This window comes from Euleptes europaea, chromosome 9, assembly GCF_029931775.1.
Source record: "Euleptes europaea isolate rEulEur1 chromosome 9, rEulEur1.hap1, whole genome shotgun sequence".
NCBI lineage: Eukaryota > Metazoa > Chordata > Lepidosauria > Squamata > Sphaerodactylidae > Euleptes > Euleptes europaea.
Genome location: NC_079320.1, coordinates 15,962,702 through 16,033,649, shown reverse-complemented (window position 1 = coordinate 16,033,649; position 70,948 = coordinate 15,962,702). Strand labels below are relative to the sequence as shown.

Below are 70,948 nucleotides of genomic sequence, written 5' to 3'. Positions count from 1 at the left end.
CCAGAAACAGAATCTGAATTCCTAGTGCTCATAAATGGAATGAGAGAGCCACGTTCACCAGAACTCGCATTCTGTTTTAAAATGGGCTTTCCTCCACTTTTTATATATTCTATAATAACATTCTGAACATCAAGACGACAAAACGACTACAGGAGAATTACACACCTTTAAGGTTGAAAATGAGGAAATTGAAATTGTTGAAGACTTTCTATTCCTTGGCTCCATTATCAACCAAAAGGCAGACAGCAGCCAAGAAATCAGAAGGAGATTGAGACTAGGTAAGGCAGCCATGAAGGATCTAGAAAAGATTCTGAAGTATAAGGATGTGTCACTGGCCACCAAGATTAAGTTAATTCATGCCCTTGTATTCCCTATTACTATGTATGGGTGTGAAAGCTGGAAATTGAAGAAAGCTGATCAGAAGAAAGTGGATTCCTTTGAAATGTGTTGGAAGAGAGCGTTACGGATACCGTGGACTGCCAAAAAAACAAAGCAGTGGGTTATAGATCAAATCAAGCCTGAAATGACCCTAGAAGCTGAAATGGCTAAACTGAGGCTATCGTATTTTGGTCATGTTATGAGAAGACAAGACACGTTATGAGAAGACGTTATGTCACTGGAAAAGACAGTCGTGCTAGGAAAAGTTTAGGGTTGCAGGAAAAGAGGAAGACCCAACAAGAGCTGGATTGACTCAATAAAGGAAGCCACAGCCCTCAACTTGCAAGATCTGAGCAAGGCTGTCAAAGATAGGACATTTTGGAGGACTTTCATTCATAGGGTCGCCATGAGTCAGAAGTGACTTGATGGCACTTAACACACACACACATAACATTCAGAAGTGATGTACTGGTCACTAACTGGAATTCTTCTGGATATCTTTTGGGTACTTTCAGAGGGTAGCTGTTATTGTTATCATGGCTTATACATGTGGATCCATGTTATTATATATGAACCACTTTTTTAATGGTAGATTTTTCAGTACAAGCATTATATTTGTTATTCACTGAGTAAAGACTCCATTAGTGTTGGGAATAGGGTTGCCAGGTCCCTCCTTGCCACCGGCGGGAGGTTTTTGGGGCAGAGCCTGAGGAGGGCAGGGCTTGGGGAGGGGAGGAACTTCCATGCCATAGAGTCCCATGGCCAAAGCGGCCATTTTCTCCAGGGGAACTGATCTCTATCGGCTGGAGATCAGTTGTAATAGCAGGAGATCTCCAGCTAGTACCTGGAGGGTGGCAATTCTAGTTGGGAAAGCTCACGACTTTCCCAAAGCCATTTAAGAAGAAAATAGGTACAGCCTTTTCAATTTCTTGCAAAGAGGCAGTTCATACATGGGAAGAAGGTGAGTTTTCATGGCCTAAAAACTTTCCTCAAGCTTTATCTCCCTTCTGCCACTACATCGCATCAGACTAGAAGGAAATAATCTTAACCTGTAAATAGACCTGTAATCATTTAATCTCTCATAGGTTACTAGCGAAATCCCAGAAACAAAACGTCTTATGGAGACCCATAGCGCATGCAGAAACTCAGCTGTTTAGTAGCTCAGGTAAATGTCTCTGCAATAGTATTTGAGGAATTGGAGAGAACAAAGGCCAAGATGGTGCAACCTATGGCTCTAAAGCAAAACATGGCAGAGTTTGGAACTAAATATGGCTCTTTTAAGGTATATAGGAGGGGTGGTGGGATGCTAGAATAACCAGGATGTGAAGGGAATGACAGGACATTATTTTGATGGAATTCAAGGACTTCTTGGAGGCGTTGTATAGAAAGGGATACCATAGAATAGAGGCAGGATGCTGCCCTGAGCTGGATATCCCAGGTTAGCCAGATCTTGATATATCTCGGAAGCTAAGCCCTAGTTAGTAGTACGATGGAAGACCACCAAGGAAGTCCAGGGGTTGCTATGCAGAGGCAGGCAATGGCAAACCACCTCTGAATGTCCCTAATCAGGTGAACTGGGTTGGTTTCCCCACTCCTCCACGTGAAGCCAGTTGGGTGACCTTGGGCTAGTCACAGCTCTCTTAGAGCTCCCTCAACCTCACCTACCTCACAAGGTGCCTGTTGTCAGGAGGGGAAGGGAAGGTGATTATAAGCCGCTTTGAGACTCCTTTAAAAAAAAGGTAGAGAAAGTTGGCATATAAAAACCAATTCTTCTTCTACACTGTAGTTCCTCTCTAACTGCATACAAAGCATCTTGGGGTGCAGGATCTCTCACTCTAGGGATCTGATGTAGAATAGCAGATCTGCTATGTAAGATTGCCTCTTTGCTTCCTCCTATGCTCTCCTTGTATATTTGTAAATAAAGGAAATATTACAAAGGCTTCTGCCCTTCCCTGGGGAACTGGCCGACTAAGGTAGAGTCTACCTAAACAGCCCAAACATGATGTGCAGGATACTCCCCCCCCCCCGGTCTCACCCCAAATCAGAGCAAGCTTCTGTACTTTCTACAAACTGGGAGAAGGCTCTTGGGGTGCACAGGGTTTTTAACCCCTTTGTAACTAGGGTTGCCAACCTCCAGGTGGTGGCTGGAGATCTCCTGCTATTACAACTGATCTCCAGCCGATAGAGGTCGGTTCACCTGGAGAAAAGGGCCGCTTTGGCAATTGGATTCTACGGCATTTTAGTCCCTCCCCTCCCAAACCCCGCCCTCCTCAGGGTCCTCCCCAAAAATCTCCTGCCGATAGCGAAGAGGGACCTGGCAACCCTACTTTGTAACTAAGCTTTTGATGAGATGCGTGTGTAAAGCGCTGTCAAGTCGCAGCCGAATTACAGCAACCCCACAGGGTGTTCAAGGTGAAAGATGAACAGAGGGGGTTTACCATTGCCAGAGGGACCTGGCAACTCTACATTCAGATCAGGGCCTACAACTTACCCCTTATTACAGAAGGCATCTTAAAAACATGGCCACAGTCTTGACCCATTCTTGCTACAGAAATATTTCCTACCTGCAGACTCCAGGAGGCAATTCAGTATTCAGACTGCTAAACAATAATTTTTCCTGCATATTATTGCCTAAGCATAGTGCCTAAATTGCACCAAAATTAAAACATAATTACAGCCCTTGGGTGACTTGAGGAGTGATTACTGTGGTTGCTTACATTGGAAAACAAGTATGTTTTCCTGCCTTGGTATGAATTATACTAGTTTGACCCTACAAAAAGTTTCAAACATCTGTAACTGACTCCAAGGGACAGACAAATTTGACCACTTCCAATCTTCAAAATGCTCTGTTGTACAAAGTAATTTTTTTCTACTGCTGTCTGTAGGGTTGCCAGGTCCCTCTTTGCCACCAGCGGGAGGTTTTTAGGGCAGAGCCAGAGGAGGGCAGGGTTTGGGGAGGGGCTTCAATGTCATAGAGTCCAATTGCCAACGCGGCCATTTTCTCCAGGGGTACTGATCTTTTATCAACTAGAGATCAGTTGTAGTAGCAGGAGATCTCCAGCTAGTACCTGGAGGATGGCAACCCTAGCTGACTGCTATGTTTCTCACATAGCTGTATTTTTACTTTTGCCCAGCCTGTGAGGCTCATGGCCTTTAGTGCCGGTTTTGTCAATCTGTCTTGCGACATTTTTATCGAAAAGAGTGGTACAAATGTATGAATCTGCCATTCATTTTCCTTGAATTTTAATATATAGCTATCAGGTAGAAACAGAGGTTAGCTGACCAACAGTATCATCATTTGGGTAGGTTTTGAGCGTGGTTAGGAATCACAGGTGAATGGAGGATATAAAAACGGGAGATTTCTGTGTGAAGACTATTTTCTATCAGGAAGAGGTTGCAGCCCTAGCTTCTGGTAGGGTTGCCAGGTCCCTCTTCGCCACCGGTGGGAGCTTTTTGGGGCGGAGCCTGAGGAGGGCGGGGCTTGGGGAGGGGAGGGACTTCAATGCCATAGAGTCCAATTGCCAAAGTGGCCATTTTCTCCAGGTGAACTGATCTCTATTGGCTGGAGATCAGTTGTAATAGCAGGAGATCTCTAGCTAGTACCTGGAGGTTGGCAATGCTATCTGGGCTGCTGAGCAAGGCCAGCCCTGGATAGTACTTGGATGGAAGACCACCAAATTTAGGGTTGCTCTATAGAAACAGGCAATGGCAACCCCAGAGACTGATGGGCCCCTTTTACTGCTGATGCTAACAGTAAAACACTGAGTTGCACAGAGTTCATTAATGATACATTAAAGGTAAAGGTCCCCTGTGCAAGCACCTGGTCATTCCTGACCCATGGGGTGATGTCACATCCCGACGTTTAAAAGGCAGACGTTGTTTACGGGGTGGTTTGCCAGTGCCTTCCCCAGACATCTTCCCTTTACCCCCAGCAAGCTGGGTACTCATTTTACCGACCTCGGAAGGATGGAAGGCTGAGTCAACCTTGAGCCGGCTACCTGAAACCGACTTCCGTCGGGATCGAACTCAGGTCGTGAGCAGAGCTTTTGACTGCAATACTGCAGCTTAACACGCTGCACCAGGGGGCTCTTAATGATACATTACTCTAATAATAATGTCGAGTATTTTGTTAGGGAAAAGCTAGAGGTGGCCCAGAAGCAAACAAAAAACAAAACAGACTGTGGCAGCTAAAAGCAAGGCTCCAGGGAGTATCGCATTATTTGTAAGGATTAAAAAAAAAAATCTTTATGACTCAGCCTAAATTGCAAGCATGTATATACTGCAAGTTCTTACTAGCATGGACCAAAGTAAAAGCTTGATTCCTTTTCCTAAGGATTTTGGTTGGAGAACAGAGGCAATGCTTGCATTGCCATGCCAATAACTCTTTTATTGACTTGATTATCTTGCTAGTGTAGATTAATGGGAACCCTCCCAAAATAATAAAGGAGGGATGTCCTTCCATCATCCTCATCTGTCTAATCAAACTTTTTCAGTTCAGTATACCTTTATTGGCATATCCAACATTCATCCAAGTACAGTAAGGACATAACATAACTTATTAAAAGGAAGAGCGAATTGCCATCACGCCAACAAAAAAATTAGCCTAATCAAACTTGCTGAAGAGAAGTCTATCATATTCAATGAACTGCCACATACTCTCGTCCGAGATGTCAAACGGCTTACGCCATCATTCTCCGTCCATTTTACCTTCATATAAACAACAACCCTGTGAGTTAGGTTAGGCTGAGAGAGAGAGCAACAGGCCCATGTTCACCTGGTGGCAGAGTGAGGATTCAAACACAAGTTTCCCAGATCCTAGTCTGATCCTGGTTTCCCTATGCCATGCTGGATCTCTGAGGAGGGGACAGAATTTTAACAGGACAACAGAACCATAAAGCAGGGGTGGGGAACCTTTTTTTCCACCAAGGGCCATTTGGATATTTATAACATCATTTGCAGGCCATACAAAATTATCAACCTAAAAATTAGCAGACCAGTACATTTCTCCATGGCTCAGGTGGGAAAGGGTTAACACAGTTTCTTGGGTGGCCCTAGCATCTCCATAGCTCATGACTCTTCTGCAAGGGGGGAAAAAGGTTCCTTTTCTCGGCAAAACAAACACACATCTGCCTTGAGTAGAGGCTATTCCTGTCCGTGGGAGGGGGCGGATCACCAGTCTTAGATCCTTCTGAGCTAGAGATCTGCCAGGACCCATGAAGGGCCAGACCAAATGATTTCGCGGGCCTTAATCGGCCCCCGGGCCTGACGTTCCCCACCCCTGCCATAAAGGATGAGAAAAATACAGGGTTCAAATTCCCATAATGCAGTTTGGTAACTCAGTTACCATTCTGAGACCTGTTACAAACTAGACTAAAAAAAGGGCACTTTCACACAGCCCAAATAATGCACTTTCACTCCACTTTGAAGGTGGATTTTACTGTGCGAACTGGCAAAATCCACTTGCAAACGATTGTTAAGGTGCACTGAAAGTGGATTGAAAGTGCATTATTTGGGCTGTGTGAAAGTGCCCTAAGCCTTCATAGATGAAGCTCTGCTCCTGAGGGGACTCATGGTTTCCTGAGACTGGTGTATAGGGTTGCCATGTCCCTCTTTGCCATCAGCGGGAGGTTTTTGGGGCAGAGCCTGAGGAGGGCAGGGTTTGGGGAGGGGAGGGATTTCTGTACCAAAGAGTCCAATTGCCAAAGTGGCCATTTTCTCCAGGTGAACTGATCTCTATCGGCTGGAGATCAGTTGTAATAGCGGGAGATCTCCAGCTAGTACTTGGGAGGTTGGCAACCCTACTGGTGTACAATAAAATGTCTTGGGAGTGCAGAATTGCATGGGTGCCGAAAGGAAGATGCAGGTTAAGGATATAGGGTTGCCAGCCTCAAGGTGGCACCTGGAGATCTCCTGGTATTACAACTCATCTCCAGACAACAGCAATCAGTTTCCCCGGAGAAATGGCAGCTTTTATACTCTGCCGACGTCCTTCTCCTCCCCAAACCCTAATCTCCCTAGACTCCACTCCCAAATCTCCAGGAATTTCCTGAGCTGGAGTTGGCAATCCTACTAAGAAAAGGCAAACTTGTCTTAACCCACGGAGGTAATGTTGATATGCTGACATAGAGGATGAAAACATTGAGATAAAGTCAGAATTCCCTCTATCAATATACAAAAACAATACACACAAAGCAAGTGTGTTGGGGGGGGGGGGGGAGAGAGACCACCAAAGAAGCACATTGTTGAAAATGTGAAGGCAAACAATGAAAAAATACATCATAAATAGAAAACCAGCTAATTAGGAGGCTGAATGTTTAAACCGTGCAAAATTGCTAAAAGATAAGTTGAATTAATTATTTGTCTCAGTATTAACTATGGAAGATATTAAACTACTCATTTCTGAAAAACCTTTGGAGGGAAACAGAGCATATGTTAAGCTTTTTCATGAGAACAATCCTGAGCAGGCTTACTCAGAAACCTACTGGTCTACTCAGTGGGGCTTACTCTCAGGAAAGTGTCCTTAGGATTGCTCTGTAAATATAATAATTTTTAATTATGTACAGGACCGTCTTTCTCACACACACCCTTTTGAGGCCAGTGCATAGTAACCATACCTGCTTCATTTTTTAACACAGCCACTGACTCCCTATGTAGGGACAGCGAATTTGCCAGAAGAAAGGTACTCCTGGGGTACGCAATTTCCAACACAGATGGAGGGGTACCATCCCTTCCTACATCAAGTGGTGCTTCTGTGGATAGACACATATGAAGTCATTTGTACATTATGCTGTACACCCTTTTTCTGATAAATATGAATACTTTTTGTTTTAAACTATTGTCGAAGGCTTTCACGGTCAGAGTTCATCGGTTTTTGTAGGTTATCCGGGCTGTGTGACCGTGGTCTTGGTATTTTCTTTCCTGACATTTCGCCAGCAGCTGTGGCAGGCATCTTCAGAGGAGGAACACTGAAGGACAGTGTCTTTCAGTGTCAAGTGTGTATGTAGGAAGAGTAATATATAGTCAGAAAGGGGTTGGGTTGAGTTGAATCATTGTCCTGCAAAAAGTATCATAGGTAATGTGCTAAACTGATACTTACAGGACAATGATTAGCACATTACCTTTGATACTTTTTGCAGGACAATGATTCAGCTCAAACCCAACCCCTTTCTGACTATATATTACTCTTCCTACACACTTGACACTGAGCGACACTGTCCTTCCGTGTTACTCCTCTGAAGATGCTGGCCACAGCTGCTGGCGAAACGTCAGGAAAGAAAATACCAAGACCACGGTCACACAGCCCGGATAACCTACTTTTTGTTTTGTTTGGGCAGGGGAGCCAGTGACGATGAACTCACCCACAATTAGGGTTGCCAGGTCCCTCTTCGCCACCAGTGGGAGGTTTTTGGGGCAGAGCCAGAGGAAGACGGGGTTTGGGGAGGGACCTGATGCCATAGAGTCCCATTCCCAAAGCAGCCATTTTCTCCAGGGGAACTGATCTCTATTGGGGGGAAATCAGTTGTAATAGCAGATCTCCAACTAGTACCCGGAGGTTGGCAATCCTACCCATAATGTAAACTTAGCCCCTTCTCTTTTGGTTCAAACCTGTTCTGTCCCATACCTGAGCACAAGAGGATTCATTATTCCATCACCACATCCTGGTAATCGTCAAGATGACGTGGAGCTTTCACAACGGGATGGTCTTCCATGTTGGGGTTGTTGAGCAGCACCCTTGCCCCGGCCAGTGCTTCACTGCTGTCCCAGCAAGTGATCTCACAAGAGCTTACCTTTAGTAGTTACTTCATGACCTCACAGACAGATCTTTATTTTTGACCCAGTGAACTAGGACACTCTGTCCATCTACATACCCGCAACTCAGAAGGAGCAGACCTGAAGCCACCATCATCACCCAAAAGTTAGTTTTTGCCTTCCTGGTCTAAATAAGATATGTTCTAGATTTTCAGTCAGAGTCTTTGGTCTAAATCTTGCTAGAGGAGCAGAAATGTGAGAACCAGCATGGGGGGCAGAGAAACTAGGACCCAAGCATGGTGGAGAAAACTGGTATACCTTGTCGGGCAACCAAACCACAAAAAAGGGGGAAATACCCAACCAAAAAAGATAGGGTAAACCCAAAAAGGTTGAGAGCACAAAGCAACAGAAAAAAGTAGTATAATGCCAATGTATAAATGAACTATTTGATATTAGCCATTTGATATTAGCATGTATATTAATGTTGTTATTCAGACCAGAGATACCCAGATATAGAAATATTTGAAGACAGATTTTATATGAGGATTTAATTCAATCCAAGAAACTCATTGCTGGTTCTTGTGATTTGTTATGTCTTTTACAATATGAGTTAGACTGTGCTAATTATGGTCATAAGTCACCGATGACGGCTTGGTGCTGAAACACATTTGGCATTATGTTCTATTGTAATTGGCAGTGAGTGTTATTTTATGGTATGAGTACAATTGTTTCCTGTTTTGGATTTTTTAAATATATTAAATTACTAGTGTTATGTTTTGTGAACATATATATTAAATTACTAGTGTTATGTTTTGTGACATTTCCCTTACAGACAGTAGAAGAGTTGGTTTTTATACGCTGACTTTCTCTCTTAAGGGAGACTCAAACTGGCTTACAATCACCTTCCCTTCCCCACAACAGACACCCTGTGAGGTAAGTGGGGCTGATGGAGTGTGAGTAGCGCGAGGTCACCCAGCTGGCTTCATGTGTAGGAGTGGGTGAACAAATCTGGTTCACCAGATTAGCCTCCGCTGCTCATGTGGAGAAGTGGGGAGTCAAATCCGATTCTCCAGATCAGAGTCCACCACTCCAAACCACCGCTCTTAACCACTACACCATGCTAGAGGAAAGAGCTGCACTCCTTCCAAAAAGCAGGTAGGCTTGGACTCTGATGGACACCTCAGCATTACACATATTAATTATATTTACAGAGTGCCTTATGCAGAAACGGGATTTCACATATGTTGAAATTTCCAAGAAACTGCAACCAAACCATCTTGTAGCACTTATTCTGCTTTGTATTAGTTTACTGCCTCGTTAAAAATAAAGACACGCCTAAGGTAGGTTATGCTTGGGTGAAGGTATATTTACTTATTTGGGTGAAGGTATATTTACTTATTTTTATTCATTTACACATTGCCTTGAAAGCTCAGTTTTGGATGTACAGTTTTCAAGGTAAAAAAAACCAGAGGTCATTTCACCACACTATAACAAAACGGAAAATAAACAAAAGGCTTTTCAAAAGAAACAGAATACTGAATACCGTAGCAGCAGTAATGAAAAGCAACTCTTCTCGCATAAGAAAAGTATATCACAGGAGGGAAAGAGAAAGATTATCCAAAAGCCTATGTGGTGGTGGAAAATGCTGCAAAGTTGCAGCCAACTTATGGCATCCTCACATGGGTTACAAGGCAACAGGCAAATAGAGGTGGTTTGCTTTTGCCTGCCTCTGCATAGCAACTCTGGACTTCTCTGGTGGTGTCCCATCCGAATACTAACCAGGGCTATCCCTGCTTAGCTTTTGAGATCAGGTTAGGCTGGGTCATCCAGGCCGGGGGAAAAGCCTGCAGGACTAGCTACTTGAGACAAGCTACTCCATAAGGGTATTCCATGCTGAAAGCCGGCTTGGTGTAGTGGTTACAGCATCTGACTAAGTTTGAATCCCCATTCTGCCATGGAAGTTCACTGTCTCTCACCATCACAAACCTTGCTGGGTTGTGATTGCGAGGATAAAACAAGGAGGGAAGAATGATGTCGGAAGTTGTTTTGGATCCCCATTGAGGGGAAAAGTGGGGTGCAGATATCCAATTAAATGAGGCTGGAATGAATAATTTGGAAGGCAGATGTTAATTTTAAGGTGGCGTGTTGTATTCATTAGTTTCATATATATCCCATCTTTTGTCCACTGTTGAACTCAATATGGTGTATGTAAAATCCCTAGGTAGTCTCTCTTACAGGCCCTGACAGAAAGGATGCTGGTTCATGTACCTTCAAGCCCATAACCCGGTACCAAAAAGGAGAATTAGAAGTCTCCTTCTTTTGGCAAAGACAAAAATCCTCGAGTTGATTTGTTTTCTTCACTGAACAAAGAACAAAAGAGTTAGATGGAAGAGGGCACCAACTTGGCCCAGATCAATCAATTCCAAACAGAGTTCCTCGCATCCAGGTTTTAAGACAGACCAAACTTTTCATAGTGCTCTAGTGCAAACAGGAACATTTTCCGGAGAACATCTTGGTTACTGTATCTTGGAAGGGTCAAGGTTTGAAAACAGGTCCTGGCTACAGGATACCACTGGTCTGGATCTTCTTTTCTGGCATCCTCAATAGTGAACACGAACCTTTCCATCCCTTGACTTGGAATGCGGTCCGTTCCTGTAAGAAAAGCTGAGGAGACAATACAAATTGAATAAAGGACAGCCGGCAAATATCTTTAAAATGGAGTAACAAAGATGTACGTGGAAGAAGAAATGCGGACCTGCTTCAAGTGTAGGGATGTGAGTATAGAGCAGAGAAGCACAGATGCAAACAGATAACAGATATGCACCCAGAAGCTCAAGTCAATCACAGTTATGCGTGTTTGCCATGTGCAATCTCCCTTAAATTAGTTAATTATTTCATAGTTTTATCCCACTTTTCTTCCAAGGACTCAAGGAGGGGAGGGGAATCATAGAGTTGGAAGGGACCACCAGGGTCATCTAGTCCAACCCCCTGCACAATGCATGAAACTCACAACTACCTCCCCCCACCCCCGCATATCCCCACTGACCCCTACTTTATTCCCAGAAGATGGCCAAGGTGCCCTCCTTCTCATGGTCTGCCTAAGGTCATAGAATCAGCGTTGCTGACAGATGGCCATCTAGCCTCTGCTTGAAAACCTCCAGGGAAGGAGAGCTCACCACCTCCCGAGGAAGCCTGTTCCACTGAGGAACCGCTCTAACTGTTAGAAAATTCTTCCTAATGTCTAGACCGAAGGATGATGCATTTACTTATATCCTCCTTTTCTCCCTCACTGGGGTTCAGCGCAGCTTAGTACATAATTCTCCCGTCCTCCATTTTCTCACAACAACCTGACTAGCGATTTAAATCCAATCCACCCTGGTTTGGAATCAACATAGCTTAAAGACCTATTCCAATATGAAAATCTTCTGAGGCTCTGCTTTGGGGAGCCCCTCCCTTCTGATGAGTGGCAACCTGGGAGAAGGACTTCTCAGTTGGAGCACCAAACCTGTGGCATTCCCTTCCTAGGGGCACTTGTTTGTACTCTACTTTCACTGACTTTTGCCAGTGGGTGAAGACTTTTTGTTTTAGCTAACATTCCCTCAAAGACCTCTTCTTCCTGCCCTATGTTTTAATTGTTGCATTTGTTTACTTTTATGGTGTGTTCTAATGCTGTGTTTTTAACTGATAGTTGCCTTGGGGGCCTTGATGGGAGAAAGAGTATAAATGTTATAAATAAACAGCAGTAATCATTGTTGGTTTTCCGAGCCATCAAATGTTAATTTCTTGCATATGTGGTGGCATTGTAATAGGGCAGAGTTCTTTCAGGACTTGATAATCGGAATAATGTCTATGGCTTTTGGAATGAATTTGTAGAAAACTATTGAACTTGTTCTGCTTAATGATGTAGTGTTTATTCCAAAACAATATCAGACTATTGCATTATAGCTATTAACAGCAGCAAGGTTGGTTTTTTGCCTAAGTTTGGAAATCAAAACTTACACCCTCAAAGAATGACTGGTTGAATAAAGTAAAAAAGATATACATATATTATTTAAGTTAACATTACTCCAAAGACCGCAAGGCATTGAATGAGTCACAAGGACTTGGGATTTTGTGATTCTGAAAATTGGTTATCACATACAAAGCCCTTCATGGCCTTGGCCCCTCTTATTTGCGGGATTGGCTCTCCCCCTATCCTCTGCCACAACATAAGAAAGGCCATGCTGGATCAGACCAAGGTCCCTCAAGTCCAGCAGTCCATTCACACAGTGGCCAACCAGGTGCCTTTAGGAAGCCCACAAACAAGACGACTGCAGCAGCACCGTCCTGCCTGTGTTCCACAGCACCCAATATATTCAGCATGATACTAGAGAGAATAGGTATGCATCATGACTAGTATCCATTTTTCTCATGTCAGCAGGGGCTTCTGAAAGTACCACCCAGTAAATGGGTAAAATCAACAACTGCTCATACATGTGCTTTCTCCATTGTGGCTCATGCCTTGTGGAATGGCCTGCCCAAAGAAGTCAGGAAAACTTCCACTCTCAGGGCTTTCCACAAACTATATAAAACTGAATTATCCAAGAAGGCTTTTCTGCATACGGTAACACGGTTGCACTGTATAAAATGGTGCACAAACTTATTTGGATGAATGATTAGGGACTGGGTCTATACTGCTGTGTATAGCTTATTGTAAACAGGATTCTATTATGTAACTTTTGTACCGCTTAATGTGTCATGTTAATACTTATACTATGGTTCAGTTCTTTCGGGTGGGTTCCAAATCTGAATAAAATCTGATTGCATTGGTTACTGAATGTCCCATTTTGTTGATTGTACCGACTCACTATGTGTAATCTGCCTTGAGTCACTGTGAAAAAGGCGGACTATAAAGAATGAAAATAAATAATTAAATTGATGGTAACTCTTTTTGGGCTATAATATGAGATTTGATTTTTCTCTTTATTGTTATAGTTTTAGTGATGTACCATTGTAATTTAAATTAAAATCAAAAATGTAAATAAACAATAAAACAAATAATTAATTACCGAGAAAATCCTTCTTCTTTTCTTCTGGAAGGTCATGAAACACGGCCCAAAAATTCTTGATTGTTTCATCTGACTCTTCATAACCATTATACTTTGCATTCTGTCACAGAGAATAAAAGTCAGTCCTGCTCTATTAATCCTTTAGTATCTTTTTATATAAACAGATATTCATTGCCCAACACATATTCAACACAGATAGTTAGGTCATTGGTATGTCTTTTTAAAAGGAGCCACTCCACACATTACAAACTGGCAAATCCAGATTTGGTGAACAAGCGTATGCTTGTCAGAAAGCTGAGGACAACCCCAGCTGCCTATTGATCTGTCAGGTCTCAAGGCCCCAGGGGATTCTGAACTTGAGATGCCAGCACCCATTTCTAGCCAAAGGAAGGAAGATCAGCTTGATCAGCACAGTAAGCCTCTTAACACCAATAGGCCAGAAGAGGCCAGATAATACTCCCTGATCCCTGTATGAGATTCCAGGTCAGGCTTGTTCACTTGTATGAGGGGACTGTGTGCTGTGTAAAGATCTGCTGAGGGCTAGCCCAAGACATCCACCAACGAGCTACTCTATGCAGTCCAAAAGGCACATCCCAGAATCCTTTGTAATGTTGCAGAGCATGCTGGGACATGAACCATGGCTCAAGTAGTGCTTCACCCATGCCTGTGAAAATACTGCCATCCCAAGAGACACTTGGATTGCTTCCACAAATGAAGCCATCCTTTAGGCCTGCCCCTTTCAGAGTATCAATGCAACTCATACACCTGTCTGTTCATATTTCCTTGAAGACTTGAAACAACTACTTCTGAGGGTTAAAGTAGAAAGTGCTAAAGCAGGACTACAGCTGAACATCAAGAAGACAAAAGCAATGACTACTAGGGAATTACTCAACATTAAGGCTGACAATAAAGAAATTTAAACTTTCTATTCCTTGGCTCCATCATCAACTATAAGGGAGATTGCGACCAAGAAATCAAAAGGGGATTGAGACTGGAAAGGGCAGCCATGAAGGAGCTAAAAAAGATTCTGAAGTGTCAGGATGTATCACTGGAGACCAAGTTCAACTTAATTCATTCCATAGTATTCCCTATTCCTATGTATGGTTGTGAACGTTGGGCAAGGAAGAATGCTGACAGGAAGAAAGTAGATTCCTTTGAAATGTGGTATTGGAGGAGAGTGCTACTTATACCGTGGACTGCCAAAAAGACAAATCAGTGGGTTCTAGATCAAATCAAGCCTGAACTCCTCCTAGAAACTAAAATGACTAAACTGAGGTTTTCATACTTTGGTCACATTATGAGATGACAAGTCACTGGAAAAGACAATGCTAGGACAAGTTGAAGGCAGCAGGCAAACAGGAAGACCCAACATGAGATGGATTGACTCAATCAAGGAAGCCACGGCCCTCAATTTGCAAGACTTGAGCAAGGCTGTTAATGACAGGACTTTGGGAGGTCATGAATTCATAGGGTTGCCATGAGCCGGAAGCGACTCGACAGCACTTAACACACACACACACACAACCTCTTTAACAGATCCATAGCCCAATACATGATTGAGCATAAATGTGATGACAGTACACACTAAGCCCTACTCATAATACAAGGAGCTAGTTGTTATTGGTGGAGATTATGTAATACATCAGGTACACCAAGCATGCCTGAAGGTAGCAATAAGGACCTGTGCAGAAAGAGTCAAAACAGTAAGGACTGCAATACAGATGCTTCACTGCCCGATTCTATAGAGTAAATTTCACTGACTGGCTAATTCAGCCACGGATAAATGCACACTCTAATGCACACTCTGTTTATGTCCATCATTACCTTTTCTAGTTGTTCCCAATTGTATTTTGTATGGCCAAGTAGAACAATCCGGAGCTCAACAGGAAGGAAGACTTTCCAATTTTTAGCTGGGCAGCCTCTTAAAAACCCACACATGAAATCCTTAAACTGCTCCTCGACGGAATCGTTGAATATGTAATTCACGTATGCATCAATGTATTCTTTTCTGTAAATATAATGATTTACTAGGTTTATGGATTTTTTTTCCCTGGCAAAATATCTTCTTTCCCCCCCTGGCAAAATAACTTCAAAACAATGGCCTGAATCCCACAGATCTGAGCCACCAATGGTGGCAACCTTCGTCTTGTAAAAGCCACTTTCCTCTGATGCAAGAAGCTTTTCTGCTAGTGGAAAAGCCTCTTGCACTTGAGAAAGGCACCTAGCACCGAAGCGAGGGGTCACTGTTAGCAGAACAGATCTGCAGGATCTGACACAATAAACCGCCCTAATCATACATCAACTCATGAAACAGCAGTTCATATTTCACAATTCTTGCTTTTTAAGCAACTACTGTCAGGAAAAAAATTGTTTAAAAGGAACAGGCAATTCTGCTCAGCTTCTTGGCCACCCATCTGCTCTAGCATAGCCGCTTAACATACTAAGCAATGAACCAGGAAGTCCCTGGTTTGAATACAATTTCTACCACTAGGTAGCTCTAGGCCTCTGAGCTTCAGCCCTCTATCCCCAACATGGGGTTAATAATAGTGATCTTCAGTCAGCAGTAGACTGGGAAGTGAAAAGGGCATTGGAGGAAGACAAGCTGAGAGGCCCATGTGGTGCTACAAGCCAGCGTTGCAGGGTTCACTCGGTTCAGCGGTGCAAACAGTGAGCAGTAGCTCACACATTTCTCCCTCCTGAAACCTGGCAGCAATGTGAGAAAAGACAAATGGTGAACTGATACCAGTCACCATTGCCGATGAAAGGTCTGAGCCAAGTGGCTATGAAGCTCCCTGGGTGACTCTGGGCCAGTTACTTTCTCTCTGCCTAACCACCTCACAGGGTTGTTGTGAAGACAAAAGGGAGGTGGGGAGAAAGATGTTATGCTGCCCCAAGTTCCTTGGAGGAGGAGGAAGAAGAAGAGTTGATTTTTATATGCCGACTTTCTCTACCACTTAAGGGAGAATCAAACCAGCTTACAATCACCTTCCCTTCCCCTCCCCACAACAGACACCCTGTGAGGTAGGTGGGGCTGAGAGAGCTCTTAAAGAGCTGTGACTAGCCCAAGGTCACCCAGCTGGCTTCATGTGTAGGAGTGGGGAAACAAATCCAGTTCATCAGATTAGCCTCCGTCACTAATGTGGAGGAGTGGGGAATCAAACCTGGTTCTCCAGATCAGAGTCCACCGCTCCAAACCACTGCTCTTAACCACTACACCACGATGGCTCTTCCAACTTCCTCTCTGCACTGTGAATTATGTGCATAAAGACTGAAAGCTTTGAAAGTCTCCATCTAGTGTCAGGTAAAGGCCTTCCTTCAGTCTCCACCATGCCTCCAACAACAAGTCTTGGGCCCGTGAATCTACTGACAATTTTGGTGTGTTGCAGGAGGTTCCAGATGTCGCTCAAACAGAGATAAACTATTTGCACCTTACAATAGTTTCCATGCTCCATATCCTAGGACTATATTCATTGTCCATATATGTAGATTTATATTAGCTCTGGGATCTCAATCTTTGCTCTGCCCCTGTGACAACAAAGGTAGGTGCAGAACTGGTATGGAAAGGACAAAACATCCTGAGATCCTTTCCAGATTATCGAAGCTATAGGTGCTGACAGAATACTGGGCCAGCACTTAGTAGCTTTAGCTCAAAGGCAATTTAAGCCTCCCATTAGAAAATATCCCCCATCTTTCACCAAAAGTCTCCAATTGCCATTGAGTTTGAAAATATCAAGGTTTGGCCTGGAAGTTGTCAATGAGGGTGTTAATGTTTGGGCTTGATTTGATGTTACCTTAGCAAAAACATACCCAGAAACTTGAATTGGCTGGGATAAGAACATAAGTACATAAGAAAAGCCATGCTGGATCAGACCAAGGCCCATCAAGGATAATGCATATGCTGGGGTAAAACAGCATTTACTGGACAGAATTGTCAGGAAAAAGGAGTGCTATCTCTTCTTGCATTCACTGTTTGCACATTCCCCTAACGCTTTTTTCGTAAGTCCCTTCCTGCTTCAGAGCCTGATCGGAGGAGGTGGGATGGATGACCAGCAGGAGAGACCTTTGAAAGGAGAAGGATTAAGCACATCCCTCCCCTGCCAATTTCCCCCTCCCAAGGTCCTGCATCAGCATTATGAAGGACCACATGGATAAGAACATCACGTTCCACCCAGACGTAACAGTAATCTTAAAATAAACTGAAAACATGGAACCTTGCCTGTTGTACTTAGTGACAGGAATGTTGGCACCGTTGTCTTTCAATTCGACGGAAACTTTAGATCCTCCTTCTTCTTTCATTACCTCAATAAGGAGAGAGGTAAAAACAAAGCTAGTGTGGATCATGAAGGCATTATTATTATAATTTATTTCATTTATACTCTGCCTTTATCCCCAACTGGGACCCAAAGCAGCGTGCATCTTTCTCCACTCTTCCATTTGCATCCAATTTTTATACATTCTGAATGCCGTGTGCAGGCACATCATCAATCTGATCAGCATCACAAATAAAAGTGGCTTGCCCACTTGTGTAAGCAGCAAATCAGGCCTATGAAAAGGGCCTTAGTATGTCCTTACTGTGAAATCCAGCATCATGATTTCCAAGATGTCATCGTATTGCTCATCCAAGACTGCTTGAAGACACCTAAAGGGCAAAACAGCAAAGTGAAATACACTGAACACATTTGCTTAGGAATACTTTAAATCAGAGATCCCCAACCTTCTTGCAATTCTGAGAAAGAGTGGTGAGCGCCACTCCAAAATAGCTGCTGTAGGAGCTGAAGCCGAACCCAAAATGGTTGTCTCAGGAGGTGGAGCTGCATGGGACCCTTCCCTCCTCAAACCTCCTGGGAAGAAGGAAAGCCTGAAGGGGAAATGGAACCACACACTGACTGAGGAAAGTCCCGGTGCTTAACAATCCTCCTGATCTTCCAGCACAAAACCCGTTCATTTGAATGAGGGCAGCCAATAACAAGCCTTGCCTTACAATGACCCCACCACCCATTTCCTGAAATGTTTGGCAGGTGCCAAGGGAAGTACTGGTGGGAGCCAAGCTACCAACGGGCACCATGTTGGGGAACCAGCTTCTGACTAGCCGTATAATCCTATGCAGTTACTCCAGACTTTTTTTTTTGTCATCAAGTCACAGCTGACTCATGGCAAACCCATGGGTTTAGCCTAATTCTGCACAGGACTGCACTGTAAGCATGCTTAATATTGCAGCTTAACTATGCAGTTACGTTACAGCTCTAATACCCTGTTCCTACAGAGAAAGTTTTGCCAAAGTGAAGGACCATGTAAAGTCCACATGACTCTGAACATAAAAACACAGAAAGGACACTTCACCCAATATTCATTTTACAACGTGAGGATCTATGGAATATTACTCCACAGACAGATGACACGGTGTAGTGGTTAGAGTGTCAGACTAGGATCTGGGAAATCCCAGTTTGAATCCCCACCTTTTGCCAGTCACCCACTCTCTCAGCCTAACCTACCTCACAAGGTTGTTGTGAGAGTAAAATGGAGGAGATGAGAATGATGTAAGCCACTTTGGGTCTCCAATGGGGTTAAAGGTGAGATATAAATAAAGTAAAATAAACTAAACAAACAAATAAAAATACTCCTCACCTTCCTTCTACAGGGGAGAGCTCTTTCAAATCTTCCAGAGTCACTGGAACATTTGTCATCTTCTTGAACAGAGCGAGAGGGAAAGGGAAGGCAGCAATCTTCTTATTATAGAGCGCCATTCCAAATAGATTCCCAATCAGAAAATATATGTCTTCCTCTGCTGGTGCCTAGTTTGAAAATTCGGCATAAGTGCAAAGCAGGGAATTAGATGCTTGAATGGGCAAAGAGGATGTCAAGTTATAAACAGCTAGGTTGAGTCCAGAAGCACCTTACAGACCAGCAAGACTTTTGGGGGCATAGGCTTTCAAGAGTCAATGTTCCCTTCGTCAGATAGGGCTTGAATCTAGCTGTTCTACTGCAGACCAGCAAGGCTACCCTCTGAAACTAGTAATTGCAAGTTTTTTAAAGCCCTCCAGTGGTGAAGCAGGGAATGATGACTGCAGGGGCTGAGGCAAGAAAAATACAGGAAAAACTGTTGTGTGAATGCTTTGCTGCTGCTGTGGAGGCTTCATCACCATGTGGAGAATCATCACCATGTGGAAGCAGCCAAAGAGACGATCTTGCATATATTTAGCGGATCATTGGTCCATCTAGCTCAGGACTGTCCATTTTGACTAGGAGCAGCAGAGGGTCTCCCTATGGGAACTAAAAATTCTTTGGAATTTTATTTATATATTTATTAGGTTACACAATACAATGGATAAAAAATACTGAGTCTGGACTGCAGGATACATATAAAATCACAAGTATAAACCATTACAAAAATAATCAATACTGATATGTAAAATATAAATGGCCAATAGACCATACACGTTTCAGCCTGTTGGGCCTTCCTCAGTGGTCAAATTATATAACACATGATTTTTCAAAAACACATCCAGAAATGCACTTTACAAGGTATTTTATCTGAAATTGGTAAACCTGATATCCTGTGTGGCTAGATGTGATTTAATAACACCAGTAAGAGGTCTTCCAACATTTCTACAGATTTTGTCACTTGATGTTACAACACATCTGGGGACATAATTTTTTCCCATCAGATACTTGTGTGAGCAAATTACCAAGTTGAAAGATATTTTATTGTGTACACCTAATAAATATATAGGAGCCCTGTAGCGCAGAGTGGTAAGCTGCAGTCCAAGCTCTGCTCACGACCTGAGTTCGATCCCGATGGAAGTTGGTTTTAGGTAGCCAGCTTAAGGTTGACTCAGCCTTCCATCCTTCCGAGGTCGGTAAAACGAGTACCCAGCTTGCTGGGGGTAAAGGGAAGATGACTGGGGAAGGCACTGGCAAACCACCCCGCAAACAGAGTCTGCCTAGTAAACGTTGGAATGTGACGTCACCCCATGGGTCAGGAATGACCCGGTGCTTGCAGAGGGGACCTTTACTTTTTAAACAAATATATACAAATATTTTAAAATAATTTTTAGTTCTCTGTCAACAATTAGGTTCCCTGTACTTTTTTTGATTTGGGTTCGTGTCCCCGTTCCCCCCCCTTTGGTTGATTCCCTATAGGAAACCTGAGATTGTTTATCTGGAGATTACAGGGATTGACCTTGGGACCATCTGCGTGCAAAGCACACACTCTACCACTGAACTGACCACTCCCCGACAGGAAAACAATCCCCTTTTGGTCTTAATGGGAAGACAAGGGCACCACTGAAAGTCACAACTCACGACCTCTGGCATACAAGGCCAACTCACTGACATCTGATAGGCTGCTACTGACATGCTGGAGATCCAACCACAGATCCCCCAGCATCGCATCTGGTTTCACCCAATGTAATCCTCAATGTAATACATTGCAATTTGCAAGACCTGAGCAAGGCTGTCAAAGATAGGACATTTTGGAGGACTTTCATTCATAGGGTCGCCATGAGTCGGAAGCGACTTGATGGCACGGAACACATACACAATCCTGGATGCTAGATCAGAAAGACTGGCCTCGGATTCTGCAAGACATGTTCTTCTAGTTTAAGTAACTGCAGCATGAAAGCAGAACCATCTTACCTGGCTGGAAAACCAAATCAGATGGGACTCTTCAAACTGCTGAAAAATCTGTGTTTCTGGAGCACACAGTTCCCTTACGAGGATTGTAAAGAACTCTTGGGACGGCCCTCCATCATCAATTCCAGGTTCTCCAATGAAATCCACCTGAGGAACCCAAGAATAGTCAGATTATTTATACTAACTTAAGCATATTTAACAACTGAAAAAAGAAATATGTATCTTACTTTTTTGACTTTACTTAGGTCCACAAAAGCGCTGTCCAGTTGCAGCCGACTTATGACAACCCAGTAGGATTTTCAAGGCAAGAGACTAACAGAGGTGGTTTGCAACTGCCTTCCTCTGCATAACAATACTATTATTCCTTGGTAGGTCTCCCATCCCATTACTAGTCAGGGCTGACGCCACTTAACTTCTGAGATCTGATGAGGCCAGGGAGCCAGCATGGTGTAGTGGTGAAGAGAAGTGGACTTCAATCTGGATAACCGGGTTCGATTCCCCACTCCTCCACATAAAGCCTGCTGGATGACCTTGGGCCAGTCACAGTTCGCTCAGAACTCTCTCAGCCCACGGGGAGGCAGGCAATGGCAAACCACCTCTGAACATCTCTTGTCTTGAAAACCCTACAGGGTCCCCATAAAACAGCTGTGACTTGATGGCACACATGTGCGCTTACACAGAGGTCCACAAGGTGGCAAACATCAATTAAAATCACAATAAAACAGAAAAATAAAAATAAAAAAGAAAGAAGAGTTGTTTTTTTATATACCCACTTTCTCTACCCCTTAAGGAAGAATCAAACCACTCCTCCACTTAAGGAAGAATACAATCCCCACTCCTCCACATGAGCGGCGGAGGCTAATCTGGTGAACTGGATTTGTTTCCCCACTCCTACACATGAAGCCAGTTGGGTGACCTTGGGCTAGTCACACTCTCTCAGCCCCACCCACCTCACAGGGTGTCTGTTGTGGGGAGGGGAAGGTGATTGTAAGCAGTTTTGATTCTTAAGTGGTTGAGAAAGTTGGCATATAAAAACCAACTCCTCTTCTTCAAGAGTAAATCTCACTCATTTAAATGGTACTGACTCCTAAGTAGCACTTTAAAGGATTACAGCCTTGTACTGCAATCTCAAGCATGCTTACTCATGAATAAAACCTGCTACGTTCACCCTGGACTTTTCCTAAAGTAAGGCTGCAAACCTTAATATAGAAAAAAAATGCAAAAACAAAAGCCATGTCTGTGTTTAGCTAAATAAAGAACTGTTGCTCTTTTTAACCTCCTCCTAGTTGTCTACATTGGACTCTGTGGCCATTTATTCATGGAAGGTTTTGCATTGGATTTGCCACTCTTTAGATGCACTTTTCCCCCAATCCATATTCTCCAAACTCAACAATAAGCCGCCATGCAAAGTTTTGAGAATTCAGATGGGGAAAATGTGCATCGATGGAGTGACAAATCCAATGCAAAACCTTCCATGAATAGGCAACCAGGGCACTTCAGTTTTTCCTCGGATTTTGCCGCACTCTAGATGCACATTCCCCCCCCCCACCCAAATTCTCAGGACTCAAAAATAAGCCCCCCGTACAAACAAGTAAGCCTTCAATTATAGACTGGAGAGAGAAATTGTGGTTATATATGAGGATGGCCAGATTAACGGAATTTCTGCACGGAAATGATTTTGGAAGAGTTGAAGCAAACATGGTCTAAGGCCACCTCATATTGGGACAAGATGGCAAAAATGGATTTTACCTTGTTATTTAGTGAGATATAGAAAATTATGTTTTAAGTAAAATTAAATTTTAGATAACTAATAAATAAAACTACCGGACACTTCTTTGGAAGTCTTGGTGATGGGTCACTTGTTTATTTTGGTGGGTGGGGGGAAAAGGTACTTTTTGATGAATGTATTAAAAACTGAAATGTATCGAATGTGTTATGTGAATACCCTTTTATATATTTTTTCTTCTTTTTTTTCTTTTCAATACGATTGTTTTCTTTTTCTTTTTGGATTGTAAAATTCAATAAAAAAATTATTAAAAAAAAATAAAATAAGCCCCCGTGCAGGGTTTTGCGAATTCGGGTAGGGGGGAAACGTGCATCTAGGCAAACCCAAGGCAAAACCTCCCGTGCATCAATGTGCAAGCTCTTCGGCGCCGGCTAGGAACCCGACTCGCAGCCCCGGCAGCAACCGCAGCTCAGGGACTGTTTTGCAGGGCCGGGCAGGAAGCAGCTCCTCCTGCACAACCGGTTCCTTCCCTCCGCCTCCCTGCCCTTGCAGTGCAGCGGCTGCCTGCAGCGGACCATGCTGGCGCCGCCCGGGCTCCGGCTCCTGGCTCGCGCTTGGCGGCGGGGGAAGCTGCAGGCGGCGGCCGGCCGGGCTTTGTGCGCCGCGGCTGCAGAGGACGGGCCGGACGGGCCAGGGCAGCAGCAGCAGCAGCAGCGACCGCCCTTGGAGCCCGGCCTGCTGGACATCCTCGTGTGCCCTCTGTCCAAGAAGCCGCTCAGGTCAGCCTCGCCTTCCCCTCCGCTGGGGCCGGCCAGCCAGCCCCCTCTCTCCCTCTCTCTGCTCCTGGCTTGGTAGGGTTTCCCCCCTTGCGCTTTGCTTCCCACCCCATAGATTTCCGTTGGCATGCAAATCGCGCCTTGCTTTTCTCAGGCCGTGCTAGTCTGTCTGCAGTAGTAGAAAAGGGCAAGAGTCCAGGAGCACCTTAAAGACTCGCAAGAATATTTTCTGGCTGCAGTAGTAGAAAAGGGCAAGAGTCCAGGAGCACCTTAAAGACTCGCAAGAATATTTTCTGGCTGCAGTAGTAGAAAAGGGCAAGAGTCCAGGAGCACCTTAAAGACTTGCAAGAATATTTTCTGGCTGCAGTAGTAGAAAAGGGCAAGAGTCCTGTAGCACCTTAAAGACTCGCAAGAATATTTTCTGGCTGCAATAGTAGAAAAGGGCAAGAGTCCAGTAGCACCTTAAAGACGAGCAAGAATATTTTCTGGCTGCAGTAGTAGAAAAGGGCAAGAGTCCAGTAGCACCTTAAAGACGAGCAAGAATATTTTCTGGCTGCAGTAGTAGAAAAGGGCAAGAGTCCAGGAGCACCTTAAAGACTCGCAAGAATATTTTCTGGCTGCAGTAGTAGAAAAGGCCAAGAGTCCAGGAGCACCTTAAAGACTCGCAAGAATATTTTCTGGCTGCAGTAGTAGAAAAGGGCAAGAGTCCAGGAGCACCTTAAAGACTTGCAAGAATATTTTCTGGCTGCAGTAGTAGAAAAGGGCAAGAGTCCTGTAGCACCTTAAAGACTCGCAAGAATATTTTCTGGCTGCAATAGTAGAAAAGGGCAAGAGTCCAGTAGCACCTTAAAGACGAGCAAGAATATTTTCTGGCTGCAGTAGTAGAAAAGGGCAAGAGTCCAGTAGCACCTTAAAGACGAGCAAGAATATTTTCTGGCTGCAGTAGTAGAAAAGGGCAAGAGTCCAGGAGCACCTTAAAGACTTGCAAGAATATTTTCTGGCTGCAGTAGTAGAAAAGGGCAAGAGTCCAGGAGCACCTTAAAGACTAGCAAGAATATTTTCTGGCTGCAGTAGTAGAAAAGGGCAAGAGTCCAGTAGCACCTTAAAGACTAGCAAGAATATTTTCTGGCTGCAGTAGTAGAAAAGGGCAAGAGTCCAGTAGCACCTTAAAGACTAGCAGGAATATTTTCTGTCTGCAGTAGTAGAAAAGGGCAAGAGTCCAGTAGCACCTTAAAGACTAGCAGGAATATTTTCTGGCTGCAGTAGTAGAAAAGGGCAAGAGTCCAGGAGCACCTTAAAGACTTGCAAGAATATTTTCTGGCTGCAGTAGTAGAAAAGGGCAAGAGTCCAGGAGCACCTTAAAGACTTGCAAGAATATTTTCTGGCTGCAGTAGTAGAAAAGGGCAAGAGTCCAGGAGCACCTTAAAGACTTGCAAGAATATTTTCTGGCTGCAGTAGTAGAAAAGGGCAAGAGTCCAGGAGCACCTTAAAGACTCGCAAGAATATTTTCTGGCTGCAGTAGTAGAAAAGGGCAAGAGTCCAGGAGCACCTTAAAGACTCGCAAGAATATTTTCTGGCTGCAGTAGTAGAAAAGGGCAAGAGTCCAGGAGCACCTTAAAGACTCGCAAGAATATTTTCTGGCTGCAGTAGTAGAAAAGGGCAAGAGTCCAGGAGCACCTTAAAGACTAGCAAGAATATTTTCTGGCTGCAGTAGTAGAAAAGGGCAAGAGTCCAGTAGCACCTTAAAGACTAGCAAGAATATTTTCTGGCTGCAGTAGTAGAAAAGGGCAAGAGTCCAGGAGCACCTTAAAGACTTGCAAGAATATTTTCTGGCTGCAGTAGTAGAAAAGGGCAAGAGTCCAGGAGCACCTTAAAGACTTGCAAGAATATTTTCTGGCTGCAGTAGTAGAAAAGGGCAAGAGTCCAGGAGCACCTTAAAGACTAGCAAGAATATTTTCTGGCTGCAGTAGTAGAAAAGGGCAACAGTCCAGGAGCACCTTAAAGACTAGCAAGAATATTTTCTGGCTGCAGTAGTAGAAAAGGGCAAGAGTCCAGGAGCACCTTAAAGACTAGCAGGAATATTTTCTGTCTGCAGTAGTAGAAAAGGGCAAGAGTCCAGTAGCACCTTAAAGACTAGCAGGAATATTTTCTGGCTGCAGTAGTAGAAAAGGGCAAGAGTCCAGGAGCACCTTAAAGACTTGCAAGAATATTTTCTGGCTGCAGTAGTAGAAAAGGGCAAGAGTCCAGGAGCACCTTAAAGACTTGCAAGAATATTTTCTGGCTGCAGTAGTAGAAAAGGGCAAGAGTCCAGGAGCACCTTAAAGACTAGCAAGAATATTTTCTGGCTGCAGTAGTAGAAAAGGGCAAGAGTCCAGTAGCACCTTAAAGACTAGCAAGAATATTTTCTGGCTGCAGTAGTAGAAAAGGGCAAGAGTCCAGGAGCACCTTAAAGACTTGCAAGAATATTTTCTGGCTGCAGTAGTAGAAAAGGGCAAGAGTCCAGGAGCACCTTAAAGACTTGCAAGAATATTTTCTGGCTGCAGTAGTAGAAAAGGGCAAGAGTCCTGTAGCACCTTAAAGACTAGCAAGAATATTTTCTGGCTGCAGTAGTAGAAAAGGGCAAGAGTCCAGGAGCACCTTAAAGACTTGCAAGAATATTTTCTGGCTGCAGTAGTAGAAAAGGGCAAGAGTCCAGGAGCACCTTAAAGACTTGCAAGAATATTTTCTGGCTGCAGTAGTAGAAAAGGGCAAGAGTCCTGTAGCACCTTAAAGACTCGCAAGAATATTTTCTGGCTGCAATAGTAGAAAAGGGCAAGAGTCCAGTAGCACCTTAAAGACTAGCAAGAATATTTTCTGGCTGCAGTAGTAGAAAAGGGCAAGAGTCCAGGAGCACCTTAAAGACTTGCAAGAATATTTTCTGGCTGCAGTAGTAGAAAAGGGCAAGAGTCCAGGAGCACCTTAAAGACTCGCAAGAATATTTTCTGGCTGCAGTAGTAGAAAAGGGCAAGAGTCCAGTAGCACCTTAAAGACTAGCAAGAATATTTTCTGGCTGCAGTAGTAGAAAAGGGCAAGAGTCCAGTAGCACCTTAAAGACGAGCAAGAATATTTTCTGGCTGCAGTAGTAGAAAAGGGCAAGAGTCCAGGAGCACCTTAAAGACTTGCAAGAATATTTTCTGGCTGCAGTAGTAGAAAAGGGCAAGAGTCCAGGAGCACCTTAAAGACTAGCAAGAATATTTTCTGGCTGCAGTAGTAGAAAAGGGCAAGAGTCCAGTAGCACCTTAAAGACTAGCAGGAATATTTTCTGTCTGCAGTAGTAGAAAAGGGCAAGAGTCCAGTAGCACCTTAAAGACTAGCAGGAATATTTTCTGGCTGCAGTAGTAGAAAAGGGCAAGAGTCCAGGAGCACCTTAAAGACTTGCAAGAATATTTTCTGGCTGCAGTAGTAGAAAAGGGCAAGAGTCCAGGAGCACCTTAAAGACTTGCAAGAATATTTTCTGGCTGCAGTAGTAGAAAAGGGCAAGAGTCCAGGAGCACCTTAAAGACTTGCAAGAATATTTTCTGGCTGCAGTAGTAGAAAAGGGCAAGAGTCCAGGAGCACCTTAAAGACTTGCAAGAATATTTTCTGGCTGCAGTAGTAGAAAAGGGCAAGAGTCCAGGAGCACCTTAAAGACTCGCAAGAATATTTTCTGGCTGCAGTAGTAGAAAAGGGCAAGAGTCCAGGAGCACCTTAAAGACTCGCAAGAATATTTTCTGGCTGCAGTAGTAGAAAAGGGCAAGAGTCCAGGAGCACCTTAAAGACTCGCAAGAATATTTTCTGGCTGCAGTAGTAGAAAAGGGCAAGAGTCCAGGAGCACCTTAAAGACTAGCAAGAATATTTTCTGGCTGCAGTAGTAGAAAAGGGCAAGAGTCCAGGAGCACCTTAAAGACTCGCAAGAATATTTTCTGGCTGCAGTAGTAGAAAAGGGCAAGAGTCCAGGAGCACCTTAAAGACTTGCAAGAATATTTTCTGGCTGCAGTAGTAGAAAAGGGCAAGAGTCCAGGAGCACCTTAAAGACTCGCAAGAATATTTTCTGGCTGCAGTAGTAGAAAAGGGCAAGAGTCCAGGAGCACCTTAAAGACTCGCAAGAATATTTTCTGGCTGCAGTAGTAGAAAAGGGCAAGAGTCCAGGAGCACCTTAAAGACTAGCAAGAATATTTTCTGGCTGCAGTAGTAGAAAAGGGCAAGAGTCCAGTAGCACCTTAAAGACTAGCAAGAATATTTTCTGGCTGCAGTAGTAGAAAAGGGCAAGAGTCCAGGAGCACCTTAAAGACTTGCAAGAATATTTTCTGGCTGCAGTAGTAGAAAAGGGCAAGAGTCCAGGAGCACCTTAAAGACTTGCAAGAATATTTTCTGGCTGCAGTAGTAGAAAAGGGCAAGAGTCCAGGAGCACCTTAAAGACTAGCAAGAATATTTTCTGGCTGCAGTAGTAGAAAAGGGCAAGAGTCCAGGAGCACCTTAAAGACTAGCAAGAATATTTTCTGGCTGCAGTAGTAGAAAAGGGCAAGAGTCCAGTAGCACCTTAAAGACTAGCAGGAATATTTTCTGTCTGCAGTAGTAGAAAAGGGCAAGAGTCCAGTAGCACCTTAAAGACTAGCAGGAATATTTTCTGGCTGCAGTAGTAGAAAAGGGCAAGAGTCCAGGAGCACCTTAAAGACTTGCAAGAATATTTTCTGGCTGCAGTAGTAGAAAAGGGCAAGAGTCCAGGAGCACCTTAAAGACTTGCAAGAATATTTTCTGGCTGCAGTAGTAGAAAAGGGCAAGAGTCCAGGAGCACCTTAAAGACTAGCAAGAATATTTTCTGGCTGCAGTAGTAGAAAAGGGCAAGAGTCCAGTAGCACCTTAAAGACTAGCAAGAATATTTTCTGGCTGCAGTAGTAGAAAAGGGCAAGAGTCCAGGAGCACCTTAAAGACTTGCAAGAATATTTTCTGGCTGCAGTAGTAGAAAAGGGCAAGAGTCCAGGAGCACCTTAAAGACTTGCAAGAATATTTTCTGGCTGCAGTAGTAGAAAAGGGCAAGAGTCCTGTAGCACCTTAAAGACTAGCAAGAATATTTTCTGGCTGCAGTAGTAGAAAAGGGCAAGAGTCCAGGAGCACCTTAAAGACTTGCAAGAATATTTTCTGGCTGCAGTAGTAGAAAAGGGCAAGAGTCCAGGAGCACCTTAAAGACTTGCAAGAATATTTTCTGGCTGCAGTAGTAGAAAAGGGCAAGAGTCCTGTAGCACCTTAAAGACTCGCAAGAATATTTTCTGGCTGCAATAGTAGAAAAGGGCAAGAGTCCAGTAGCACCTTAAAGACTAGCAAGAATATTTTCTGGCTGCAGTAGTAGAAAAGGGCAAGAGTCCAGTAGCACCTTAAAGACGAGCAAGAATATTTTCTGGCTGCAGTAGTAGAAAAGGGCAAGAGTCCAGGAGCACCTTAAAGACTTGCAAGAATATTTTCTGGCTGCAGTAGTAGAAAAGGGCAAGAGTCCAGGAGCACCTTAAAGACTAGCAAGAATATTTTCTGGCTGCAGTAGTAGAAAAGGGCAAGAGTCCAGTAGCACCTTAAAGACTAGCAGGAATATTTTCTGTCTGCAGTAGTAGAAAAGGGCAAGAGTCCAGTAGCACCTTAAAGACTAGCAGGAATATTTTCTGGCTGCAGTAGTAGAAAAGGGCAAGAGTCCAGGAGCACCTTAAAGACTTGCAAGAATATTTTCTGGCTGCAGTAGTAGAAAAGGGCAAGAGTCCAGGAGCACCTTAAAGACTTGCAAGAATATTTTCTGGCTGCAGTAGTAGAAAAGGGCAAGAGTCCAGGAGCACCTTAAAGACTTGCAAGAATATTTTCTGGCTGCAGTAGTAGAAAAGGGCAAGAGTCCAGGAGCACCTTAAAGACTTGCAAGAATATTTTCTGGCTGCAGTAGTAGAAAAGGGCAAGAGTCCAGGAGCACGTTAAAGACTCGCAAGAATATTTTCTGGCTGCAGTAGTAGAAAAGGGCAAGAGTCCAGGAGCACCTTAAAGACTCGCAAGAATATTTTCTGGCTGCAGTAGTAGAAAAGGGCAAGAGTCCAGGAGCACCTTAAAGACTCGCAAGAATATTTTCTGGCTGCAGTAGTAGAAAAGGGCAAGAGTCCAGGAGCACCTTAAAGACTAGCAAGAATATTTTCTGGCTGCAGTAGTAGAAAAGGGCAAGAGTCCAGGAGCACCTTAAAGACTCGCAAGAATATTTTCTGGCTGCAGTAGTAGAAAAGGGCAAGAGTCCAGGAGCACCTTAAAGACTTGCAAGAATATTTTCTGGCTGCAGTAGTAGAAAAGGGCAAGAGTCCAGGAGCACCTTAAAGACTCGCAAGAATATTTTCTGGCTGCAGTAGTAGAAAAGGGCAAGAGTCCAGGAGCACCTTAAAGACTCGCAAGAATATTTTCTGGCTGCAGTAGTAGAAAAGGGCAAGAGTCCAGGAGCACCTTAAAGACTAGCAAGAATATTTTCTGGCTGCAGTAGTAGAAAAGGGCAAGAGTCCAGTAGCACCTTAAAGACTAGCAAGAATATTTTCTGGCTGCAGTAGTAGAAAAGGGCAAGAGTCCAGGAGCACCTTAAAGACTTGCAAGAATATTTTCTGGCTGCAGTAGTAGAAAAGGGCAAGAGTCCAGGAGCACCTTAAAGACTTGCAAGAATATTTTCTGGCTGCAGTAGTAGAAAAGGGCAAGAGTCCAGGAGCACCTTAAAGACTAGCAAGAATATTTTCTGGCTGCAGTAGTAGAAAAGGGCAAGAGTCCAGGAGCACCTTAAAGACTAGCAAGAATATTTTCTGGCTGCAGTAGTAGAAAAGGGCAAGAGTCCAGTAGCACCTTAAAGACTAGCAGGAATATTTTCTGTCTGCAGTAGTAGAAAAGGGCAAGAGTCCAGTAGCACCTTAAAGACTAGCAGGAATATTTTCTGGCTGCAGTAGTAGAAAAGGGCAAGAGTCCAGGAGCACCTTAAAGACTTGCAAGAATATTTTCTGTCTGCAGTAGTAGAAAAGGGCAAGAGTCCAGGAGCACCTTAAAGACTTGCAAGAATATTTTCTGGCTGCAGTAGTAGAAAAGGGCAAGAGTCCAGGAGCACCTTAAAGACTAGCAAGAATATTTTCTGGCTGCAGTAGTAGAAAAGGGCAAGAGTCCAGGAGCACCTTAAAGACTTGCAAGAATATTTTCTGGCTGCAGTAGTAGAAAAGGGCAAGAGTCCAGGAGCACCTTAAAGACTTGCAAGAATATTTTCTGGCTGCAGTAGTAGAAAAGGGCAAGAGTCCAGGAGCACCTTAAAGACTTGCAAGAATATTTTCTGGCTGCAGTAGTAGAAAAGGGCAAGAGTCCAGGAGCACCTTAAAGACTAGCAAGAATATTTTCTGGCTGCAGTAGTAGAAAAGGGCAAGAGTCCAGGAGCACCTTAAAGACTCGCAAGAATATTTTCTGGCTGCAGTAGTAGAAAAGGGCAAGAGTCCAGGAGCACCTTAAAGACTCGCAAGAATATTTTCTGGCTGCAGTAGTAGAAAAGGGCAAGAGTCCAGGAGCACCTTAAAGACTCGCAAGAATATTTTCTGTCTGCAGTAGTAGAAAAGGGCAAGAGTCCAGGAGCACCTTAAAGACTCGCAAGAATATTTTCTGTCTGCAGTAGTAGAAAAGGGCAAGAGTCCAGGAGCACCTTAAAGACTCGCAAGAATATTTTCTGGCTGCAGTAGTAGAAAAGGGCAAGAGTCCAGGAGCACCTTAAAGACTTGCAAGAATATTTTCTGGCTGCAGTAGTAGAAAAGGGCAAGAGTCCTGTAGCACCTTAAAGACTCGCAAGAATATTTTCTGGCTGCAGTAGTAGAAAAGGGCAAGAGTCCAGTAGCACCTTAAAGACTAGCAAGAATATTTTCTGGCTGCAGTAGTAGAAAAGGGCAAGAGTCCAGTAGCACCTTAAAGACGAGCAAGAATATTTTCTGGCTGCAGTAGTAGAAAAGGGCAAGAGTCCAGGAGCACCTTAAAGACTTGCAAGAATATTTTCTGGCTGCAGTAGTAGAAAAGGGCAAGAGTCCAGGAGCACCTTAAAGACTAGCAAGAATATTTTCTGGCTGCAGTAGTAGAAAAGGGCAAGAGTCCAGTAGCACCTTAAAGACTAGCAGGAATATTTTCTGTCTGCAGTAGTAGAAAAGGGCAAGAGTCCAGTAGCACCTTAAAGACTAGCAGGAATATTTTCTGGCTGCAGTAGTAGAAAAGGGCAAGAGTCCAGGAGCACCTTAAAGACTTGCAAGAATATTTTCTGGCTGCAGTAGTAGAAAAGGGCAAGAGTCCAGGAGCACCTTAAAGACTTGCAAGAATATTTTCTGGCTGCAGTAGTAGAAAAGGGCAAGAGTCCAGGAGCACCTTAAAGACTTGCAAGAATATTTTCTGGCTGCAGTAGTAGAAAAGGGCAAGAGTCCAGGAGCACCTTAAAGACTTGCAAGAATATTTTCTGGCTGCAGTAGTAGAAAAGGGCAAGAGTCCAGGAGCACCTTAAAGACTCGCAAGAATATTTTCTGGCTGCAGTAGTAGAAAAGGGCAAGAGTCCAGGAGCACCTTAAAGACTCGCAAGAATATTTTCTGGCTGCAGTAGTAGAAAAGGGCAAGAGTCCAGGAGCACCTTAAAGACTCGCAAGAATATTTTCTGGCTGCAGTAGTAGAAAAGGGCAAGAGTCCAGGAGCACCTTAAAGACTCGCAAGAATATTTTCTGGCTGCAGTAGTAGAAAAGGGCAAGAGTCCAGGAGCACCTTAAAGACTAGCAAGAATATTTTCTGGCTGCAGTAGTAGAAAAGGGCAAGAGTCCAGTAGCACCTTAAAGACTAGCAAGAATATTTTCTGGCTGCAGTAGTAGAAAAGGGCAAGAGTCCAGGAGCACCTTAAAGACTTGCAAGAATATTTTCTGGCTGCAGTAGTAGAAAAGGGCAAGAGTCCAGGAGCACCTTAAAGACTTGCAAGAATATTTTCTGGCTGCAGTAGTAGAAAAGGGCAAGAGTCCAGGAGCACCTTAAAGACTAGCAAGAATATTTTCTGGCTGCAGTAGTAGAAAAGGGCAAGAGTCCAGGAGCACCTTAAAGACTAGCAAGAATATTTTCTGGCTGCAGTAGTAGAAAAGGGCAAGAGTCCAGTAGCACCTTAAAGACTAGCAGGAATATTTTCTGTCTGCAGTAGTAGAAAAGGGCAAGAGTCCAGTAGCACCTTAAAGACTAGCAGGAATATTTTCTGGCTGCAGTAGTAGAAAAGGGCAAGAGTCCAGGAGCACCTTAAAGACTTGCAAGAATATTTTCTGGCTGCAGTAGTAGAAAAGGGCAAGAGTCCAGGAGCACCTTAAAGACTTGCAAGAATATTTTCTGGCTGCAGTAGTAGAAAAGGGCAAGAGTCCAGGAGCACCTTAAAGACTAGCAAGAATATTTTCTGGCTGCAGTAGTAGAAAAGGGCAAGAGTCCAGTAGCACCTTAAAGACTAGCAAGAATATTTTCTGGCTGCAGTAGTAGAAAAGGGCAAGAGTCCAGGAGCACCTTAAAGACTTGCAAGAATATTTTCTGGCTGCAGTAGTAGAAAAGGGCAAGAGTCCAGGAGCACCTTAAAGACTAGCAATAATATTTTCTGGCTGCAGTAGTAGAAAAGGGCAAGAGTCCAGGAGCACCTTAAAGACTAGCAAGAATATTTTCTGGCTGCAGTAGTAGAAAAGGGCAAGAGTCCAGGAGCACCTTAAAGACTAGCAGGAATATTTTCTGTCTGCAGTAGTAGAAAAGGGCAAGAGTCCAGTAGCACCTTAAAGACTAGCAGGAATATTTTCTGGCTGCAGTAGTAGAAAAGGGCAAGAGTCCAGGAGCACCTTAAAGACTTGCAAGAATATTTTCTGGCTGCAGTAGTAGAAAAGGGAAAGAGTCCAGGAGCACCTTAAAGACTAGCAAGAATATTTTCTGGCTGCAGTAGTAGAAAAGGGCAAGAGTCCAGTAGCACCTTAAAGACTAGCAAGAATATTTTCTGGCTGCAGTAGTAGAAAAGGGCAAGAGTCCAGGAGCACCTTAAAGACTTGCAAGAATATTTTCTGGCTGCAGTAGTAGAAAAGGGCAAGAGTCCAGGAGCACCTTAAAGACTAGCAATAATATTTTCTGGCTGCAGTAGTAGAAAAGGGCAAGAGTCCAGGAGCACCTTAAAGACTAGCAAGAATATTTTCTGGCTGCAGTAGTAGAAAAGGGCAAGAGTCCAGGAGCACCTTAAAGACTAGCAGGAATATTTTCTGTCTGCAGTAGTAGAAAAGGGCAAGAGTCCAGGAGCACCTTAAAGACTAGCAGGAATATTTTCTGGCTGCAGTAGTAGAAAAGGGCAAGAGTCCAGGAGCACCTTAAAGACTAGCAAGAATATTTTCTGGCTGCAGTAGTAGAAAAGGGCAAGAGTCCAGTAGCACCTTAAAGACTAGCAAGAATATTTTCTGGCTGCAGTAGTAGAAAAGGGCAAGAGTCCAGGAGCACCTTAAAGACTTGCAAGAATATTTTCTGGCTGCAGTAGTAGAAAAGGGCAAGAGTCCAGTAGCACCTTAAAGACTAGCAGGAATATTTTCTGGCTGCAGTAGTAGAAAAGGGCAAGAGTCCAGGAGCACCTTAAAGACTAGCAAGAATATTTTCTGGCTGCAGTAGTAGAAAAGGGCAAGAGTCCAGTAGCACCTTAAAGACTAGCAAGAATATTTTCTGGCTGCAGTAGTAGAAAAGGGCAAGAGTCCAGGAGCACCTTAAAGACTTGCAAGAATATTTTCTGGCTGCAGTAGTAGAAAAGGGCAAGAGTCCAGGAGCACCTTAAAGACTAGCAATAATATTTTCTGGCTGCAGTAGTAGAAAAGGGCAAGAGTCCAGGAGCACCTTAAAGACTAGCAAGAATATTTTCTGGCTGCAGTAGTAGAAAAGGGCAAGAGTCCAGGAGCACCTTAAAGACTAGCAGGAATATTTTCTGGCTGCAGTAGTAGAAAAGGGCAAGAGTCCAGTAGCACCTTAAAGACTAGCAGGAATATTTTCTGGCTGCAGTAGTAGAAAAGGGCAAGAGTCCAGGAGCACCTTAAAGACTAGCAAGAATATTTTCTGGCTGCAGTAGTAGAAAAGGGCAAGAGTCCAGTAGCACCTTAAAGACTAGCAATAATATTTTCTGGCTGCAGTAGTAGAAAAGGGCAAGAGTCCAGTAGCACCTTAAAGACTAGCAGGAATATTTTCTGGCTGCAGTAGTAGAAAAGGGCAAGAGTTCAGTAGCACCTTAAAGACTAGCAAGAATATTTTCTGGCTGCAGTAGTAGAAAAGGGCAAGAGTCCAGTAGCACCTTAAAGACTCACAAAAATATTTTCTGGTAGGGTATGAGCTTTCGCGAGCCACACGGCTCGCGAAAGCTCATACCCTACCAGAAAATATTTTTGTGAGTCTTTAAGGTGCTACTGGACTCTTGCCCTTTTCTCAGGCCGTTTATGCACGGGAGGTTTGGCCTTGGATTTGCCGCTCTCTAGATGCACTCCCCCTCCCCCATCTAAATTCTCCAAACTCTGCACGGGGGCTTCTTGTTGAGCTTTGAGAATTCAGATGGGAAAAAATCTGAACAAAAATTCTGGCAGGGGCATGAGCTTTGCAATACGGAGATAATTGCAATGCCCTCCAAATTCTCCAAACTACATGGGGGCTTCTTGTTGGGCTTTGAGAATTCAGATGGGGAAAATGTGTATCTAGAGAGCGGCAAATCCAAGGCAAAACCTCCAGTGCATAAATGGGCTCAGAGCTCTTCTGCGTCCGCCACCCCCATTTTCCCCTTGTATCTACACATTAATTCGTTCTGACCCGTTTTATTTCACAGATCTGTACTCAGGCTTTGCTATTCACCCCCGTTTCTTTCCTCTCAATCTTTGCAACCGCCACCCCCTTTCCTTTCCCTTTTAGGGGCTACTTTCAGTTTGCATGACAACCCCCCCCACGCACACACACACACAGCTGCTTGGATTTCTGGGATAATAGGGCACTTTCACACAGCCCAAATAATGCACTTTCAATTCACTTTGTAGGTGGAGTTTACTGCGTGAACTGGCAAAATCCACTTGCAAACGATCGTTAAGGTGCACTGAAAGTGCATTATTTGGGCTGTGTAATCAAAGCCTATACATTTAGGGTTGCCAACCTCCAGGTACTAGCTCGAGATCTGCTATTACAACCGATCGCCAGCGGATAAAGATCAGTTCACCTGGAGAAAATGGCCGCTTTGGCAATTGGACTCTACAGCTTTGAAGTCCCTCCCCTCCCCAAACCTTGCCCTCCTGAGGCTCCACCCCAAAATGTTTTCCCGCCCGTGGCAAAAAGGGACCTGACAACCCTATATACACTCCAAAGGGGAGCATGTTTAAAAAAAAAAATAAAAAAAAATCTAGGCATGCTGCAGTGTATATTTCTAATCGCTAGATTTAACATTACACTTTAGAGCCATCTTGGGCCTTCAGAGCCTGGCTGTAAAGGAGGGCATTGCAATTATCTCCATATTGCAAAGCTCATGCCCCTGCCAGAAATTTTGTTAGTCTTTAAGGCGCTACTGGACTCTTGCTCTTTTTCTACTCCGTATTGCAGACAAACAAAAGGGGACAGCTTGTTGCCTGCCTAAGTCCACCTACTCAGTTCATGGAAGAGATCTTAACCAGTGAGTTCTCCCTCTCTCTCTTAGTCACAAGTCGCGGTCTTGCATTTTTCCCCCAGTAGGGAAGCCCCGCTGGTCAGTAGCAGCAAACAAACAGGGCTCTTGTGGCACTCTGAAGATTAACAAGAATTTATCCCAGCATAATCTTTCATGGGCTAGAGCCTGCTTCCAGACACGCATCTGACAGAGTGCGTTTATTTACAGAGGGCCATCGGTCAGCAATGCTGATTCTGTGACCTTAGGCAGATCATGAGAGGGAGGGCATCTTGGCCATCTTCTGGACATGGACTAGGGGTCACTGGGGGAGTGGGGGGGAAGGTCATTGGGAATTTCCTGCATTGTGCAGGGGGTTGGACTAGATGACCCTGGTGTTCCCTTCCAACTCCATGATTCTATGGGTCATTTAAAAATGACCCATAGTTACTACGTTACAGTAGTTTTCCTCCAAACTCTGCAGGTTGACATTTTGGGGCTCTTGGAAGCTTGTCAATACTCCCTGATGAGCAGCTGAGTAACGGCAAGCCAGTTTCCTTGAGAGATTGCTGATGTTCCCCTGCAATGCACAGGCATGCAAGTGGGTCGTGCATGTTCAATCTAGAGCATTCCATTTGCATGTGGCACTAGAGAGACCTCATTTGCCTAACTGAACACATTCCAGAATATAGGGGCAGATGTGTCAGGATCCCTGAGCAGGCAACTGGAAAGACTCCCTAGAGGTAAGAGGTTTGACCAAAACATAGGCTTACCAGACAAGGAAATCATCATCCACATACTAGAAGTTTGATTTTCCTACATCCTGTCTTTTCTTAATTTGCCCAGCTGCTGAGGTCCATTAATGGTGCTCTTCTACAGGAACAGACCATAGCCAGGGCTAGATTGGTCAGGGATTGTGTGTGTGTGTGTGTGGGGGGGGGGCTTTTTCTGCTGCTGATCCCAAACTGTGGCCTGCCTTCCTTTAGAACAGTGGTTCCCAACCTTTTTTTGCCCATTCCCCACCTAAGCATCTCTAAAATCATGATGCCCCCCATGACATATAATTCTGGTCTAAACAAGCTTCCAAAGAACATGGCATCCATGAAAGAGAAAAATAAAAGAACGAAAGGACAGTTGATGTAATTACCATACAATAAAATAAAAATGCAAAAAATTCACTAAGCCATCATGTATCAATGCTTTTTGTATTTACTAGGTATGAAGAATCCACCAATGAATTAATTAACGAAGAGCTGGGCATTGCTTATCCCATCGTTGATGGCATTCCTAATATGATACCACAGGCAGCAAGGATGATCGGTAAGGAGAACCAAGAAAAGTAACCTGAACAGTCCTAGGCGATCGTCATCTGAAAACGGGACAGTGAAAGATACACAGGGACAGGGAAAAAATGTTCCCGTCACTTCCTACTATGACTGTACTCGTTCCCCTCTTGTCATTAGCTGGTCTGTTTTATTCAGCCAGTGTGGATGAAAACTTTCCCCAGGGATGCACAAGTACATCCAGCCTCTGTTTCTACAGCCTGCTGCTTCCCATTACGATCCCCGTTTATGTGTTTTTCCACCTCTGGACCTGGATGGGCCTTACACTCTTCCGCCACAACTAGGATGCAAAGAGTCTGTTAACAAATAATTATGGTATCTCATGGATCTGAAGTGATGGACCCCACAGCGAATTAGATACATTTCCATGAAGGTGTATCCAAGTCCACAGAAGATCTGCGTGCCTTTTAGGGTCATGTCCACACAAGAAACTTCCCAGTTCAACACTTCGTAGCACCAAACTACATTTGTGGGAACCATTAAGCAAAGAAGAAGCTATGGGGCTGCAAAAGAAGCTATGGGGCTCCTATGATGTACCAAATCATGTGGAGGAGACTGCCTGCATGGGCGTCACTTTCCCTTGTATGCTAGGGCTGACCCTAAAGGAGCAAAGGGAAATACATTCGAACAATCTCAGGTTCCTCAAAAGAGCTCTGCAAATGTACCCTAAAGGACAGCTTTCTCCATTGCAGATTCTTGAAATCAGGATTTCCATACATGATACTTCACATGCAACACACAGGAGAGCAGTCTTTCATGCAGGGATTTTGTGAAGTGAGAAGTTGTCCTTTATGCACTAGATATTGGGCTCTCAGGTGATTTAAAATCAGGCATGGTAGTAAGGGGGCATATTCTGTTGCATTTAGCTACCCTGTTGGCTTTCAGGTCCCCTGGCTGTTTGAATTCATGTATGCATAAGGGTGGGAATTCACATACGGTGCTATCAAAGTGATCAGAACAGGATAAAAATGTTACCAAACAGCAAATTTTGTTTTTAAATAAAAGCACCTTTACACCCAAGTAGACTTTTTGTATTGCCTAATATTCTTCTAAAATATTAGAGCCCCGTGGCACAGAGTGTTAAGCTGCAGTACGGCAGTCCAAGCTCTGCTCAGGACCTCAGTTCGATCGCAACGGAAGTTGGTTTCAGGTAGCCGGCTCAAGGTTGACTCAGCCTTCCATCCTTCTAAGGTCGGTAAAATGAGTACCCAGCTTGCTGGGGGTAAAGGGAAGATGACTGGGGAAGGCACTGGCAAACCACCCCGTAAACAAAGTCTTCCTAGTAAACGTTGGGATGTGCTGTAACCCCATGGGTCAGGAATGACCCGGTGCTTTGCACAGGGGACCTTTACTTACTATTAATATTCTTCTCCTTTTGGATTTTGATTTAAGGAAGACTGCTCATATTTTTCTTTTAAGTCAGGTATCTCGTCAGATTTCAGAAGCTAAGCAGGGTCAGCCCTGGTTAGTATTTGGATGGGAGACCACCAAGGAATACCAGGGCTGCTGTGCAGAGGAAGGCACTGACAAACTACCTCTGTTAGTCTCTTGCCATGAAAACCCCAAAAGGGGTCGCCATAAATCGGCTGCAACTTGAAGGCACCTTACACAAACACACACATTGTCTTCTGACTATGCCAATGTTCCGGCAAACCTTATGCATACTTCCATGGCAAAGTCACAACATTTCTTTTTATTCCCCTCTTGTCATTAGCTGGTGTAGTGGTTAAGAGTGGTGGACTCTGATCTGGAGAACCGTGTTTGATTCCCCACTCCTCCACATGAGCTAATCTGGTGAACGATTTGTTTCCCCACTCCTACACACAAAACCAGCTGGGTGACCTTGGGAGAGTTACAGCTGTCTCAGCCTCACCTACCTCACAGGGTGTCTGTTGTGGGGAGGGGAAGGTGACTGTAAGCTGGTCTGATTCTGCCTTAAGTGGTAGAGAAAGTCGGCACACAAAAAACAACTCTTCTTCATTATGGTCTATTTGCTGAAATCCTTTCTCATTATTATTATGGAAGTGGCTTTGTGAATCTGCACAATGAGTTTCCTGCATATGCTTATATGTTTAAAATCCAGTTTAGTCACTTGTGTGCTGCCACTCATTTGTAGTTTAACAGAGTGTAAATACTTGGAAGGAGCCACGGTGTAGTGATGAAGGTGTCTGACTAGGACCTGGGAATCCCAGGTTCAAATCCCCACTCTGCCATGGAAGCTTGCTGGGTGACCTTGGGCCAGTCACACACTTTCAGCCTTGACCCTGGCTAGTATTTGGATGGGAGACCTCCAAGGAATACCAGGGTCATGACACAGAGGCAGAGAATGGCAAACCACCTGCGTCTCTTGCCTTGAAAACCCTATGGGGTTGCCATAAATCAGCTGCAACTTGACGGCAAAAACAAACTTGTACTTATATACCTTGATGCCAATCAGAATGTTCCTGTTGCTGGAGACTAGGCCCTACATGGCCTATGAAAAGAACACCTTTCCACAATGGCTGTACTTGGGAACATTTGGCAGGCACCATCTGGAGAGTCATAAAGGATCTAGGACTCCTGGTACAATCCTTTGGGCGCCTAGAGAACCAGATCTTTGCCCCCAATGTAACTGAAGTTAATCTCACTTAAATCAGGTCAAGTTGCAACTGACTTGTCCCACTGGTTTAAATGCAGCAGACACAAATTGGATTGGAGCTCTTGTGTTTTCCACAGGTAACCACCAAAGACATGTCAGTGTAGCTGTGCCAAATGTGACAGTCTGAGATAGTTCTCAGACTTAAAAGTTTTGCTGCAACTCTGTCAAGCACCTCTAACAATAAGCTGGAAATTGTGCCGTTTTATTTATGTAAAGTACATAAGCACAACCTTTCTTCCAGACAACGGGACAGTGCACATGCTACCAAACTGCAAAATGTTTCACTGGAGTACACTGAAGATGCTCGATTACTGTGATCAGTGACTAAATCTATAGGATTTATACCTCACTAAAAGGTATGCTTCCTTGTTAGGATTAGTCACCTAAAGCAATGAGGCAATCCCATTGCCCAGACTTAGATAGAGCTCAGTGTCTGCTTCACTTTCAGTTCTTTGCAAAATGTATAATTACCCTTGGCAAGTTCGATGGGAACTTAAAGCTTCAACCTTCTAATTGTCACAGTTTGCAACTATATTTAATGAGTTTCAACCATTCATTTGTATAAGACTGTAATAACACAGCAAGACATGAACGTTTTGTAGCTTGGTCAGAAGGAAGCATAATTTCTTACTATGAGGAACGGTCGGAACTGGGCTGCTTGCATATTCCTTATACACACCCACGTATCTTGCACCAGATGTTGCCTCCTCACGTTTAGTTGTGTGACTGTGCTTGCACCATCAAGGTTTAGCTACAAGGACACAAATGTAGGTTAACAAACTTCTAGTGTGTTTTGCAATCAGGTTAGGCATCTGTGGAGATGTACCTACCAAGATGTGCATTTGGGACACTATGCAGCGGTCTACATCATGCAGTAGAATCTTTGCTTCCATATCCAAGACACAAGGGACCGGAATGAGAACTTCAAAAGCAAACTGAAAACAGGGAAAATTAATATGAAAAGCAACACACACATATTTTAAAATCAGATTTAAAAAGCTTGTCAGGAATGTAGGAATGCTGCTTCCCCTATATCCTGTATTTCATAGAATCAGAATCAGAGTTGGAAGGGACCACCAGGGTCATCTAGTCCAACGCCCTGCACAATCCAGGAAATTAACAACTATCTCCCCACACACACCCCCAGTGACCCCTATTCCATGCCCAGAAGATGGCCAAAAAAAAAAAAAAAACCCTCCAGGATCCCTGGCCAATCTGGCCTGGAGGAAAACTGCTTCCTGACACCAAAGTGGCAATCAGCACTACCCTGGGCATGCAAGAAAGGGCCACGAGAGCCAAACGCTTATGCAAACCTTCCTGCCCTCCATCTCATGATCTGCCTAAGGTCATAGAATCAGCATTGTGGACAGATGGCCATCTAGCCTCTGCTTAAAAACCTCCAGGGAAGGAGAGCTTACCACCTCCCGAGGAAGTCTGTTCCATTGAGGAATGGCTCTAACTGTTAGAAAGTTCTTCCTAATGTCAAGATGGAAACTCTTTTAATTTCAACCCGTTGGTTCTGGTCTGACCTTCTGGGGCAGCAGAAAATAACTCACCACCATCCTATATGACAGCCCTTCAAGTACTCAACACCCTTGTGGCCGTCAGAACATGAAATGCATTTCACTATAATTCATACATTAGCACTTTAATTTCTCTCTCTCAATAAACTGCATAAGAGTCATACAACCATCCTCCCACCTGCCAACGTTTGATGGTTTCTGGAGTTATCCATTAGTAAGAATTCAGTCCTTAAAAGTCCACTTTATTTATCAATTTCTTGCCCGCCCTCCCCAGCCGAGGCCAGGCTCAGGTCGGGTCACATCATTTAAAATGCATATCAGCCATAAAAAGTTTAAAACAATAACATTTCAACAAAAACAGGCAAGTCTCAAGATGGCTCCAATTCTACCGACTTGACCAAGTAGACAGGCAGGCCACCTGCTCAGCATATCCAGCATATAATACAGGAATCCAGCATGTAATACAGAATGGGGGGGAGAATAGGGAGGCCAGCAGATGATATATCCGTGGCTGCCCTCAACTATAGGCCTAGCAGAATAGCTCTGTCTTACAGGCCTGCAGGACTCTTTGAGGTCCCCGCAGGGCCCTGGTGTCACCAGACAGAGCATTCCACCAAGCCAGAATAACCTCTTGCCCCTCTGCTTCGCAATGCACTTGACTCTGAAAGCAGCACTTGGGGGTGGGGAGCAAGAGCAGGGCCCATGAGAAGTTCAGGCAGAAGTTCAAAGAAAACCAAATTGTCATCTACTTGGTGTTGTGGGTCTGCTTGCTGACACCTCCTCGGATGAGGAAGAGACAGAGGAAGCCGGCCCCAGCCCTTGGAGGTCACAGGAAGAGCCACCAGACAAGGTAGAAACTCTGTCTTTTGCAGAAGGAGATTCTCGGGCTGAGGTCAGCGCGCCACACCCTCAGGCTCACAGTCCAGGTTTTGGGGCTGAAACAAAAGTACTCCAGCCATCAGCCTCACTTCCAAGGTCGCCAGAGCCTTTGGAACACCATAGAAGGCGGGCTCAGAGGGAGACACAAGAGCAGTGCCATAGCGCATTGTTGGCAACTCAGCACCAGTAATCCTCTGCCCTGAGTCACCACGGGATCAGGGCTGGCAGACAATGTTGAGTGGCACCTGTCTGTAGATGACTCAGCAGGTTAAGGAGCTGCACCTGCTCTTGATCAGGGTTCCCCTGACAAAAGCATTTAGGGAAGAGTGAATCAGCGTGGAAGCAACTTGTCCACAAACCTTGTGTAAATGTTGTTGGTCTGCTTCTTAGAACTTTATGTGCTTGACTTTGGACTGGATTTGGACTTTGTTGCTTGGATTTATCCCTGACCTTGGACTGTGACTTGGCTTATGCTTTCTGGATTTACCTTTCTGTTTTGGTGCTTGAATTCCTAACTACTCATGTGCTGACCCTCAACTGTGCCTTGGACTATGCTTACTGCCTGTTGCCCCAAGTGCCTGCCTGAACCCAGATACCTGGCATGGCAGGTGTCAATGAGAGAGGACAAAATAATGCTCAGGATCTAGAGGGGGAAGGTTGGCATTACAGTCCCAAGGCCTGAGGTACCATTGAGTTTGTTAGGAAGAGATGGGGCAAAGAACATCTAGGGATGTCAGGTACCTCTGTGAGCCTGCACAACAGGAGGAAGAAGATCTGACGAGGTGGATAACCTTCCAACAGCTGAAGCGACCTGACTTTTGCTACTATGGGCTTGTTAAAGTTCCAGAATTTCTGGAGGTACCATCAAAAACATTCCCCCGTCAGCTACCTCTCTTCCAGATCCCATAAAAGTACGTTGCAAGTCATATATAGGGGTATGTGAAGAGCTCCAGCCAATCATTTAAGTTGGCACTAATAAGGCAAATCTAATCATGACAAAGAAGTGTCACCCTTACCTTCACTTCGAAGGCCTTTGACTGAATTCTTCCGACTACCTGTTTACAAATATAATAGCAAAATAAAACATTTAGCACATGCTGAGATCAGGTGCCTTACAGGTTGCCCCTTTGAAAGCTATACACACAAGAACTAGGTGAATGTATGGTGGTAAAACAAGCCACATGTTGAAAGGCCTCTAGTAACATTCTGTTTGGCTTGCCTTATTCTAACAAGAAGCCCGCAAAGAATTGGCTGGTTGGTGCCAATCAATGTAAAATGTAATTCCCCAAGGGTTGTCAGGCTATAATGTTGCTGTGACAACAGGTATTGATTCCCCTTCAGGTATTGATTCCCCTTTTCTGCCACTCAGAAAAGAACTGCAACTCTCTCAGGGTCTATTCATACATTACAGTCCCACAAATCAGACTGCCATATTTGATTCCACTGACGAACAGTCAAAACTTAGATATGTGTAAAGAGAAATGGAGCTCTTAGCTGCAGTCAGACTTTTTGGGGAATATGACTTATTCTGAAAGACGTAGTTAGTTGTTCCTGCTTTGAGAACAATGTCGGAAACTTGAACCTCAACACAGTCACAATCACCCAGGACAGTTGTACGCTTGCCTGATGTTGTACTTACTTCTTCAAGATTTTGTCTGGGGCTCCATTTTGGAGGACGCAGCATTTTTTTCACTTCAGGAACATAAAAGTTTTTTTCCTGGATCCTGAAACCAGTCCTGCTATTTACCTACACAAAGAACCAAACAAGAAAATGACCAATGAAGATATTATCTAATAACAATAACAATTATTTCCTATCAAAAACAAAGCACTGCACAATAAAATCAAATAAAAACACGATAAAATTAACCCAACAGTACAAACAAAACAAAAGAATCCTTGATAAAACTTTCCATAAGGGTGAGTTCTAGAAGGGTAGCCACGTCAGTTTGCTGTAGCCAAAATAACCAAGAGACTTGTGGCACCTTAAAGTCTATTGAGTGTATTGTGCTGTAAGCTTTTTATGAGTCAGAGCTCATTTCACCTGGTGCAGGAAGTCTACAAAAACTTATGCCACCATCAATTAGTTAGTCCCTAAGGACTGGGCTCTTTATTGTCATAGGCTCTTCGTTCTCATAGCAGCACCAAAAAGAAAACACGACCCAGAGTACAACCTTACAGAAAGCTCTCAGACAGCGAATGGAAGAAAAAAAGTAGAAGACGTTGTAAGGCTGGGTTTCTCTGTGCAAGGAGTTAACGAAGAAATTCTTGCAACTGCTGAAAAGATTTTATTGCATTCTCCTCGTCTCCAGAAAAGAGAGGGCCTGGAGCATACCCTGCTGGACAACATCAGATTTCACATTCACAAAAGGCAAATGTCATGTCAGTTGCGGTAGCTTGCAGACAGCCTTGTGTACCTAGGCCTAACAGGTTAGCAATTAGCAAATTAGGAGAGTTTCTGGATGATGCATCTTTTATTTGGTAAGTGTCCCACCATTATTAAAATGGTGCCAGCTTTTGAGCGAACCACAGAACAATATCCAGTGGACTCTGATCTAGAGAACCAGGTTTGATTCCCCACTCCTCCACATGAGTGGCAGACGCTAATCTGGTGAACTGGATTTGTTTCCCCACTCCTCCACATGAAGCCAGCTGGGTGACCTTGGGCTAGTCACAGTTCTCTCTGAACTCTGTCAGCCTCACCTACCTCACAAGGTGTCTGTTGTGGGAAGGGAAGTTGGTTGTAAGCCGGTTTGATTCTTCCTTAAGTGGTAGAGAAAGTCGGCATGTAAAACCCAACTCTTCTTCTCTCCTAGTATGTACTATAAAGAACTGGCTATACCAGGGGTCTGCAAACTGTGGCTCCCGAGCAGCATGCGGCTCTTTGGCCCGTTGAGTGCAGCTCTCCAAATTTGGTTCGGTTCCCCTGCTCTCGCGCCCTCAGCCGAGCTGCGGAGCCAGCGCACCTGAGAGAGAGCAGGCAAGCGGGCGCGCTGTCTCTCCACCCCACCCACCCCGCCGTGGAGAATGGCCGGGTCCCCCTTTCCCTTGCTCTCAATGGTTGGGAGGCTAAAGCCTCCCCTCTAGCCGCGCAATTGCTGGGCAGGAGGCTCGGCGATTCCTGGCCCCCCCTGCCTATCAGCTGTTGGGCGGGGCGGGCTTCCTTGGGTAGACCTGGCCTCTGGCTGAGTCCCATTGGGAGGCCATGTCTACCCACTGGCTTTCTTGGCGGTAGACCTGGACTCCGAGGAGGGGGAAAAGTCCCCCTTCAGTGGCCAGGTCTACCAATTGGCTTCTATGGGCCTCCGGAGGCCAGGTCTACTGCCAAGAAAGCCAATGGGTAGACCTGGCCTCCCAATGGGACTCAGCCGGAGGCCAGGTCTACCAATAGGCTTTTATGGCAGTAGACCAGGCCTCCAGACGAGGACTCTGGACGGGGAGGGGGAAATGGCAGGGACTTACAATTTAATTTTTATCAGTAAATAAGATCACTATTAAGTATGATATCAAGTTTTATTCAGTGTACGTATAGTCTAATTAAGACTTAAAACTTTAATTAAAGTTTATTAAGTTAATAAACACTGTACCTACCTATATAGTTTAAGTTTAAGAAATTTGGCTCTCAAAAGAAATCTCAATCGTTGTACTGTTGATATTTGGCTCTTCTGACTAATGAGTTTGCCGACCCCTGGGCTATACCAATGGCAAGTTACATTAGATTGCTACTGCTAACATGGTTTTTGGTGCCTGTTTCTTAGTGCCAGACTTCATACAGTGGCCACCATATTGAGGCTGCTTGAAACAGCTTCTGGAGTGGATATCAAGTTGTCGATTGTAACATGGAAGACAGTTGTTTGATAACAGTGTAGCCCCCTATGAGGGAAGCATTCCCTTTAAAACACAAGGAAACGAAAAGTCTCTCTGTTTGTTCCAAAGCCACACATTGAGCATTAAACCACAGGGCTATATTGAGATGATTATTCTGTTCTATAACCAATCTCTATAGGTTACAGCCCTCTGACTGAAGACAGAAGTTTGTTTATTTCCATGTATCTAGTGAAAACCTTCTGTCCCTGCCAAAGATCGCTCATGTTTATCTTTTAAGATTTTTATTTAAAATCAATCGAATTACTTTTGAAACAATTAAATATGAAATAATCACAATGATAAACAAATATTTGCATATGTAAATAAAAGCAGAAATAGAAAAACATACATAGTGTGCCTTCTCTTAGTGGCCATCTTCTGGGCACTGGGGTGTGTGTGTGGGAGGTAGTTGTGAGTTTCCTGCATTGTGCAGGGGGTTGGACTAGATGACCCTGGTGGTCCCTTCCAACTCTATGATTCTATTATTCTCCTATCTATTTTAAGATTAAATGATCAAATTAAATTTCTTAGATGCTCACCAAAGTGCTTTCAGGAAGATTAGAGAGTTTCACGTAACCCACATCTGAGACACTCTTATCAAAACCAATTAATTCATCTCCTTAAAACTATAACGTAAGCATGGCTGAACTTAGAATTAACTTTCCTACAGAAATGTGGCAAACCAATGATCTGCTCATTCCTCACATTGCAAGATTTATTTCAGGGCTAGCATCTAATGATTCATAATTACCTCTCCAAGGATGTAACAATAAGATCTTTGCTGAAATGGCAAAAGCACATTCTCAGGCCTGCTTTGTTCAACCACGGACAAACAGGTCGGTGATACTTTAGCTGCCTTGGTGAAGGTGAAGTGCTTTTCTCACATCAAGCCTGGCCTCTTTGTGGAGGCCAAGTCTTGGGGAGAAGGCCACAGAACCTCAGGGTGTGGTCCTCAGTCACCACTGCATGGCACTGGGAAAAGCAGTTGGCAAGAACAGTCAAGGAGGACGTGCCTCGTGAGCACCTCACCAATGCTATGTTTAGAAACATGGAAAATGCCTCAGGGCTTCAGTTCAAGGGTTTCACCTACCTCATATAGCACCTGTAGGATCTGGAGAGGGCAAGCTACATCCCCATGTCTATATACCCTCTCAAAAGATCTCATCTGTTCAATGATGCAAGATATTTTGACACTGGAAAGTCTTTGATAGACATCCACTACATCCTTGAAGAAGGGGAAGTCTAAGTTGGACCACAGAGATTCTGTAAAGAAGAAGAGGAGTTGGTTTTTATACGCCGACTTTCTCTGCTACTTAAGGGAGACTCAAACCGGCTTACAATCACCTTCCCTTCCCCTTCCCACAACAAACACCCTGTGAGATAGGTGAGGCTGAGAAAGTGTGATTGGCCCAAGGTCACCCAGCTGGCTTTGTGTGCAAGAGTGGGGAAACAAATCCAGTTCACCAGATTAGCCCCCGCCGCTCATGTGGAGGAGTGAGGAATCAAACCCGGTTCTCCAGATCAGACTCCACCGCTCCAAACCACCACTCTTAACCACTACACTTTCCTTTAAATAGGATATGACAAAATAGAAAATCAAATTAATAAAATAAATAAGGAACATTGTCCATATTCCATATGGCAGGTGTTTTCACTACATATTCCCACTTCACTTTTGGACCCTATAGGTGGATCCTGCTACCAGCCACTTCCTTACCAAGCATTTGCCAGCCTTCTGGCTGAAGACCCACAATGACTCCTGCCAACTGGCTAAGCAGAGTATCTGACTGGAGGTACGGCTTCCGTAAGATTACAGGCATGATGAGGAAGACTCTGAGCGCTTCAGGGGAAGTGGCAGAGGAACGCAGGGACTCTACAAGCTTTCTAACAGCATTCAGCACCTTGAAGACAGAGGGAAAATGTAATGTAATGCATCAATAAAACATCCATAAGAACATAAGAAAAGCCCTGATGGAGCAGACAAAGGTCCATCAAGTCCAGCAGTCTGTTCACACAGTGGCCAACCAGGTGCCTCTAGGAAGCCACAAACAAGACAACTGCAGCAGCATTGTCCTGCCTGTGTTCCACAGCACCTAAGATAATAGGCATGCTCCTCTGATCCTGGAGAGAATAGGTATGCATCATGACTAGTATCCCTTTTAATCATGAACAGGTATGCATCATGACTAGTAGCCATGAACACCCCCATGAATTCAATTTACACCATTTTGTGGAAGTAAGGTTGAACAGTATAATCCAATAACAACTTTTTTCTTTCCCCACCCTTTTTTTTTTTTAAAAAATATGCAGCTGATGAAGATTTCTGGTAACAAGGAGAAATAAAAGGACCAGTACAGTCACAGGAGATAAAAGTTAAGGCCAAGGCCAATGGTGCAAAATAATAGATATAGATATATATTATTACTCAGTTAATATTTCCAAAATCCCCTATGCGTTTCACCAAGAGCCTTCTTCAGAGGAATCTGTTAGTCTTGTAGTGATTCTCCAAAAAGAGTATATTTTGCACCATCGGCCTCAACCTTATTTTTTATCTTTGAAGATCTCTGGTAACCTCAAAAGTTTTCAAGCTGATTTCAGTCAGTGTGGTGTGACTTTAAAAAGGTATTTTATTTTTGAATTTTGCTTTGGACCAGCACGGCTGCCTGCAAAGCTAGGTCAGGCTCCTTTAGCATTTGGTGGAGACATGCCCTTTAATGCAAACACTGGGAAATGCTATTTTATTCTGTGCATTATGTGGGATTTCAATGCCATTTCTTACCTCTGTGCAGACTTTAGGCTTTTCTGCAATCTTAGCAGAGAAAAGAAGCACAGCAGACATATTTATACCTGCAACCTCCTGAGATGTTCTGAAATGTTTGTCTTGACTGGAAAGATAAGAATGTATTATAAATTGGAACTCTTTGTTTACAGGGTAAATATAAAAATGTTTGATCAAATGAGGGTGTGAACATGATAATCATAAGGGTGACGAAGAAGAAAGAGTTGGTTTCTATTTGCCGACTTTCTCTACCACTTAAGGAAGAATAAAACTGGCTTACAATCACCTTCCCTTCTCCTCCCCACAACAGACACCCTGTGAGGTAGGTGGGACTGAGAGAGCTCTAAGAGAACAGTGACTAGCACAAGGTCACCCAGCTGGCTTCATGCATAGGAGTGGGGAAACCAACCCCGTTCACCAGATTAGAGTCTGCCACACATGTGGAGGAGTGAGGAATCAAACCTGGTTCTCCAGATTAGAGTCCACCGCTCCAAACCACCACCACGCTCCAAACCACCACCATGCTGGCTCTCAGTGTAGCTGGGGTATGTGATACCATCTATCAACTTTGCATGGTAAATACTTTTATATTTTCAAACAACCATTTGGGAACACATGAGAAAGTGGAACTTAAAACACCTGTTTCTGTTGGAAACCTCTGACTTAGGGCCAAACTAGATGGTACAACATACATAGGGTTGCCAACCTCCAGATACTAACTAGAGATCTCCTGCTATTGCAACTGATCTCCAGCCGATAGAGATCAGTTCAACTGGAGAAAATGGCTGCTTTGGCAATTGGACTCTATGGCATTGAAGTCCCTCCCCAAACCTCGCCCTCCTCAGGCTCCGCCCCAAACCTCCCGCCGGTGGCAAAGAGGGACCTGGCAACCCTAAATGTACACAAGTCCACCCTGGGGCCTCACAGCCATACTGTAGCTGGGGTCCCTGATAGGAGCTCAGTTTAAAAACACCCTCTGCCAGTCAGTGCACGTGGAGCTCCTCATGCCTCCGGCACCATTTCAGCTCAGGAAATGGCACTGGGAAAGGAGGAGCCCCTCTACCTCCCGCACTGCAGTCTTGATCTGAATTGGGCCCACATGGCATTTTAGATAGCTTGGATTCCCCACAGTGGCCTGGCATACTTTCTAAGGTCTATCTTGGCCCTCAGCTTTTTTTTCCCCTTGCATGGGCAGAACTCTGAACATATGAAACGTAAATTTCACAGAACTTAGCTTTACATCTGCTTCTTCAACCCTCTAGGGTCTTGGATCTGGTTCTTTCCATTTTATTTCAGATTATATAGGCAGGGAATGTGTTTTTTAAACCAGTTTTTAATCTCTTCTCCATTCCCAGATTACTGAAGTTTTATTTCATTGATCTCAAACACTTCTATGCTGCCTTTCCACCCAATTTCAGGGTCCACAGGCAGCAAACATTAAAACATTTGAAACAATAAAAAAACCATTTAAAATGCAAATACATACAAAATACTTAAAACAATCACATAAAACAAAATATAAACACACTGCCCTGACCTGGATGGCCTGATCTTGTCAGATCTTGGAAGCTAAGCAGTCAGCTCTGGTTAGTACTTAGATGGGGAGGCCACCAAGGAAGTCCAGGGTCGCTAACCAGAGGCAGGCAATGACAAACTACCTCTGTTCATCTCTTGCCTTGAAAATCCTGCTGGGCCCCCATAAGTTGGCTGTGACTTGATGGCACTATCCCACACATTTTAAAAATATTTTATGTGTTTATAACACAAAGACATAATATAAACACATTAAAAACCTGTTGCTGAGTTGACATATAATTCACAAAACTGCTTGCTAGAGACATGCTTGATTTGTCCTGTCGACACGTGGAATGTGATTGATCCTCCACAAGGTGGTAATTTACCTCTTGTTCAGGAAGCTTCCATTGACACAGGCCACCGATGAGAAGATCAAGTTAATGTCCCTGTTGATTCAAAAAGGGAGGAAAAGAGACAATGAGTCTTCAAGTCATTGCTTTGAGAATGGAGCTGGGCTTGCCACTATTGATAAAGGAAAGCCCTTCGTGCACACTGAGTATTCTCTCCTTGAAAAAAAAGTGTTCATTGTCAAGCCAATGGCTTGTGAGGGGAAGTAAAAGACAACCACATGGCTATCTTTCTCTCCCTCTCCTCATACAATTATCTTCCTCTCCTCAAACAATTATTCCACTCTTCCATCAACACTGCTGTCCTTACTACCATTTTATTCTTAAAACAGTTCCATGAGGTACACTGGCCTGACTGGCCCAAGGCCACCTGATGAGTTTTAAAGCCATGTGGAACCCAGGTCTCCCCAGCCCTAGACTGACACTCTAACCACTATACCACATTGCCTCTCACTAGGCCATTTATGGCTGGTGAGACTGTGAGAAATCATGCTCAAATACAGATTGAAGTGCGTAGTCTCAAACTTTGGCCCTTGAGGTCAGTTTCTACTGGGGATTTGGATTCAGGGAGGAAGAGCAGAAGAAGTCAGGATCCTGATGTAAATCAGGCAGAAGGTACTGCCTTGTTGAGCAAACAAGGACAGAAATCTTAGGGTGAAAACGCATTGTCGCTTTATCCTCCTTTAATCCCTGTTTTAGCCAGGATTGAAAATACATTAGGCGAAACGTATGCATTCAATCCTGGCTGAATCCTGGCTGAAACAGGGATTAAAGGAGGATAAAGCGACCATGCGTTTTCACCCAATGTGTTTACAATGGGCCAGTAGTATATCTGTTTTGTCTTCTACACTGAATAGGGCTCTGATGCCTTGGGTGACTGAGGGGGGTATCATAAGGGAAAGTGGTAGATGCTGCCACCAAACCCAGAATTTGCTCCCAAAAAGCCCAGGGGACTGGGTGCTAGATTTCATGCAAATTTGAGCATCCACCTTGAATGGCAAGAATAGCAGATTAAAAATGAAGCAAATTAGCTTTCTGAGTAGTGCTCCATAACCTAGCAACAGAAGAAAGACCTACATGTCTTCAAGACAGCTTTGCTGAGTGCATGAAGAGTCCTTTTGAAAAACAACAACATAACCTGTAGCCACTTTTTCAGCTAGAAGAACTTACTCAAGTCCTGAAGAGAGGATATATGGAATGGAGATTTGAATGGGTATTTCTCATGAAGAGACCATGTAATTCTTATGGAAAATCCTATACAAAGACAGCTTTGGTGTCTCTAGTTTTCAATTTGGTAAAGTCTGTGCTTGAACTCAACTGTAAGATGTACTTGGGGGGTATTATAAATCTGTCCCTTGAAGTAATAAACCATTAATGACAATGACTACCTGTTGACAAGGTTCCTGCCACTCCCCACCACCCTGCTGTGCTCCTAGGCCAACTAGTCATATTGCTTGATTTGATTGCTTTTGCCCAATGAGGATGCACATACAGACAAGGACTAGGGGATGGCTTGGCTGAATAATCTTTGGACCATCACAGGCTGAGTATACACAACCAAGTGGTAGCTTACCAGGCTAGGTCTCAACTTCTGCTCTGAGGTTATTATCCCTATCCACTATGCTCAGACTGAATATTATGTTGTTGCTTTTGAATTTAGTATCATTGGGCAAAATGCGGCAAGGACAAGGATCCTTTAAAAACATCAAGTATGCAACAGTTGTAGAAATCCAGCAGAGGAGATACATACTGTCTTACGTTCCGCCAGTGTTTAGGGTCCAAATCAGAAACCCATTTATCTATCTCTTCCTCTTCTATTCTGGCAACTGTCTGGTTTAAACTGGCACATGAATTCTGAAGAAAATAAGACACAACACACACAAAGTGACTGTAGAGCCTAATGAGATATCTCCACTGGGGATTTGTGGCTGAAATCCAGAGCGGATATGTCGCGTTGCATTTTGTTGATGTCTCCCCCTGATCCCTGATATTGTAGAGATTTAGGGCATTAAAGCACGCCAAAAGAAAAACTGGCTTTTGCAACCAAAGTATAAGGCAAACTATGGACCGTTCCAGACAACCAATTTGCAGCACAATAAATGCCTGTCTGTTAATTGAGTTTTGTTCATGTCCAGATGTCTTGCTTCAAACAACACTTATAGTGCAGGTTTCCCCAATCTGAGTATAATACATTTTGTGCCCATTTTCATGATTATAGATTGATTGACAGAACATTATTGCTATGTGGAATTTTGTTAGATCTGGGACACAGGCATCTGTTGGCTCTCAGATGTTGCCCATTACTTGAGTGGTGAGGAGATATGACTTCCCCTTTACATGCCCTCATGTAGTTATTTTTAAGCCTGAAACTGAGCATCCCCCTGCGCTAAACACACATCTGGATTTAAAATATGTCAAACCATTACAAGTGTGCCGAAGATTATACTTTTATTTTCAGTTGAGCCTATCTCCTGAAGACTAAAGTAGGCATTTTTAAAATTTCGATCACAGTGAGTGGGCACAAAAATGGATGCCATGGGGATAGGGTTGCCAGCTCCAGGTCTGAGAATACCTGGAGCCTGAGGAGGGTGGGGTAAGGGAGGAGAGGGAATTCAATGGGGTATAATGCCATAGAGGCCACCTTCCAAAACGGCCATTTTCTCCAGGTGAACGGATGTCTGTTATCTGGAGATCAGTGGTAATCCCAGGAGATCGCCAGCCAATACCTGGAGATGGGCAACCCCACATGGGTAACTGGGGCCTGTTACAACGTAAACGGAAGTTCCAGCTAACTAGATGTTACGCCACTTTAGAACTGACTTTGGCCATGTAAAAATGCTGCTATGGTCTCATCCTGATTGGGCCCACAGCACATCCCCACCTTATGCTTTTTCACGTGCTAAAACAGCTCCTGGAAGGTGCAGAGGTGGATAACAAGATCACCTGGTCCCTCGGCACTGGTGGCCAGATCAGGATCAGGCTTTTGTGGTAATTTTAATGTCCAAGCTCAGCTCTAAAATGGCATTAGCTTCCACGGGTCAGACCTGTGGACACCATAACGTCTAATTAGGGCCTAAGGCAAAGAAGCAAGCTGTAGCCATTTCCCCTCTGGAAATATACAGGCTGTAGTAATTTGGAACTGCACGTCCCCCCAAACCCTTACTGACCTTTTCCTTCAGAGAAATCACAATACTTTGGTTATCTCCAGCAATTATTTTAATATTTTCCTCTGAAGCACTCCCTTCTGTGATAGACAATAAAGCAAAGGATTATTCAAGGAATCGTGTCTCAGCTCTAGAAACATCCAGTTGGTGATCTGATGAAATGGCTCTGGTGCATGGAACCTTACATCATGACACACCTGTTTGTTTTTTGCTGTAACAGGCAAACACGGTCATTCTTGCACAACTTATAACATGCTTAATTTGGCATTCCCTCAGTGATCCCTCTTTCATGCCTTATGTTTTAATTGTTGTTTTTATGTACGTGTCTCTTCTTGTGCTGTGTGTATTTTAGCTTGGTTGTAAGTGCTTTAATTAGGTGTTTTTGTTTGATTTTTAATAGTATTTAAGATATGTTTTTATTATGTGCGTTCTTGATCAGTTAGCTCTCTTGGTGGTCCTGAACAGGGCAGAAAGGTGGGGTATAAATTTTATAAATAAATATAACCTACCACCTCAGAATATAACCGGAAAAGAATTCAGGCTCTGTGGCTGGTATAAGCTATGTAAACTATGTAATGATGGATGCACGTTGTTTTAAATTGACAATGTTTCTTGCCCAAACAAAATACATTAAATTGTGGCTGAGTGCCAAAGATGATCTCAAATTACTTTCACACCAGTTCTGTCCCCAATGGAGCAGCTGTGGGGCAGAGAATCCTTTTCTATCCCCACTCCTAAAGCCCTTTCTAGCCTTGCAACTCTGTACGTAAACGGTTTGACTGTATTATTATCTGCCTTGAGTCTCAATGAGAAAGATGGGCTATGAATAAAACACACAAATAAACATTGATTTTTAACTTGCGGATGGATCTTAAATTCACAATGTGTTTGATTCGCAGCCAAACACGAAGCACAGCTTGTAAAGACCATAAACATAATTTACCTTGGTTGGATTTCCTGCCCTTCTCAGTCAAGTCAACAGGAAGGGGTATCAACTGGTCACACTTTCTCCCATTGCCAAGCTGCCCTTCGGATCCAGAACCAAATGAGTAGACTTTCCCCAGGTCTGTGACATAGACAAGTGTGTGCCATCTGTTTACAGGAGTGAAGCAGATCACGCGTATTCAGTCCCTTTGGTTCAACCAGGCCCTTTCAAGCTGAAAAACTGCAACCATCAAGGGGTTAAACAATCTGGATACCATTCCATCATTTCTTTACTCCTGTACAGTAACCGTTCCTAGCACTGCAATTAATTCCTGATTTAGGACAAAAGCTCACACGTTGTCCCAATAAGGAGAGCCAGTGCAGTGTAGTGGTTAAGAGTGTCAGACTAGTATCTGGGAGACCTGGCTTCGAATCCCCATTCGTGCCATGAAAGCTCACTGGGTGACCTTGGGCCCACGATTCCTGGTTTCTGCCTGACATCAGCTGATGTTAAGCATTTATACAAAAAAAAAAAATTAAAAAGATCCTAGCCTAAACAACATTTTACTAACCCAAAGAGAAGTATGCACAAACAGTAAAAGTATAAAGGACAGGGGAGGGACTGTAGTTCGGTGGAAGAGCGTCAGCTTTGCATGCAGAAGGTGCCAGGTTCAAAGCCCTGCATCTCTCGTTAAAAGCATCATGTAGTAGGTGATGTGAAAGACCTCTACCAGAGACCGTAGTGAGCCTCTGCCAGTCTGAGTAGACAATACAGACCTTGATGGGCCAATGGTCTAATTCAGCATGAGGCAGCTTCCTGTGCCCATGTGTGCATGAGACAGGATGGCAAGATGAAAAGACAAGATGTAAGGAAACAAAACATTACATTAAGAATCAAAATGGCCCAAGGGCAGTCATACTTAATTCTGCTACTGCAGCCCTGTTGGTGATCCCCATATCTCCACTACCAAAAAGTTAAGTAGATGGGTTTCTCTTACATATATTGCCTCTGTTGGACACTGGTGCAAATTTTCTCATCGATTTTTATCCTCTTTTCAACTTGGCAAAATCACCTCCTTGACAACAACATAAACTAATTGGAAGACGGGTGGCTTTCTTACCTCCCACAGGCCACCTCAGACACTCGAACACCAAACAGCTCTGCCACAAAACGCGGAAACAGCTCGTTGCGCGTGGAGTTGTGGCCTAGCTGGCCGTGGCAGCCAGCTCCAAAAGTGCAGACCAGTCCATCCTTGGCAGGAGACAGACCAACATGACACGCTTCAAGAGCAAATATTCCATACCATCCATTAACGACAGTTTTAATCCTACCTCTTCCCCAAGCAATTAAGGAGAGCTTCTTCCTTTAGTTTCACAACAACCCTGTGAGTTATATTAGACTGAAAGACAATGATTGACTTATGAGAACCCAATTAGCTTCATGGCAGCGTGGGCATTTGAACCTGGGATCGTAGTCTGACTATACCAACTAGCTCACGTTATGTGTGTTTTAAGTGTCGTCAAGTCGCTTCTGACTCATGGCGACCCTATGAATCAATGTCCTCCAAACATCCTGTCCTAAACAGCCTTGCTCAGGTCTTGCAAACTGAGGGCCATGGCTTCCTTTATAGAGTCAATCCATCTCTTGTTGGGTCTTCCTCTTTTCCTGCTGCCTTCAACTTTTCCCAGCATGATTGTCTTTTCCAGTGACTCTCGTCTTCTCATAATGTGACCAAAGTACGACAGCCTTAATTTAGTCATTTTAGCTTCTAAGGTCAGTTCAGGCTTGATTTGATCTATAACCCACTGATTTGTTTTTTTTGGCAGTCCAGGGTATCCGTAACACTCTCCTCCAGCACCACATTTCAAAGGAATCTACTTTCTCCCTCACTTTATATAACTGGGGAAATAAAAGTTTATAAGATCATGGATGACCAAGGCTGTGTATATGCTACACCAAAGCAAAAATAAATAAATAAATAAAATATGATGCACCAAGGTATTCAAAATTCTATGCTGAGAAAAGCTTAAATCCGCAAATCAATCCTGCTTCTCCTAACCATGGAGAGCAACGAGTTACTGCAGAGCCCGGAAGGCTCTCCTCTTGACTACTTGAAATCCTACGTTACTCGTCCTTTTTAGCTTCTGAAATTTCCTCAGGCATAGCTCACACACTTCTAATGCTATTTTCATAGCCACAAGGTCTAAACACAATGGGCAATTAAACCTATGGAATTCACTGGTATAGTAATGCTGTGATACTTGGCTTATAAAAATTACTAGATAAGTTCTCAGAGGAGGGTGAGAGAGAAGGCATATAAGAACATAAACCTATTAATATGTACAGAGGGTTTCTTTAAAAAAAAAAAGTCAACCTTTGAAAGAACTGCAGTGTGCTCTCCTCCACATGAAATGAACACAGTCTTCTTATGCTCCAATGCATTCACATATGTGGGGGAATTCCTGTCTGAAAAGGAGACAGAGAGGGAAAAGGAGTCACTGAAAGAGGTGTTGGTTGATCTTTGAAAAAGGAATAAGAAATAATTGGTTACCACTGCTAGAAATGACTTAGATATACTATATACATATAGCAAATATAAGGTGGGAAATAGGAGGTGACAGAGTGGACCGTACCCCTTCAAACTGCAGGGAAAGGATCCCATTTTTCAAATTTCCCCATCATGAATAATTCCCTGCATGTGGAAAGTTAGCACAGTTTGGAAAAGGCTTGGCTAGAAGAACCTGTCTTCTTGATGTGCTTATTTTAAAATTGCAGGGCGTGTTCATGGGGGAGCATTAAAAACGAGACTCGCTGCAGTCTGAAGAGGTATACAGCTCATTTGACCATCTCAGGATTCTACCGTCTGATCCTGCAGCCCGTGTAGACCAGGTCTTATCGACCTATAGATGTAAAATCGGGTTCTCTCATCCCCCACTTCACAGGAAGCATACACAGAAGTCAGGTCTGTAGTTAAAACCAATTTTAAAACTTAAGAGGAAAGGTGAACTAGTTTACAATGTTTGTAATTACAACTTGTATACAGAGCTTTCTAGGTTGTGTGTGCGTGTGTGTGTCATCAAGTCACAGCTGACTTATGGCAACCCCACAGGGTTTTCAAGGCAAGAGGCCATTGCCTGCCTTTGTGTGGGCTGAGAGAGTTCTAAGAGAACTGTAACTGGTCCAAGGTCGCCCAGCAGGCTTCCTGTGGAGGAGTGGGGAATCAAACCCAGATCTCCGGGCTAGAGTCCATCTCCCTTAACCACTACATCACACGGGTTCTCTAGGTTGGGTAGCCCTGTTTAATATTCTCTACAAGTAAAAACCACCAGAGCTCAGTGTCTGAAATCTGTGACTGTGCCTCGGTTTCACCAGCTAGGGGCAGATTTGTCTATGTTATTAATGTGTTTGCAATCTTTATTATCATCATCAAGGAACTGTTGCCACAAGTCGGCCGTTCTACCACCACTTTCCCCTCTCTTTGCCTCCTTCCCTACCACCATGTAGAGGGGACTGCTACCAGTCAGAGGAGAAATTAATGGGTTAGTTGCACCCATGGACTGCCTCCGCATAAGGCAGCGTTCATGGAAGGGATTTCACTCTTCCATCACATCGACTCTCCTCACCTTCTGTATGTCCAAGTCCCAGCTGCCCAAAGGTGTTCTTTCCCCAAGAGTAGACTGATCCAGACAGAGAGACTGCCATACTGTGAGATCCTCCAGCTGCGATCTTGGCCAGAGGAATGCCTTCGAGAGCCTGCACCAGCTGTGGCTCCCTGGCAGCGCTTATCTCTCTTCCCAAGCCAAGTTGACCATGTTCATTTTGACCCCAGCTGAAGAGCTCTCCTCCTTAATACAACATACAAAAGAGAAGTACGGGAATTGCAGACACTCAGAACACGTTTGAGCTGCAACATTAATTAGAGGCCCCTTCAAAATCTATGTGCTTCTCATCTATATCCTAACCTTCCTCTAAAGAGCTTTGGTAGTGGCAGGCAGATGTGTTCATAGGGTTGTACCATTTCATCCTTGTAAAGCATCCTAGGAGGGTCCTCGACAACAGCCAGGTGGAACTCCCTCCCAAGTAACATCAGAGCCCCGCAGAACCTCAAAGAGTTGGACAGGGCTTGTAAGACAGAGTTGTTTCATCAGGCCTACAACTGAGGACAGCCGTGGATGCCATCTGTGCTGGCCTCCCTACCCCACCCCCATTTTTATTTTAGCTAAGTTTATGATCTATGGGGGGAATGTCTGACTGCAATACTTCTCAGTGGTTACTACTTTCCATGCACCATCTGCTGTTTTAGTATGATTATTTATGATTAGTTTTATTGTTTTAATGAGTATGTATTATTATTGTGAGGAGCCCCGTGGAGCAGAGTGGTAAGCTGCAGTACTGCAGTCCAAGCTCTGCTCACGACATGAGTTCGATCCCGACGGAAGTTGGTTTCAGGTAGCCGGCTCAAGGTTGACTCAGCCTTCCATCCTTCCGAGATCGGTAAAATGAGTACCCAGCTTGCTGGGGGTAAAGGGAAGATGACTGGGGAAGGCACTGGAAAACCACCCCGCAAACAAAGTCTGCCTAGGAAACGTTGGGATGTGACGTCATCCCATAGGTCAAGAATGACCCGGTACTTGCACAGGGGACCTTTACCTTTTATTATTATTGTGCCAGTAGGCTGGTTTTAATGTTGTTACCCAACCTGAGCCTGGCTTCGGCTGGAGAGACCAGGATAGAAATTTAAGAAACTAAATAAATAGATAAAATAAGCCACCTGAGCTTGAGAGCTGACACAGATGTTTCAAGAGTGCACAGTGCAGTGCTTGCACTAACATCCCTCCACCACACACACACACAGATCTTGTTGCCTATGGAACACTAGCTTGTCACGGGCAGGTTTCTAGTCTTGACTTGACAGACAGCTTGTAGCTGGGTTATCTATGTGCAGGGAAGTTTCTTTAGAGTAAAGGGAACCTCCATATACAGAGGCAGCAAACTTCCGAATACCAGCATTAGGAGGCAGCATCAGCCGAAAGCCTTGGCCTCGATGCCTTGGTTGTTGGCCTTCAAGGGCAACTGGTTGGCCACTGCATGAAACAAGATGCTGGACTAGATGGACCCGCTGTCTGACCCAGCAGGGCTTTACTTATGTTTATAGCTGACATACCTGCTCACACTGTACTGGTGAGTTAGAAAAGTCCTTCACAAACCTCCCCACAATGTTCTGGCTGTCACTGAGATTTTCTCTCCACCTCTTTGCTCACTTTGGCCTAAGCTAGTAGGAGAAGAGGAAGGACTGTGTTCTGCCAGGTTCCATAGTGACCTGAGGATGGGCCGCACTTTTCTCCTTCTCCTCCATCTCAACTGTTCATAGAGATGGGTTCTGTGCTAAGGACAGGAGGGGAGACCAGGAGGAGACTTGGGAGGGGCAACAAGGAGCCTTTTCTCCCCACATTTTAGTGGCTCTAGGTCTCTAACATTGCTTTTTTGTTTCACAGACTGCCCAGAGTGTGTGTTAAGTGCTGTCAAGTCACTTCTGGCTTGCAGCGATCCTACAAATTAACAATCACCCCAGGAGCTATTAAAAGACGTATCCAGTTCACATTCACCCTCATCATGTTCAGCAGCCTTTGAAAAGCAAGCAAATGGGATCATACAGTTCTCAAGGCTTGCTGACTAACATCCTAACTTATCTTAAATGCTGTATATATGAATGACATATCATACCTTTCGACAGAGCCATGGAATGATGGTCGCCACATGCGATTTGAATAATTTGTTTGTTTCCTAATTCTTTCAGCAGTCTGTTCAAAGAGAAGAGCGCATGCAAGAGATGTCAAACGCTAACATTCCTTGTGAAAGATTTGGGCAAGTCACTCAAGAATACTACATTTTGTGCATGGGAATATGCAAACCGCAAAGTAGTTCTCTGTTTTTACTCTGCCACCGGGTTGGTTTCCCCACTCCTACACGTAAAGCAAGCTGGGTGACCTTGGGCTAGTCAAAGTTCTCTTCAAGCTCTCTCAGCCCCACCTACCTCATAGGGTATCTATTGTGCGGAGGGGAAGGGAAGGTGATTGTAAGCTGGTTTGATTCTTCCTTAAGTGGTAGAGAAAGTTGGCATATAAAACCCAACTCTTCTTCTTAGCTGTGCTGCTCTTTGAATGAGATACAGGTATGCCCATTTCAGTTATATGGAAGTTCATTTCCTGGGAGCTGCTGCAAATGAACTTGGAAAGAGGCTCTGAAAAATGCTTATCAGTCTCATATAGGGTTGCCAACCTCCAGGTGGGGTCTAGAGATCTCCTGGAATTATATCTTATTTTCAGACTACAGTGATAAGTTTCCCTGGAGGAAATAGCCGCTTTGGAGGGTGCTCTATGGCATTATACCCCGCTGAGATCCCTCTACTCCCCAAACCCCACCCTCTCTAGGTTCCACCCCCAAATCTCCAGGAATTTTCCAACCCCGAGTTGGCAACCCTATTCATGGCAGAAACTCCCCTCCATACAACCTGAGATGGCTGATTTGCAGGATTATGGCCACGGGGAGGTACAGGGGAAGAAACAGAATCTGATCGTGAGAGAAGAAAGGCTCCATTTGCAAACTCTCGCCTCTCTTCTTTATTGATTGTTTAGTTAAATACTCATCTGGCATCTCTCTGCATTCACGGTCCAGGGTGGCTCACAACATTATAAAATAATTGCAAATTCATAAAAGAACCAAAGACAAAACAAAGATGACCACTCCCCAAACCAACTGACACAAAGATTAATAAAAATGACAATAATAAAAAACACACAACAGTGACGAATCAGTTGCCACTGGGAGTGGGGAGGGGGAGAAGAGAGAACCAGGCAGATAAATGGAGTTAGCCTGTTAATGCAAAGTGTCTTAAAATAAAAAGGACCCTATCCTTTGTGGCCCCCAGCCTATGAGAAAGGGCCTATGAGAACAAACGCAAGGTCTCAGCAAGAATATACGGGAAGAGGCAGTCCTTGTTCCTGGGCAATAGAGGGTTTTAAAACCAACGCCTTGAACTGGGCACAGAAACAAACAGGCAATCACTGCAGCTCTTTGCGAACCAGTGTAATACCCTGCTTTGTAGGCTATGCTTGAGAGAAGACTTGCTGCTGTGCTATGGGACTAGCTGACATTTCCAAACAGTCTTCAAGGGCAGGCCCACATACAGTGCATTACAGCAATCTCACCTGAATGTGGATCACTGTAACCAGAGCCACCAGTTGTCCCGACGAGGATCCATTTTTAACAGGGTCAGTGAAAACGTGTTGCGCTCTGAAAACGAAGGCTTATTCCCACAAGCAATAGCTATGCAATGCAACCCTGGGACATGAATGTGAAAATCCTAAAAAACAGGAAAATTTGCAGCAGCATTCCCCCCCCCCCAAAAAAAAGACCAGCAGGCTGTGGACTGAGATACGCAGGATTTTCCCATGGGTATCCTTAACTGGATTGGAACCATGACTCCTTACTGATAAAACTTTTGCCCAGCTTACTGCATGGAAGTTTCCTTTTAAGAGGGAGCAAAAAGAACCAGAGGCATTCTTGCATTCTCCTATAAAGTGAATTTATGGAAGAAATACAACCCCTGCATTGCTATTCCTCAGCTATTATTTTAGACCCCAGCACAGTAAACAATTAAAAAAAAAAAACACCTTGCAGCTGTGCCACCATTGCATAAAGCAAGATGTCTCACCTTGGCTCTGACTTAACAAGTCCGTGCTCAGAAAGTTTTCCTTCCGATGAGAGAATGAGCAGATGAGATGTCTCGCAGTCCACTAAATTCACCTTGACATTGTTTTTCAGCTTAATGTGCCCTGCAAGTTCAACCAAGACAGAAGTTGCTATCCTGTTTAGAAACAAAAACATACTAACGCTTGGGCAGCATTGCATATGTTCTACAATTGTACCTGGCAAGAGCAGAAATTGATTCTGGATGTAGAACTTTTGCATAGCAAGAATCTTAGCTGCCTTTTAAAAGAAGGAGCCTGTTTCTAGTCCTCAAGGCTGCAAAGGCAAGAAAGCGTGTGAACGTTGCCTACATGGTGAAATCTCAGGACCACCAGGACTCAGAAGGCATCTTTAAGAGCCAGTGTGGTATAGTGTGGTATAGTCAGCTTAGGATCCGGAAGACCCTGGTTTAAATCCCCATTCTGCATGGGAAGCTTTGGGCCACTCATATGCTTTCAGCCTAACTTTCCTCACAGGGTTGTTGTGAGGATAAAACGGAAGAGAGGAGAATGATACAAGCCGCTTTCCCTTGAGGAGAACAGCAGGGTATAAATGAAGTGATGAATAAAAAACTTTGATAAATCATTATTCTAGGATGCAGTTTAGCTCGTCTTCTTGCCAGCATTAGAAGATTTGGGGAGGGGAGAGATCTCAACAGCATCTAAGGCCAGAGTCCACCCTCCAAAGCAGTCGTTTTCTCCAGGGGAGCTGATCTCTGTACTCTGGAATATCCAGTCCTCACCTGCAGGCTGGCAACCCTATTCTCCACTAAGAGCAGTCAGTATGTTGTCAGAGATAGTGATTCATAACACCAGGTAAATTAAGAAAGAATATTTCTTGCTTCAGTTAACCCCCATTAAATCAATTTTCATTGCCCCCATGAGACTGCAATGCTCAGGGAAGAAGAAAAAATGTGTCCTCTTTCCTTGGCCAAAGTCTATGATTTGGGAGTGACTATTTTCTCTTCTCAGAAAATCCATGTAAATTCAGTGCAGTGTTACTGATGGATTAATGTGTTTTGAAAAATTCTTTCTGAGGGTGGCACTCATTACTGTGTTTTAATCTCACACATCATTCAAGGAGTTTGGGGCAGCAAACATGGTCCTCCGTTTTTTCTTCACAACAGCCCTGCGCAGTAAGTTATGCTGAGAGACAGACAGACAGACAGGCCCAAGGTCACCCAGTGAGCTTAATGGCTCAGCGGGGACTTGAACCTGAGTCTCTTCTATTTCAGACTGGCACCTGACTGCACTGGCTCTCAGTGTTCAGAATATGAATTTCAGATGTGTGGACTTTGTGCGTATGTGTTCAACCAAATATTGTTGACTCTTAATAAACCGGCTTGGAGAAAAACCACTTGCATGCTCACCACTTAAGGTTGCCAGGTCCCTCCTCACCACCAGCGGGAGGTTTTTTTTGGGGTGGGGGGGAGCCTGAAAAGGGTGGGGTTTGGGGAGGGATTTCAATGCCATAGAGTCCAATTGCCAAAGCGGCCATTTTCTCCAGGTGAACTGATCTCTATCGGCTGGAGATCAGTGGTAATAAGCAGGAAGTTAGTACCTGGAAGTTAGCAAACATAAAACAGCAATTAAACTGCATTCAACTCAATTTATATACATGAAAAATTACATAGTATACAAAGCTTATAGCCAACGTAGTCTTGTAGCTTATCAACAAGTAGTCAACATATATTCACAGTCCGTTAATAACACGTGTTAATAACAACTAGCGTCGGTCCCTGAGGAAGGCTGTGATAAGCCGAAACAGAAAGGATACCGGTCTCCTGTTGAAGTGAAAAGACTTTACCTCTTGGACACAGGAAACAATCCTGATTCAGGACTTTACGGTGCACTTCAAAATTAGTGCATACTTTTGCTGTTTTATGTTTGCTAATTAACTGACAACATGCAAACTCTTGTTTGCCAAAGTACCTGGAAGTTGGCAACCCTATCACCACTGTGATGAAACAGTTACCACTAAATGACCTATGGCTGTGTTTTCCTTCTGACAGATAAAAAGAGGCCAACATGAGTCCAGCAGCCTCTGCTACGTTTGCGCAGTCAGGAAAGCAAAACCAGGCCCAATCGGAGGGTCCTGTGTGGTGTCTGCTTAAGGCTCTTGATGAGAACACCGAGGATGTCCTAGCTCCAGAATGGAAACTGAAACTGGTGCGGAAGTAAACATTCACCCAGCAGATGACCAAACCAGAGTGAAGAAAAACTGAGAGAAATTTGACAAAAAGAACATATGTTGCAAATCCTCAGATCACTGGAGAGTTTCCTTTTGAAAAATCAAAGCCAGTTTTTTCCCGAAAAAACAAAAAGGAAGTTTTTATTAGCTCACCAAGGAAGACCAGGAGTTGCTGTACAGAGGCTAGGGATGCCAACAACCTGGAGAAAAAAAATTGTCTTCCCTTTGTAACAGATGTTGAATGTGTGGAAATGGTTACTTTAAAAGCCTTTCACGGCATAGAGGTACCTGATAGATAAGGGCGAAAACGCATGGTCACTTTATCCTCCTTTAATCCCTGTTTCAGCCAGGATTCAGCCAGGATCAAACGCATGTGTTTTGCCTAATGTGCGTTTGATCCTGGCTAAAACAGGGATTAAAGGAGGATAAAGTGACCATGCGTTTTTGCCCAACGTCCCTCTCTCCTGTACCCAACCAAACGAGCTTCTTTGATTGATGGGACAGTAAGTAGGGCCATTCACCACTCAGCAGTTACATTAGGTGCTGAACTAGAGACTGACATGTCCCCACCACCACCACCTCCAGTAAGAGTGCTGGATCCCCCCACGGTGGTGCACATTGGTGGGAGTTAGTTAACCTCCAGCAAACTCAGCATTGGAAGTCCAGCCTCAACGCTCTGTCATCGAGGATGATCGCTCACCTTCCTATGGCCAAGAACTTCCCCAACAAACGTACTGGGTCTGGTACCAGATAGAAGTAGGGAGCCTTCTGGGGGGAGCTCACAGCGTTCAGGTCAGGAGGCTGTGGCTCAGAACTAGAGCATTGGCTTGACATGCAGAAAGCCCCAGGTTCAGTCCCCAGCATCTCCAGCTAAAAGGACCAAGCAGGCGGTGATGTGGAAGCCTCTGCCAAACTGAAATTGACGGATCAATGACCTAAGGCAGTGGTTGGCAAACCGCGGCTCCCGAGCCGCATGTGGCTCTTTGGCCCCTTGAATGTGGCTCTCCCTGGGGCCGGGGAGGCCGCGGTTCCTGGCCCAGCCGAACCGCCGGCGGGATCCTGCCAGCCGGCCAGGAAGCCAGCTCCCCACCCCCCCCGTCTGTCGGCTCCTCCGCATCCAAGTGCCCAGCCAGGCAGAGGTGCCGCGCTCCCGCCGGGCTCCAGCGCCCCCCAGGCGGGAGGAGCCAGCAGGCGAGTGGGAGGCGGCGCCCCCTCCCCCGGCCTCCCCTCCTCTCTCTCTCTCTCTCTCCCCCTCCGGCGGGAAGGGATCAGAGGCGGCGGGGAGAGGTGGCGGCCGGCCGCCTAGGCTGCTCCTGCAAGGGGCAGGGAGAGGCAGGCTCCGCCTCATGCTGGGCCGGAGCGGGCTGTGCGCCCTGTGCGCTCCCACCGCCGCCTCGCCCAGCTGGCCCGGGAAGGAGGGAGGGCGGCGGAGTGGGGCGCGGGGGAATCCCTCCCGGAGGCTGACTCCATCGGCTGGGGGTGGGGGGCAGGCACGATGGACTTTGATGGACCAAGGGTCTGATTCAGTATAAGGCAGCTTCATGTGAGTGCAATTGGAGGGGGTGTCCCCGAATCTCTCCTCTCATTGGACCTTTCAAGCCGACCTGCTGCCAGTGCCCAGCGCCGGGAGGGCGGGGCGGAGAGGAGCCCCCTTCCTGGGGGTGCGGCGGCGGCGGGGGGGGGGCCTCCGAGGGTTGGGCAGCCAGCCTCAGTTGCAGTTTTATTTGGGGGGGGGGCTTGGGAACCGGAAGTCTGCACTTGCACCGTTTGGGAGGGGCTGTGGGTCAGTGGTGGAGCATCTGTTTGGCATGCAGAAGGTCCCAGGTTCAATCCCGGGCATCTCCAGTTAAAGGGACAAGCAAGTAGGACGGTGGCTCTCAAAAGAAATCTCAATTGTTGTACTGTTGATATTTGGCTCTGTTGACTAATGAGTTTGCCGACCACTGACCTAAGGCATCTTCATGCAACACAGAATCATAGCGTTGGAAGAGATCACCAGGGTCATCTAGTCCAACCCCCTGCACAATGCAGGAAATTCACAATTACTTCCCCAAACACACACCCAGTGACCAGAAGATGGCCAAGATGCCCTCCCTCTCACAGTGGCGGGTCTACTATGAAACTAATGAAGCTTAAGCTTCAGGGCCCCTAATCCTGGAGGGGCCCTGAAGTAACATTTTTTTAAATGAGTGAATTTTTCAACAAAATCGATGGAGTTTTTTTAAATGTTATTAAAACAAAACTATTGTGGTGATAGAATCATAAGCCAATGTGTTGAAATACTTAATATTGACCTTAGAATATGCTCTAAAACCCATTTCATATGGTCTCAAAATGTCCCTGTAATTGGTCAAATTTCAAAATTTTCTCAGGGGCTTGCAGCGCCCAAACCCCCAGCTGTATGGGTTTGCTGAGCTCACCAGAATCTAGTCATAGCATACATTCTGGCAGCTGGATTATCAAATCCTTCATTGGTGCATGGCTTAATAGTTCTATAGCTCAGCCCTTAGGCTAGAGCCAATCGGAACCATAAAAAGACATCTGTATTTTCAACTTAGGCTGCATTCATCTCACTTGTGCATTTTAACACCAAAAATCAGATTTTCACCTCTATCCTAACGAGCCACCTTCTACTTCTGTATTAGAGAATGAACCAATACATCTGCCATAGATCAACCCTATTGAAGAAGATAACACCAGTCACCCAGACCTCATTGCTGGTGGGAAGGGGCTCACTGTATGGCCCATTTTCAAGGGCTCCACCCCACCACTGTTCTCTGCCATTTGGGCCTCGAAGCCCTTGAACGGACAGCAAGACACTTTGCACCTTGTTGGATGTTGCCCTATTGTTGCTGGTTGTGAAGGGGCCCCTATAACAGTTCAAGCTTCAGAGTCCCAAAAATGTAGGTCCGCCACTGCCCTCTCATCATCTGCCTAAGGTCACAGAATCAGCACTGCTGACAGATGGCCATCTAACCTCTTCTTAAAAACCTCCAGGGAAGGAGAGCTCACCACCTCCCGAGGAAGCCTGTTCCACTGAGGAACCGCTCTAACTGTCAGAAAATTCTTCCTAATGTCTAGACGGAAACTCTTTTGCTTGAATTTCAACCCGTGGGGTCTGGTCTGACCTTCTGGGGCAGCAGAAAATAACGCGCCACCATCCTCAATATGACAGCCCAAGTACTGGAACATGGCTATCATATCCCCTCTCAGTCTTCTCCTCTTCAAGCTAAACATGCCCAGCTCACAGGAACACAGGAAGCTGCCTTCTACTGAATCAGACCCTTGGTCCATCAAAGTCAGTATTGTCTACTCAGACCGGCAGCGGCTCTCCAGGGTCTCAGGCAGAGGATCTTTCACATCACCTACTTGCCTAGTCCCTTTAACTGGAGATGCCGGGGATTGAACCTGGGACCTTCTGCATGCCAAGCAGATGCTCTACCACTGAGCCATGGCCTATCCCCATGAAGCTGCCTTATACCGAACCAGACCCTTGGTCCATCAAAGTCAGTAGTCTGGGGATTGAACCTGGGACCTTCTGCATGTCAAGCAGATGCTCTACCACTGAGCCATGGCCTATCCCCATGAAGCTGCCTTATACCGAACCAGACCCTTGGTCCATCAAAGTCAGTAGTCTGGGGATTGAACCTGGGACCTTCTGCATGCCAAGCAGATGCTCTACCACTGAGCCATGGCCTATCCCCATGAAGCTGCCTTATACCGAACCAGACCCTTGGTCCATCAAAGTCAGTAGTCTGGGGATTGAACCTGGGACCTTCTGCATGCCAAGCAGATGCTCTACCACTGAGCCATGGCCTATCCCCATGAAGCTGCCTTATACCGAACCAGACCCTTGGTCCATCAAAGTCAGTAGTCTGGGGATTGAACCTGGGACCTTCTGCATGCCAAGCAGATGCTCTACCACTGAGCCATGGCCTATCCCCATGAAGCTGCCTTATACCGAACCAGACCCTTGGTCCATCAAAGTCAGTAGTCTGGGGATTGAACCTGGGACCTTCTGCATGCCAAGCAGATGCTCTACCACTGAGCCATGGCCTATCCCCATGAAGCTGCCTTATACCGAACCAGACCCTTGGTCCATCAAAGTCAGTAGTCTGGGGATTGAACCTGGGACCTTCTGCATGCCAAGCAGATGCTCTACCACTGAGCCATGGCCTATCCCCATGAAGCTGCCTTATACCGAACCAGACCCTTGGTCCATCAAAGTCAGTAGTCTGGGGATTGAACCTGGGACCTTCTGCATGCCAAGCAGATGCTCTACCACTGAGCCATGGCCTATCCCCATGAAGCTGCCTTATACCGAACCAGACCCTTGGTCCATCAAAGTCAGTAGTCTACTCAGACTGGCAGCAGCTCTCCAGGGTCTCAGGCAGAGGATCTTTCACATCACCTACCTGACCTAGTCCCTTTAACTGGAGATGCCGGGGATTGACCCTGGGACCTTCCACTGAGCCACGGCCCCTCCCCAGCTCCTTCAACCTTTCCTCCCAGGGCTTGGTCTCCAGACCCCCCTCCCCATCTTGGTTGCCCTCCTCCCAGGCACGCCTCCTCACCACTACATCCCACCACGTTAGGGGGTGCTTACTCCCAGGCTGCACCCGTAACCATCCTTTCAGCGGCCAATGGAGGAGGATTCGCAGCGCCGAGCCCTCTCTGCCAGGTCTACTCACTGGGCATCCCAGCGGGGCTCCGGCCGCCTCCCAACTGCGCGCCGACCCAAAGAGCGACCGTCCCGTCGGTCTTCGCAGCAGCCAGGCAGCCTCGCCAGCAGCTGATCTGGCGGATGGGGCCAGGGTCCTCCTGGAAGAAGGGGGCCTTGGGGAAGAAGAGCAACGACGAGGCCGCCCCGTGCCTAGGGCCCCGCCGCCTGGGCATGTTTGGCGGGATGCTTTCCTGCCGGTCCGACGCCAAGTCCTGCGCAAAGACGCCAAGAAGCAAGGGGCGAGCCCCGGACTCCTCTCCGAGGCGGTGCAGCTTCTCTCGAAAGGGGAAAAGAAATCGCTTTGCCAAACTTGGAAGTAGAAAAGGGCAAGAGTCCAGGAGCACCTGAAAGACTAACAAGAATATTTTCTGGGAGGGTATGAGCGAAAGCAAAACTTTGCAAAACTTTGCAGTAGAAAAGGGCAAGAGTCCAGTAGCAGCTTCGAGACTAACAAGAATATTTTCTGGGAGGGTATGAGCGAAAGCAAAACTTTGCAAAACTTTGCAGTAGAAAAGGGCAAGAGTCCAGGAGCAGCTTCGAGACTAACAAGAATATTTTCTGGGAGGGTATGAGCGAAAGCAAAACTTTGCAAAACTTTGCAGTAGAAAAGGGCAAGAGTCCAGGAGCAGCTTCGAGACTAACAAGAATATTTTCTGGGAGGGTATGAGCGAAAGCAAAACTTTGCAAAACTTTGCAGTAGAAAAGGGCAAGAGTCCAGGAGCAGCTTCGAGACTAACAAGAATATTTTCTGGTAGGGTATGAGCTCGCTCATACCCTACCAGAAAATATTCTTGTTAGTCTCGAAGCTGCTCCTGGACTCTTGCCCTTTTCTACTACTGCAGACAGACTAACACGGCGACCCACTGCAAAACTTGGAAGTTGGCGCTCCGACGAGCCGGTGGGGTTGCAACCCTTGCGAGCGGCTCCGCGGTCGAGTCGAGATCTGAGCGAGCGACCATCCGAGGGGGGCGGAGCCAGGCAAGGTTTCCTTTCCTTTTAGTTTCCTTTTACTGGGTTCGCTTTCGAAAGGCAGCCGAGAGAGGCGGCTCTTCTGGGGAAATGGAAACCGCGACCGCAGGCGCGTGATTTCTGCTCCGGCCGAAAGAGAAGGACCGGCGGGCGAGGACGATTCGGCCATTGATGCATGGGAAGTTTCGCCTTGGATTGTGTGTGTGTTAAGTGCCGTCAAGTCGCTTCCGACTCATGGCGACCCTATGAATGAAAGTCCTCCAAAATGTCCTATCTTTGACAGCCTTGCTCAGATCTTGCAAATTGA

General features: G+C 44.9%; 3 protein-coding genes across 3 annotated transcripts; 2 read left to right on the top strand and 1 right to left on the bottom strand.

The window, feature by feature from the left end:
- Positions 1-10,576: 10,576 nt before the first annotated feature.
- Positions 10,577-69,845, bottom strand: LOC130482465 (E3 ISG15--protein ligase HERC5-like). The gene is made up of 24 exons (XM_056855190.1): positions 69,641-69,845; positions 62,725-62,845; positions 60,735-60,811; positions 58,634-58,855; positions 57,385-57,476; positions 56,131-56,261; positions 55,029-55,177; positions 54,089-54,165; positions 52,672-52,775; positions 50,901-50,960; positions 49,000-49,105; positions 47,938-48,121; positions 47,311-47,483; positions 44,031-44,100; positions 41,828-41,841; positions 40,782-40,886; positions 40,583-40,702; positions 20,811-20,954; positions 18,801-18,967; positions 17,748-17,814; positions 17,387-17,474; positions 15,000-15,178; positions 13,176-13,275; positions 10,577-10,791 (listed from the first exon to the last, which is right to left on the bottom strand). Exons 1-24 carry the CDS (start codon positions 69,843-69,845, stop codon positions 10,577-10,579), a joined length of 2,970 nt encoding a protein of 989 aa, XP_056711168.1.
- Positions 23,110-37,358, top strand: PYURF (PIGY upstream open reading frame). Its single transcript, XM_056855192.1, has 2 exons — positions 23,110-23,312; positions 37,187-37,358. Exons 1-2 carry the CDS (start codon positions 23,110-23,112, stop codon positions 37,311-37,313), a joined length of 330 nt encoding a protein of 109 aa, XP_056711170.1. The 3' UTR covers positions 37,314-37,358.
- PIGY (phosphatidylinositol glycan anchor biosynthesis class Y) lies at positions 37,349-37,618 on the top strand. The gene has a single exon (XM_056855193.1). The coding sequence runs from the start codon at positions 37,382-37,384 to the stop codon at positions 37,595-37,597; it is 216 nt and encodes a 71-aa protein (XP_056711171.1). The 5' UTR covers positions 37,349-37,381; the 3' UTR covers positions 37,598-37,618.
- Positions 69,846-70,948: the final 1,103 nt, after the last annotated feature.

Coding starts and splice junctions, on each gene's coding strand:
- PYURF (XM_056855192.1), top strand. CDS start 23,110: ATGCTGGCGCCGCCCGGGCTCCGGCTCCTGGCTCGCGCTTGGCGGCGG. Junction 23,313..37,186: donor CTGTCCAAGAAGCCGCTCAG/GTCAGCCTCGCC, acceptor TGTATTTACTAG/GTATGAAGAATCCACCAATG.
- PIGY (XM_056855193.1), top strand. CDS start 37,382: ATGTTCCCGTCACTTCCTACTATGACTGTACTCGTTCCCCTCTTGTCA.
- LOC130482465 (XM_056855190.1), bottom strand. CDS start 69,845: ATGCCCAGGCGGCGGGGCCCTAGGCACGGGGCGGCCTCGTCGTTGCTC. Junction 17,815..18,800: donor CTCTCCCCTGTAGAAGGAAG/GTGAGGAGTATT, acceptor TTTGCCCTTTAG/GTGTCTTCAAGCAGTCTTGG. Junction 15,179..17,386: donor CACTAAGTACAACAGGCAAG/GTTCCATGTTTT, acceptor TTTACAGAAAAG/AATACATTGATGCATACGTG.